Source organism: Oncorhynchus nerka, unplaced genomic scaffold (assembly GCF_034236695.1).
Source record: "Oncorhynchus nerka isolate Pitt River unplaced genomic scaffold, Oner_Uvic_2.0 unplaced_scaffold_1220, whole genome shotgun sequence".
NCBI classification, from domain to species: Eukaryota; Metazoa; Chordata; class Actinopteri; order Salmoniformes; family Salmonidae; genus Oncorhynchus; species Oncorhynchus nerka.
In genome coordinates this window covers 37,501-107,500 of record NW_027040114.1, presented here as the reverse complement: position 1 = coordinate 107,500, position 70,000 = coordinate 37,501, and the positions used below count along the sequence as shown (strand labels likewise).

General features: G+C 45.4%; 1 pseudogene; it reads left to right on the top strand.

The window, feature by feature from the left end:
- The first annotated feature begins 17,751 nt into the window (after positions 1-17,751).
- Positions 17,752-59,449, top strand: LOC135569067 (microsomal glutathione S-transferase 1-like; annotated as a pseudogene).
- The last annotated feature ends 10,551 nt before the right edge of the window (positions 59,450-70,000 follow it).

Below are 70,000 nucleotides of genomic sequence, written 5' to 3'. Positions count from 1 at the left end.
TAATAGTAGTAGTTTTAATAGTAGTAGTAGTTTTAATAGTAGTAGTAGTTTTAATAGTAGTAGCAGTAGTAGTAGTTTTAATAGTAGTAGTAGTAGTTTTAATAATAGTAGTAATAGTAGTAGTAGTAGTTTTAATAATAGTAGTAGTAGTTTTAATAATAGTAGTAGTAGTTTTAATAATAGTAGTAGTAGTTTTAATAATAGTAGTAGTAGTAGTAGTAGTAGTAGTTTTAATAATAGTAGTAGTAGTTTTAATAATAGTAGTAGTAGTTTTAATAATAGTAGTAGTAGTTTTAATAGTAGTAGTAGTTTTAATAATAGTAGTAGTAGTTTTAATAGTAGTAGTAGTAGTTTTAATAGTAGTAGTAGTTTTAATAATAGTAGTAGTAGTTTTAATAGTAGTAGTAGTAGTTTTAATAGTAGTAATAGTAGTAGTAGTTTTAATAATAGTAGTAGTAGTTTTAATAATAGTAGTAGTAGTTTTAATAGTAGTAGCAGTAGTAGTAGTTTTAATAATAGTAGTAGTAGTTTTAATAATAGTAGCAGCAGTTTTAATAGTAGTAGCAGTAGTTTTAATAATAGTAGTAGTAGTTTTAATAGCAGTAGCAGTAGTTTTAATAATAGTAGTAGTAGCAATAATAGTAGTAGTAGTTTTAATAATAGTAGTAGTAGTTTTAATAGTAGTAGTAGTTTTAATAGTAGTAGTAGTAGTAGCAGTAGTAGTAATAGTAGTAATAGTTTTAATGGTAGTAGCAGTAGTAGTAGTTTTAATAATAGTAGTAGTAGTTTTAATAGTAGTAATAGTAGTAGTAGTTTTAATAGTAGTAGTAGTAGTTTTAATAGTAGTAGTAGTAGTTTTAATAGTAGTAATAGTAGTAGTAGTTTTAATAATAGTAGTAGTAGTTTTAATAATAGTAGTAGTAGTTTTAATAGTAGTAGTAGTAGTTTTAATAGTAGTAATAGTAGTAGTAGTTTTAATAGTAGTAGTAGTAATAGTAGTAGTAGCAGTAGTAGTAATAGTAGTAGTAGTTTTAATAGTAGTAATAGTAGTAGTAGTTTTAATAGTAGTAGTAGTTTTAATAGTAGTAGTAGTAGTAGCAGTAGTAGTAATAGTTTTAATGGTAGTAGCAGTAGTAGTAGTTTTAATAGTAGTAGTAGTTTTAATAGTAGTAATAGTAGCAGTAGTTTAATAGTAGTAGTAGTAGTTTTAATAGTAGCAGCAGTAGTTTAATAATAGTAGTAGTAGTTTTAATAATAGTAGCAGTAGTTTAATAGCAGTAGTAGTAGTTTTAATAGTAGTAATAGCAGCAGCAGTTTAATAGTAGTAGTAGTAGCAGTAATAGTAGTAGTAGCAGTAGTAGTAATAGTAGTAGTAGTTTTAATAGTAGCAATAGTAACAGTAGTAATAGTAGCAGTTTTAACAGTAGTAATAGTAGCAGGTAGTTTTAATAATAATAGTAGTAGTAATAGTAGTAGTAGTTTTAATAGTAGCAGTAGTTTTAATAGTAGTAATAGTAGTAGCAGTTTTAATAGTAGTAGTAGTAATAGTAGCAGTAGTTTTAATAGTAGTAGTAGTTTTAATAATAGTAGCAGCAGCAATAGTAGTTGTAGTTTTAATAATAGCAGTATTAGTAGTAGCAGTAGCAGCAGCAGCAGTAGTAGTAGCAGCAGTAGTAGTAGTAGCAGTAGTAGTTTTAATAGTAGTAGTAGTTTTAATAATAGTAGTAGTAGTAGTAGCAGTAGCAGCAGTAGCAGTAGTAGTAATAGTAGTAGTAGCAGTAGCAGCAATAACAGTAGTAGTAGCTGCTAGTAGTGGCAGTGTATTAGCAGTAGTAGTAGTAGCAGTAGGTTTTAATGGTAGTAGTAGTAGCAGCCGCAACAGGCAGCAGCTGTAGCAGCAGCAGTAGTAACAGTAGTAGTAGTGCTAGTAGTAGTAGTAGCAGTGGTAGCAGTAGCAGCAGTAGTAGCAATGGTAGTAGTAGCTGCAGTAGTGGTGGCAGTAGTAGTAGCAGTAGTAGTGGTAGTAGTGGTGCAGCAGCAGCAGCAGTAGTAGTAATGCTGCAGTAGTAGTAGCCGCAGTAGTAGTAGTAGCAGTAGTAGCAATAGTAGTAGTAGCTGCAGTAGTAGTGGCAGTAGTATTAGCATGTAGTAGTAGCCGACAAGGTAAAAATGATGTCGATGTGCCCTTGAGCAAGGCACTTTAACGCTCATTTGCTCTAGGGTTGCTGTAGTCTGACTCTGTAAAACAACATGTTTCTCTGCGACCTATCTAGTTTATTTGACAATATATGTCACGCCTTGACCTTAGAGAGCCTTTTTAATTCTCTATTTTTGGTTAGGTTCAGGGTGTGATTAAGGTGGGCATTCTAGGTTTTCTGTTTCTATGTTTTCTATTTCTTTGTTTTTTTTTGTTGCCATGTGTGGTTCCCAATCAGAGGCAGCTGTCTATCGTTGTCTCTGATTTGGGGATCATATATGAGTTGTGATTTTCCGTTTGGGTTTTGTGTGGGGAGTTATTTTCTGTTTAGGTGTTTTGTTTGCCTGACAGAACTGTGTGTTTTTTTTTCTACTTTGTTATTTTGTTGCGGTGTTCAGTTTGATAAAAAAATCATGAACGCCTGCCACGCTGCACCTTGGTCCCCTTCTTCAACCCACGAGAGTCGTTACAATGTATCCAGTCGAGTCGTTACAATGTATCCAGTCGAGTCGTTACAATGTATCCAGTCGAGTCGTTACAATGTATCCAGTCGAGTCGTTACAATGTATCCAGTCAAAAGAGTCGTTACAATGTATCCAGTGAAAAGAGTCATTACAATGTAGCTTACTGTAATTCCATCATTTAAATGTAGTTTGCTGTATTCCATCATGTACATGTAGCTTACTGTATTCCATCATGTAAATGTAGCTTACTGTATTCCGTAATGTAAATGCAGCTTACTGTATTCCATCATTTAAATGTAGCTTACTGTAATTCCATCATTTAAATGTAGCTTACTGTATTCCGTAATGTAAATGCAGCTTACTGTATTCCATCATTTAAATGTAGCTTACTGTATTCCACCAGCTTACTGTATTCCATGTTAATAAGGCTGCCTGGTGAACCGAACTAACACATTTCACTCATCAACAACACCGGAGGTGAACTGTGAAAATGTGTGAACTCTATTTGTAAATGAATAACCTGTTGAACGGAATAATGTTTTAAATAAAGAGGGGAGAAAGAAATCAAAGAGAAAGAAATGGAAGAAAGAAATCAATGAGGCCGGTGTATTTGTCCTGGTTTTTATTAGCCTGAGCAGCGCGGAGCAGTGTGACAAATCAGGAAAACATTTCACATGCTGCGAAGCCTCTAGTGCTCTTCTACTGACCTCCACACAGATATCTCCCTGCAACACACAATTATCTCCCTGCAACACACAGATATCCCCCTGCAACACACAGATATCTCCCTGCAACACACAGATATCTCCCTGCAACACACAGATATCCCCCTGCAACACACAGATATCTCCCTTTATCACAGAGATATCTCCCTGCAACACACAGATATCCCCCTGCAACACACAGATATCTCCCTGCAACACACAGATATCTCCCTGCAACACACAGATATCCCCCTGCATCACACAGATATCTCCCTGCAACACACAGATATCTCCCTGCAACACACAGATATCCCCCTGCAACACACAGATATCTCCCTGCAACACACAGATATCTCCCTGCAACACACAGATATCCCCCTGCAACACACAGATATCTCCCTTTATCACAGAGATATCTCCCTGCAACACACAGATATCCCCCTGCAACACACAGATATCTCCCTGCAACACACAGATATCTCCCTGCAACACACAGATATCCCCCTGCATCACACAGATATCCCCCTGTATCACACAGATATCTCCCTTTATCACGCAGATATCCCCCTGTATCACACAGATATCCCCCAGTATCACACAGATATCCCCCTGTAACACACATATATCTCCCAGTATCACACAGATATCCCCCTGTATCACACAGATATCCCCCTGTAACACACAGATATCTCCCTGCAACACACATATATCTCCCTGCAACACACAGATATCTCCCTGTATCACACAGATATCCCCCTGTATCACACAGATATCTTCCTGCAACACACAGATATCCCCCTGTATCACACAGATATCACACAGATATCCCCCTGTATCACACAGATATCTCCCTGCAACACACAGATATATCCCTGCAACACACAGATATCTCCCTGTATCACACAGATATCTCCCTGTATCACACAGATATCCCCCTGTATCACACAGATCCCCCTGTATCACACAGATATCACCCTGCAACACACAGATATCTCCCTGCAACACACAGATATCCCCCTGTATCACACAGATATCACACAGATATCCCCCTGTATCACACAGATCCCCCTGTATCACACAGATATCACCCTGCAACACACAGATATCTCCCTGCAACACACAGATATCCCCCTGTATCACACAGATATCACACAGATATCCCCCTGTATCACACAGATATCCCCCTGCAACACACAGATATCCCCCTGTATCACACAGATATCACACAGATATCCCCCTGCATCACACAGATATCCCCCTGTAACACACAGATATCTCCCTGCAACACATAGATATCCCCCTGTATCACACAGCTATCACACAGATATCCCCCTGTATCACACAGCTATCACACAGATATCCCCCTGTATCACACAGATATCCCCCTGCATCACACAGATATCTCCCTGTATCACACATATATCCCCCTGTATCACACAGATACCCCCCTGTATCACACAGATATCCCCCTGTATCACACATATATCCCCCTGTATCACACAGATATCCCCCTGTATCACACAGATATCCCCCTGCATCACACAGATATCTCCCTGTATCACACATATATCCCCCTGTATCACACAGATATCCCCCTGTATCACACAGATATCCCCCTGCATCACACATATATCCCCCTGTATCACACAGATATCCCCTGTATCACACATATATCCCCCTGTATCACACAGATATCTCCCTGCAACACACAGATATCCCTCTGCATCACACAGATATCCCCCTGCATCACACAGATATCCCCTGTATCACACAGATATCCCCTGCATCACGCAGATATCCCCTGTATCACACAGATATCCCCTGTATCACACAGATATCTCCCTGCAACACACAGATATCCCCCTGTATCACACAGATATCCCCCTGCATCACACAGATATCCCCCTGTATCACACAGATATCCCCCTGTATCACACATATATCCCCTGTATCACACAGATATCCCCCTGTATCACACAGATATCCCCCTGCATCACACAGATATCCCCCTGTATCACACAGATATCCCCCTGTATCACACAGATATACCCCTGCATCACACAGATATACCCCTGTATCACACAGATATCCCCCTGCATCACACAGATATCCCCTGCATCACACAGATATCCCCTGTATCACACAGATATCTCCCTGTATCACACAGATATACCCCTGTATCACACAGATATCCCCCTGCATCACACAGATATCCCCTGTATCACACAGATATCCCCCTGTATCACACAGATATACCCCTGTATCACACAGATATCCCCCTGCATCACACAGATATCCCCTGCATCACACAGATATCACAGATATCCCCTGTATCACACAGCTATCACACAGATATCCCCCTGTATCACACAGATATCACACAGATATCCCCCTGTATCACACAGCTATCACACAGATATCCCCTGTATCACACAGATATCACCCTGCAACACACAGATATCCCCCTGTATCACACAGATATCCCCCTGTATCACACAGATATCCCCCTGTATCACACATATATCCCCTCCATCACACATATCCCCCTGCATCACACAGATATCCCCTGTATCACACAGATATCACACAGATATCCCCTGCAACACACAGATATCCCCCTGTATCACACAGATATCCCCCTGCATCACACAGATATCCCCCTGTATCACACAGATATCAAATCAAATCAAATGTATTTATATAGCCCTTCGTACATCAGCTGATATCTCAAAGTGCTGTACAGAAACCCAGCCTAAAACCCCAAACAGCAAACAATGCAGGTGTAAAATATCCCCATGTATCACACAGATATCTCCCTGCAACACACAGATATCCCCCTGTATCACACAGATATCACAGATATCCCCCTGTATCACACAGATATCCCCCTGTATCACACAGATATCCCCCTGTATCACACAGATATCCCCCTGCATCACACAGATATCACACAGATATCCCCCTGCAACACACAGATATCCCCCTGTATCACACAGATATCCCCCTGCATCACACAGATATCCCCCTGTATCACACAGATATCACACAGATATCCCCCTGCAACACACAGATATCCCCCTGTATCACACAGATATCCCCCTGCATCACACAGATATCCCCCTGCATCACACAGATATCCCCCTGTATCACACAGATATCACCGATATCCCCCTGTATCACACAGATATCCCCCTGTATCACACAGATATCACAGATATCCCCCTGTATCACACAGATATCCCTCTGCATCACACAGCCAGAGGAATCAATCTAAAGGACGAGAGGAGGCCACCAGGCCATTGATTGATTAATCAGAGATAATGTTATTTTGATCTGCCGGGCTGCCCTATTAACCAGGCCAGAAAAGCATGGAGAGAAGAAAAGAGAGGGGGGGGTGAAAGAGGGAGAGAGGGGGGGAGAGAGAGATGGAGAGAGCGAGAGAGAGAGAGAGAGAGAGGTAGAGAGAGAGGGGGGGGTGAGAGAGAGAGAGAGACAGAGAGAGAGAGACAGAGAGAGAGATAGAGAGAGGTAGAGAGAGAGAGAGAGAGATAGAGAGAGAGAGATAGAAAGAAAGAAGAGGGGGTTGAGAAAGAGAGAGATGTTTTATCTACTAGTTCCTGGTCGTTCTGTTACTTCCTCGTTGAATTCCGCTGAACACTTCAAAGACTCTCTGTCACAATTCTGTCATCGCCTTGATTCATAAAGAAAACTTTTTTTATTTTATTGTTGTTGTTATATTCCCAATAGATGTAATCACACGAGCTGGAATGTGTTTAATCGTTACCAGTTTGCTCTGTCCTAAAACATCTCTGTCGCGTTTCTCTCCTCTTTGTTCTTTTTTCTTCTTCTCTCGGCTGTCTTGAGAACACTCTTTTTTCATTGGTTCCCCATTTCTTGAACTCCACTGCTCAGAACACATGGAAACTTTTATTGTTGAACGTTCAATAGATTTTCTCCCATCGCCTCTGAAAGCTGATTTTCTCCCAACAGGAGAGGTGTTGATTTTTCCAACAGAACATAAACGAACAGCAGAACAGCAGTAGATTGTCTTGTTGTTGCATTCAGACTTTATTGAACCCCGGTTTCCACAATGGACCCAATTTAACTCCGAGCAACCGAGGGGGCGTCGGGTAAGTCTAATAACCGTCACACACACACACACACACACACACACACACACAGTGGGTCTAACCAGAGGCTTAAGGCCAATCCAGGTCCTAATCAGCCTCCCTGCCGTTCTACCCAGCATGCACCTGGTTCCACAACATAACAAGCCAATCAGCATCACACATAATGCAGCGCATGCTGTTGATGGGAGATGTGGGGGGGGGGGGAGGCTGCTAGAATCAAAGCTACTTCATAATGAATTCAAGGTAGTTAATGTTTAATAGATTGAACCAACCAAGTCCTTTTTTTCTTTTCAATGTTCCTCTATTGGGAAAATGCCCCCCCTCTCTCTCTCTGTCTCTCTCTCTCTCTCTGTCTCTCTCTCTCTCTCTCTCTCTCTCTCTGTCTCTCTCTCTCTCTCTCTCTCTCTCTCTCTCTGTCTCTCTCTCTCTCTCTGTCTCTCTCTCTCGTCTTGTCATCTCTCTCTCTCTCTCTCTCTCTGTCTCTCTCTCTCTCTGTCTCTCTCTCTCTCTCTCTCTCTCTGTCTCTCTCTCTCTCTGTCTCTCTCTCTCTCTCTCTCTCTCTCTCTGTCTCTCTCTCTCTGTCTCTCTCTCTCTCTCTCTCTCTCTCTCTCTCTCTCTCTCTCTGTCTCTCTCTCTCTCTCTCTCTCTGTCTCTCTCTCTCTCGTCATCTCTCTCTGTCTCTCTCTCTCTCTGTCTCTCTCTGTCTCTCTCTCTCTCTCTCTCTCTCTCTCTCTCTCTCTCTCTGTCTCTCTCTCTCTCTCCTCTCTCTCTCTCTCTCTCTCTCTCGTCATCTCTCTCTGTCTCTCTCTCTCTGTCTCTCTCTCTCGTCTTGTCATCTCTCTCTCTCTCGTCTTGTCCTCTCTCTCTCTCTCTCTCTCTGTCTCTCTCTCTCTCTCACGACTAGTTCTGACTCAAAGAAACAGCTAGGTTTATCTAGCTGATATTCTAGCAGTTTCCAGTGTCTCGGTTTCCAACGATCTCCTGAAGTTGGCAAAATCAGGTGTTCTTGACACGTTAAAAGACTCACCGTCCGTTTAATCCCTCAAACGTTCAGCCTTGGAAGCAGCTATTGCTGCTTATAACGTCTGAAGAGAATGCACTGCGGCTCCATCTTTCTTCATTCATCCCCCCATTTACTCCCTCCCTCCCTCCCTCCCTCCCTTCCTCTCTCCCTTCCTCCCTCCCTTCCACGCCCTTGAGTTCTTCCAATGTCAGCACTCGCATTCAAAAGCCTCTGAACACTTCCAAAGAGTTGTGTGAGGGGCTCCTTCGAGATTTCCCATTGCCAAACAATTATTCCACCCGGTGCTCTTTGACAGATTCGTCCAGTGTTTTATGAGCAGGCCGTGAATCACGCCACACCTCCACACCTCCACACCACCACACCTCCACACCACCACACCTCCACACCTCCACACCTCCACACCTCCACACCACCACACCTCCACACCACCACACCTCCACACCTCCACACCACCACACCTCCACACCTCCACACCACCACACACCACCACACCCACCACACCTCCACACACCACACCTCCACACCTCCACACCACCACACCTCCACACCACCACACCTCCACACCTCCACACCACCACACCTCCACACCTCCACACCACCACACCTCCATCTCTATTCCCTCCCTCCCCTCCTTGTTATCGTATTGACACATCCAGTACATAGGAGAGACTACAGACCTGAAAACACATGGTCAGTTTGGTTTAATGGCAGTAGAGCATCCTTTAATATATTAGTTAATGGCAGTAGAGCATCCTTTAATATATTAGTTAATGGCAGTAGAGCATCCTTTAATATATTAGTTAATGGCAGTAGAGCATCCTTTAATATATTAGTTAATGGCAGTAGAGCATCCTTTAATATATTAGTTAATGAGGATGCTTTAATAGAAGACACAACAAGCCCCCCAGAGTGACTAACAGTATCATGACATACCGTTCTTGTTGTTCTGTAAACTGAGCCGGCTGGACCGATGGGGGGTAGCGAGAGGGAGGGCGAGAGAGGGAGGGCGAGAGAGACAGGGAGAGAGAGAGAGTTTCTGCAAAAATATCCTCCGTGCACAACGTAGAACACCAAATAATGCATGCAGAGCAGAGTTAGGCCGATACCCGGTAATTATCAAAATCCAGAAAAGAGCCGTTCTACAACCACCTAAAAGGAAGTGATTCCCAAACCTTCCTTAACAAAGACATTACATTTTACATTTACATTTAAGTCATTTAGCAGACGCTCTTATCCAGAGCGACTTACAAATTGGTGCTTTCACCTTATGACATCCAGTGGAACAGCCACTTTACAATAGTGCATCTAGGTCTTTTAAGGGGGGAGGGGGAGAAGGATTACTTTATCCTATCCTAGGTATTCCTTAAAGAGGTGGGGTTTCAGGTGTCTCCGGAAGGTGGTGATTGACTCCGCTGTCCTGGCGTCGTGAGGGAGTTTGTTCCACCATTGGGGGGCCAGAGCAGCGAACAGTTTTGACTGGGCTGAGCGGGAACTGTACTTCCTCAGTGGTAGGGAGGCGAGCAGGCCAGAGGTGGATGAACGCAGTGCCCTTGTTTGGGTGTAGGGCCTGATCAGAGCCTGGAGGTAGTGAGGTGCCGTTCCCCTCACAGCTCCGTAGGCAAGCACCATGGTCTTGTAGCGGATGCGAGCTTCAACTGGAAGCCAGTGGAGAGAGCGGAGGAGCGGGGTGACGTGAGAGAACTTGGGAAGGTTGAACACCAGACGGGCTGCGGCGTTCTGGATGAGTTGTAGGGGTTTAATGGCACAGGCAGGGAGCCCAGCCAACAGCGAGTTGCAGTAATCCAGACGGGAGATGACAAGTGCCTGGATTAGGACCTGCGCCGCTTCCTGTGTGAGGCAGGGTCGTACTCTGCGGATGTTGTAGAGCATGAACCTACAGGAACGGGCCACCGCCTTGATGTTATTTGAGAACGACAGGGTGTTGTCCAGGATCACGCCAAGGTTCTTAGCGCTCTGGGACGAGGACACAATGGAGTTGTCAACCGTGATGGCGAGATCATGGAACGGGCAGTCCTTCCCGGGAGGAAGAGCAGCTCCGTCTTGCCGAGGTTCAGCTTGAGGTGATGATCCGTCATCCACACTGATATGTCTGCCAGACATGCAGAGATGCGATTCGCCACCTGGTCGTCAGAAGGGGGAAAGGAGAAGATTAATTGTGTGTCGTCTGCATAGCAATGATAGGAGAGACCATGTGAGGTTATGACAGAGCCAAGTGACTTGGTGTATAGCGAGAATAGGAGAGGGCCTAGAACAGAGCCCTGGGGGACACCAGTGGTGAGAGCACGTGGTGAGGAGACGGATTCTCGCCACGCCACCTGGTAGGAGCGACCTGTCAGGTAGGACGCAATCTAAGCGTGGGCCGCGCCGGAGATGCCCAACTCGGAGAGGGTGGAGAGGAGGATCTGATGGTTCACAGAATCGAAGGCAGCCGATAGGTCTAGAAGGATGAGAGCAGAGGAGAGAGAGTTAGCTTTAGCAGTGCGGAGCGCCTCCGTGATACAGAGAAGAGCAGTCTCAGTTGAATGACTAGTCTTGAAACCTGACTGATTTGGATCAAGAAGGTCATTCTGAGAGAGATAGCGGGAGAGCTGGCCAAGGACGGCACGTTCAAGAGTTTTGGAGAAAAGAAAGAAGGGATACTGGTCTGTAGTTGTTGACATCGGAGGGATCGAGTGTAGGTTTTTTCAGAAGGGGTGCAACTCTCGCTCTCTTGAAGACGGGAGGGACGTAGCCAGCGGTCAGGGATGAGTTGATGAGCGAGGTGAGGTAAGGGAGAAGGTCACCGGAGATGGTCTGGAGAAGAGAGGAGGGGATAGGGTCAAGCGGGCAGGTTGTTGGGCGGCCGGCCGTCACAAGACGTGAGATGTCATCTGGAGAGAGAGGGAGAAAGAGGTCAGAGCACAGGGTAGGGCAGTGTGAGCAGAACCAGCGGTGTCGTTTGACTTAGCAAACGAGGATCGGATGTCGTCGACCTTCTTTTTCAAAATGGTTGACGAAGTCATCTGCAGAGAGGGAGGAGGGGGGGAGGGGGAGGAGGATTCAAGAGGGAGGAGAAGGTGGCAAAGAGCTTCCTAGGGTTAGAGGCAGATGCTTGGAATTTAGAGTGGTAGAAAGTGGCTTTAGCAGCAGAGACAGAGGAGGAAAATGTAGAGAGGAGGGAGTGAAAGGATGCCAGGTCTGCAGGGAGGCGAGTTTTCCTCCATTTCCGCTCGGCTGCCCGGAGCCCTGTTCTGTGAGCTCGCAATGAGTCGTCGAGCCACGGAGCGGGAGGGGAGGACCGAGCCGGCCTGGAGGATAGGGGACATAGAGAGTCAAAGGATGCAGAAAGGGAGGAGAGGAGGGTTGAGGAGGCAGAATCAGGAGATAGGTTGGAGAAGGTTTGAGCAGAGGGAAGAGATGATAGGATGGAAGAGGAGAGGACGATGCACGTACCGTATAGTCAAAAGGTATGCAGTATGCTGCGGGCGCAACGCGGTAGCGGATCCTGATTGGCTGAGTAGGTGGGAGGGCCGAGTGCGGGTGGATTTTTTTCCCAAATTCAACATACTGTACATGCGTCACATTAACCAGCCTGAAAATAGCTACTTTCCAATTTGATTAATTTCTCTAAACTCCGAATATAATAGGAATGGAGTTATAGACCTCCTCAGGCTGGTTATAGACCTCCTCAGGCTGGTTATAGGCAGACTGTCACATTCAACCTAATGGAGTTATAGACCTCCTCAGGCTGGTTATAGGCAGACTGTCACATTCAACCTAATGGAGTTATAGACCTCCTCAGGCTGGTTATAGACAGACTGTCACATTCAACCTAATGGAGTTATAGACCTCCTCAGGCTGGTTATAGACCTCCTCAGGCTGGTTATAGGCAGACTGTCACATTCAACCTAATGGAGTTATAGACCTCCTCAGGCTGGTTATAGACAGACTGTCACATTCAACCTAATGGAGTTATAGACCTCCTCAGGCTGGTTATAGACCTCCTCAGGCTGGTTATAGACAGACTGTCACATTCAACCTAATGGAGTTATAGGCCTCCTCAGGCTGGTTATAGACCTCCTCAGGCTGGTTATAGGCAGACTGTCACATTCAACCTAATGGAGTTATAGACCTCCTCAGGTTGGTTATAGACAGACTGTCACATTCAACCTAATGGAGTTATAGACCTCCTCAGGCTGGTTATAGACAGACTATCACATTCAATCTAATGTAGATATAGACCTATTCAGGCTGGTTATAGACCTCCTCAGGCTGGTTATAGACCTCCTCAGGCTGGTTATAGACAGACTATCACATTAAACCTAATGGAGTTATAGGCCTATTCAGGCTGGTTATAGACCTACTCAGGCTGGTTATAGACAGACTGTCACATTCAAACTAATTGAGTTATAGACCTCCTCAGGCTGGTTATAGACTTATTCAGGCTGGTTATAGACCTATTCAGGCTGGTTATAGGCAGACTGTCACATTCAACCTAATGGAGCTATAGGCCTATTCAGGCTGGTTATAGACCTCCTCAGGCTGGTTATAGACAGAGTATCACATTCAACCTAATGGAGTTATAGACCTCCTCAGGCTGGTTATAGACAGACTGTCACATTCAACCTAATGGAGTTATAGACCTCCTCAGGCTGGTTATAGGCAGACTGTCACATTCAACCTAATGGAGTTATAGACCTCCTCAGGCTGGTTATAGACAGACTGTCACATTCAACCTAATGGAGTTATAGACCTCCTCAGGCTGGTTATAGACCTCCTCAGGCTGGTTATAGACAGACTGTCACATTCAACCTAATGGAGTTATAGGCCTCCTCAGGCTGGTTATAGACAGACTGTCACATTCAACCTAATGGAGTTATAGACCTCCTCAGGCTGGTTATAGACAGACTATCACATTAAACCTAATGGAGTTATAGACCTCCTCAGGCTGGTTATAGACAGACTATCACATTCAATCTAATGTAGATATAGACCTATTCAGGCTGGTTATAGACCTCCTCAGGCTGGTTATAGACCTCCTCAGGCTGGTTATAGACAGACTATCACATTAAACCTAATGGAGTTATAGGCCTATTCAGGCTGGTTATAGACCTCCTCAGGCTGGTTATAGACTTATTCAGGCTAGTTATAGACCTATTCAGGCTGGTTATAGGCAGACTGTCACATTCAACCTAATGGAGCTATAGGCCTATTCAGGCTGGTTATAGACCTCCTCAGGCTGGTTATAGACAGAGTATCACATTCAACCTAATGGAGTTATAGACCTCCTCAGGCTGGTTATAGACAGAGTATCACATTCAACCTAATGGAGTTATAGACCTCCTCAGGCTGGTTATAGACCTCCTCAGGCTGGTTATAGACAGAGTATCACATTCAACCTAATGGAGTTATAGGCCTATTCAGGCTGGTTATAGACCTCCTCAGGCTGGTTATAGACCTCCTCAGGCTGGTTATAGACCTCCTCAGGCTGGTTATAGACAGACTATCACATTCAACCTAATGGAGTTATAGACCTCCTCAGGCTGGTTATAGACCTCCTCAGGCTGGTTATAGACCTCCTCAGGCTGGTTATAGACCTCCTCAGGCTGGTTATAGACAGAGTATCACATTCAACCTAATGGAGTTATAGACCTCCTCAGGCTGGTTATAGACAGAGTATCACATTCAACCTAATGGAGCTATAGACCTATTCAGGCTGGTTATAGACCTCCTCAGGCTGGTTATAGACAGAGTATCACATTCAACCTAATGGATTCATAGACCTCCTCAGGCTGGTTATAGACCTCCTCAGGCTGGTTATAGACCTCCTCGTTTCCTGTTATCCCATTGATTTCAGTAGCCCGTCCCCATATCTAACTGATCAGCTGTTGTCAAACCTGAAAGCGGTATGACATCACGCTTTTTTAAAGTATACTAGATTTCTGAAACGTTGCATACTATTAAAACCGCGTACTATTTAGGATGCAAACAATGGGTATTTGGGACGTGGACATTTTTATTCTTTATTTTTTAGCTCTGAACTCAAAAAAGCACACAGAGAACACACCTGGTTTGGTTGCATCATCAACTCATCACAGAGAACACACCTGGTTTGGTTGCATCATCAACTCATCACAGAGAACACACCTGGTTTGGTTGCATCATCAACTCATCACAGAGAACACACCTGGTTTGGTTGCATCATCAACAAATCACATTGAACACACCTGGTTTGGTTGCATCATCAACAAATCACAGAGAACACACCTGGTTTGGTTGCATTAACAACTCATCACAGAGAACACACCTGGTTTGGTTGCATCATCAACAAATCACAGAGAACACACCTGGTTTGGTTGCATCATCAACAAATCACAGAGAACACACCTGGTTTGGTTGCATCATCAACTCATCACAGAGAACACACCTGGTTTGGTTGCATCATCAACAAATCATAGAGAACACACCTGGTTTGGTTGCATCATCAACTCATCACAGAGAACACACCTGGTTTGGTTGCATCAACAAATCACAGAGAACACACCTGGTTTGGTTGCATCATCAACAAATCACAGAGAACACACCTGGTTTGGTTGCATCAACAAATCACAGAGAACACACCTGGTTTGGTTGCATCAACTCATCACAGAGAACACACCTGGTTTGGTTGCATCATCAACTCATCACAGAGAACACACCTGGTTTGGTTGCATCAATAAATCACAGAGAACACACCTGGTTTGGTTGCATCATCAACTCATCACAGAGAACACACCTGGTTTGGTTGCATCATCAACTCATCATAGAGAACACACCTGGTTTGGTTGCATCATCAACTCATCATAGAGAACACACCTGGTTTGGTTGCATCAACAAATCACAGAGAACACACCTGGTTTGGTTGCATCATCAACTCATCACAGAGAACACACCTGGTTTGGTTGCATCATCAACTCATCATAGAGAACACACCTGGTTTGGTTGCATCATCAACTCATCACAGAGAACACACCTGGTTTGGTTGCATCAACAAATCACAGAGAACACACCTGGTTTGGTTGCATCATCAACTCATCACAGAGAACACACCTGGTTTGGTTGCATCATCAACTCATCACAGAGAACACACCTGGTTTGGTTGTCACCTGTAAACAACTCCCTATATACAACAGTTCAACATATGGAGCAACAAAGCCTCCTTCACTCACGCTGCCAAGCTTACCCTAGTAAAACTGACTATCCTACCGATCCTCGACTTCGGCGATGTCATCTACAAAATGGCTTCCAACACTCTTCTCAGCAAACTGGATGCAGTTTATCACAGTGCCATCCGTTTTGTCACTAAAGCACCTTATACTACCTACCACTGCGACTTGTATGCTCTAGTCGGCTGGCCCTCGCTACATATTCGTCGCCAGACCCACTGGCTCCAGGTCATCTACAAGGCCATGCTAGGCAAAGCTCCGCCTTATCTCAGCTCACTGGTCACGATGGCAACACCCATCCGTAGCACGCGCTCCAGCAGGTGTATCTCATTGAGCATCCCCAAAGCCAACACCTCATTCGGCCGCCTTTCGTTCCAGTACTCTGCTGCCTGTGACTGGAACGATTTGCAAAAATCGCTGAAGTTGGAGACTTTTATCTCCCTCACCAACTTCAAACATCAGCTATCTGAGCAGCTAACCGATCGCTGCAGCTGTACATAATCTATTGGTAAATAGCCCACCCATTTTCACCTACCTCATCCCCACAGTTTTTATTTATTTACCTTTCTGCTCTTTTGCACACAAATATCTCTACCTGTACATGATCATCTGATCATTTATCACTCCAGTGTTAATCTGCAATATTGTAATTATTCGCCTACCCCCTCATGCCTTTTGCACACATTGTATATAGACTCCCCCCTTTTTTTTCTACTGTGTTATTGACTTGTTAATTGTTTACTCCATGTGTAACTCTGTGTTGTCTGTTCACTCTGCTATGCTTTATCTTGGCCAGGTCGCAGTTGCAAATGAGAACCTGTTCTCAACTAGCCTACCTGGTTAAATAAAGGTGTTCTCAACTAGCCTACCTGGTTAAATAAAGGTGTTCTCAACTAGCCTACCTGGTTAAATAAAGGTGTTCTCAACTAGCCTACCTGGTTAAATAAAGGTGTTCTCAACTAGTCTACCTGGTTAAATAAAGGTGTTCTCAACTAGCCTACCTGGTTAAATAAAGGTGTTCTCAACTAGCCTACCTGGTTAAATAAAGGTGTTCTCAACTAGCCTACCTGGTTAAATAAAGGTGTTCTCAACTAGTCTACCTGGTTAAATAAAGGTGTTCTCAACTAGTCTACCTGGTTAAATAAAGGTGTTCTCAACTAGCCTACCTGGTTAAATAAAGGTGTTCTCAACTAGCCTACCTGGTTAAATAAAGGTGTTCTCAACTGGCCTACCTGGTTAAATAAAGGTGTTCTCAACTAGTCTACCTGGTTAAATAAAGGTGTTCTCAACTAGTCTACCTGGTTAAATAAAGGTGTTCTCAACTAGTCTACCTGGTTAAATAAAGGTGTTCTCAACTAGTCTACCTGGTTAAATAAAGGTGTTCTCAACTAGTCTACCTGGTTAAATAAAGGTGTTCTCAACTAGCCTACCTGGTTAAATAAAGGTGAAATAAATAAAAATAAATAATAGGTCTCTTCTTCTTCTGTGTTTTTTTGAGGGTGCAGTCGGTGCTGTAGGATCCAGTGTGATTGGTGGAGACACAGCCCTGGAGCTGTTAGCATAATGAGCAGCTGTGTGGCCCTACTTCATCACACACACACACACACACACACACACACACACACACACACACACACACACACACACACACACACACATGCAGACACACACACACACACACAGACATGCAGGCACACACACACACACACACACACACACACACACACACACACACACACACACACACACAGGCATGCAGACACACACACACAGGCATGCAGACACACACACATACACACACACACACACACACACACACACACACACACACACACACACACACACACACACACACAGGAAATGTAGTCTCTGAAAACAATTAAAGTAGTTGACGACGTTCCACGTCTCAAAGTCCTGGAAAACTTCAAATCGTATATCTGGTTTAAATACATCTTTATCATCTATTTGTCAAACGTGATCCGTTACACGTCCAGTTTACATAATTTAGTCTTAATGAATCATCAAGCTATGAATAGCTGTTCATTAGGCTTCTGGAATCACGGCACAACCAAAACCCCGGACGCTGAACCCGAAGCTAGCCGAGCAGAACTGGAATTGAGAGGTCTTGGAGATGTGATCAGACATACCAGCGCAGCTCAGATCAGCTTTGCTATGGCTTGTTTTCATGGAAACGGTCAGGGTGAGTCAGCGTAAACTGACTGGGTGCTGTTTGGGAACCTGTCTGTCTTCAATAAGGGGTCAGGGTGAGTCAGCGTAAACTGACTGGGTGCTCTTTGGGAACCTGTCTGTCTTCAATAAGGGGTCAGGGTGAGTCAGCGTAAACTGACTGGGTGCTGTTTGGGACCTGTCTGTCTTCAATAAGGGGTCAGGGTGAGTCAGCGTAAACTGACTGGGTGCTCTTTGGGAACCTGTCTGTCTTCAATAAGGGGTCAGGGTGAGTCAGCGTAAACTGACTGGGTGCTGTTTGGGAACCTGTCTGTCTTCAATAAGGGGTCAGGGTGAGTCAAGATAACTGACTGGGTGCTCTTGGAACCTGTCTGTCTTCAATAAGGGTCAGGGTGAGTCAGCGTAAACTGACTGGGTGCTCTTTGGGAACCTGTCTGTCTTCAATAAGGGGTCAGGGACAAGATAACACCTTTGGTCTACAGAGGTGATGCAGACACACACACACAGAGAGACACAGACGCACACACAGACACACACACAGAGGCATGCAGACACACACACAGGCACACACACACACACACACACACACACACACACACACACACAGAGAGAGAGAGCCATGCAGACAGACACACACAATCAAAACTGCAGTCGACTGTGGTACTTTGGACTCAGTAACATTACAGAACAACTGTACTGTAGTTGAACTGCAGTTATACTGCCCCAGACCTGCAGTTATACTGCCCCAGACCTGCAGTTATACTGCCCCCGACCTGCAGTTATACTGCCCCAGACCTGCAGTTATACTGCCCCAGACCTGCAGTTATACTGCCCCCGACCTGCAGTTATACTGCCCCAGACCTGCAGTTATACTGCCCCCGACCTGCAGTTATACTTCCCCCGACCTGCAGTTATACTTCCCCCGAACTGCAGTTATACTGCCCCCGACCTGCAGTTATACTGCCCCAGACCTGCAGTTATACTGCCCCCGAACTGCAGTTATACTGCCCCCGACCTGCAGTTATACTGCCCCAGACCTGCAGTTATACTGCCCCAGACCTGCAGTTATACTGCCCCCGACCTGCAGTTATACTGCCCCAGACCTGCAGTTATACTTCCCGAACTGCAGTTATACTGCCCCAGACCTGCAGTTATACTTCCCCGACCTGCAGTTATACTTCCCGAGCTGCAGTTATACTGCCCCGACCTGCAGTTATACTGCCCCGAACTGCAGTTATACTGCCCCCGACCTGCAGTTATACTGCCCCAGACCTGCAGTTATACTGCCCCCGACCTGCAGTTATACTGCCCCAGACCTGCAGTTATACTGCCCCGAACTGCAGTTATACTGGTTAAACTGCCCCGAATTACTGCAGTAACAAAAACGTGTTCTTTTGGATGCAGTATTTGCAGTATATTGCAATTATACTGCACTCTAACTAACTACAGTTATACTACAGTGTAGTACAGTTATACTACCGTGTACTACAGTTATACTACCGTGTACTACAGTTATACTACAGTGTACTACAGTTATACTACAGTGTACTACAGTTATACTACAGTGTACTACAGTTATACTACAGTGTACTACAGTTATACTACAGTTATACTACAGTGTACTACAGTTATACTACAGTGTACTACAGTTATACTACAGTGTACTACAGTTATACTACAGTGTACTACAGTTATACTACAGTGTACTACAGTTATACTACAGTGTACTGCAGTTGGACTGCACTATAACTGCAGTTGTACTGCACTATAACTACAGTTATACTACCGTGTACTACAGTTATACTAAAGTGTACTACAGTTGTACTGCACTATAACTACAGTTATACTACAGTGTACTGCAGCGTACTACAGTTATACTACAGTGTACTATGTTTATACTACAGTGTGCTATGTTTATACTACAGTGTACTACAGTTATACTACAGTGTACTACAGTTATACTACAGTGTACTATGTTTATACTACAGTGTACTACAGTTATACTACCGTGTACTAGTTATACTACAGTGTACTATGTTTATACTACAGTGTACTACAGTTATACTACAGTGTACTACAGTTGTACTGCACTCTAACTACAGTTATACTACAGTGTACTGCACTTTAACTACAGTTATACTACAGTGTACTACAGTTATACTACAGTGTACTACAGTTATACTACAGTGTACTACAGTTGTACTGCACTCTAACTACAGTTATACTACAGTGTACTACAGTTATACTACAGTGTACTACAGTTATACTACAGTGTACTACAGTTGTACTGCACTCTAACTACAGTTATACTACAGTTATACTACAGTTATGCTACAGTGTACTGCAGTTGTACTGCACTCTAACTACAGTTATACTATAGTGTACTGCAGTTGTACTGCACTCTAACTACAGTTATACTACAGTGTACTACAGTTGTACTGCACTCTAACTACAGTTATACTACAGTTATACTACAGTTATGCTACAGTGTACTGCAGTTGTACTGCACTCTAACTACAGTTATACTATAGTGTACTGCAGTTGTACTGCACTCTAACTACAGTTATACTATAGTGTACTACAGTTGTACTGCACTCTGTCTACAATATTTTTTCGTACGGGTATGTATATACCATACAAATTGCTGCCTAACAATAACAATGTTTACCGTTGGTAGTGGAATGTGTGTCTGTTCAACCTGTCCTCAATTTCGCAACACCACATGTGGCCTCGGTCCAAGTGTCCCAGAATTCAACCACGCCTTCTTTTGCAGTGTCAAACGATCTCTGGTCTGTGAAATATACTCCTGATTTACAGAAAGAAGGACTACAATCCAGACTGGTAGGAATATATTTACGCACTCATCAAAGTTCATCCACGGGGGTTTTCTGTGTGTTTAATCTACAGCCGTTGCAGGACGAGTTGCGCGCCAGTAACAGACGTTAGTGTAACATCAGTAAAACTACGTGTTTTTGTTTAATCCCTAACTCCTCGCGCCATTATTTTGTTGAACATTGCCTTCATGTTAGGCTACTTATCTGACTCCATATGTGCCGGTTACATTTGAACGATAAAACCAACTGCTGCGCTGCTATGATAGTGATAAGAGCCGTGAAACTGAACACGGTAACATACGGGAACTTGCAGTAGTTTATCATTCAAACAGATTTTTTTTTATTTTTTTTTTATTACAATGTTTCTGTTGCCACTGACAGGCAAAACCTGCGTAGCGGTGCGGTGCATATTGATAGTGCATTGAATGGATTTTAAAGGACTTAACTGCTTTGATTTTTTAAAACTTATTTATATTTTTTAGAGGGTAGATCAGATTTAATATTGCAAATAGATCATGTAATTATCTGCATCACTTCCAATCCCTGGTATATTTATATGGTAAATATATTAAAAAATATATATCAAAAAAATACATTTTAAAAAGATGTGTGTTTGTATATATATATATACATATTTACCATATAAATATACCAGGGATTGGAAGTATACCAGGGATCGGAAGTGATATATACATATATACAAACACACATCTTTTTAAAATGTATTTTCTTTTATTATTTCCCACATACCCTACGACCCCTCCCCTGATTGGAGTAAACTAGTGAACAACAAAACTTAGGCTTTTACTATATACATTTACGGGCACAATCTATTGTAAAATAGTTATATTTGGACTGTTTTTAATCCTGGCCTTCCTCTATTTCTGATGTCTGTCCAGTTTGATTTCTATTTGCCATGTATATTTGTAACTGTGCTATTTCACAACAGTTCTGAACCTATATACATTTTACAGACACAGTATGTTTTACATTTGTTATCTTGTTGTTATTAGTCCCACCCTTCAGCTCCATTCAACCCCTCCCATCTCTTAACACCATCCAGTCCCACCCTTCACCTCTATTCAACCCCTCCCATCTATCTCTCAACACCATCCAGTCCCACCCTTCACCTCTATTCAACCCCTCCCATCTATCTCTCAACACCATCCAGTCCCATCCTTCACCTCTATTCAACCCCTCCCATCTATCTCTCAACACCATCCAGTCCCATCCTTCAGCTCTATTCAACCCCTCCCATCTATCTCTCAACACCATCCAGTCCCATCCTTCAGCTCTATTCAACCCCTCCCATCTGTCTCTGAACACCATCCAGTCCCACCCTTCACCTCTATTCAACCCCTCCCATCTATCTCTCAACACCATCCAGTCCCATCCTTCAGCTCCATTCAACCCCTCCCATCTGTCTCTAAACACTATCCAGTCCCAACAACCCCTCCCATCATCCAGTCCCATCCTTCAGCCCTATTCAACCCCTCCCATCTATCTCTAAACACCATCCAGTCCCATCCTTCAGCTCTATTCAACCCCTCCCATCTGTCTCTGAAGACCATCCAGTCCCATCCTTCAGCTCCATTCAACCCCTCCCATCTGTCTCTTAACACCATCCAGTCCCACCCTTCAGCTCCATTCAACCCCTCCCATCCATCTCTAAACACCATCCAGTCCCATCTTCATTCAACCCCTCCCATCTATCTCTTAACACCATCCAGTCCCATCCTTCAGCTCCATTCAACCCCTCCCATCCATCTCTTAAGACCATCCAGTCCCTTCAGCTCCATTCAACCCCTCCCATCTATCTCTTAACACCATCCAGTCCCATCCTTCAGCTCCATTCAACCCCTCCCATCCATCTCTTAAGACCATCCAGTCCCTTCAGCTCCATTCAATCTCTCCCATCTATCTCTAAACACCATCCAGTCCCATCCTTCAGCTCCATTCAACCCCTCCCATCTATCTCTAAACACCATCCAGTCCCATCTTCATTCAACCCCTCCCATCTATCTCTGAACACCATCCAGTCCCATCCTTCAGCTCCATTCAACCCCTCCCATCTATCTCTTAACACCATCAGTCCCATCTTCATTCAACCCATCCCCCATCCTTCAGCTCCATTCAACCCCTCCCATCTATCTCTTAACACCATCCAGTCCCATCTTCATTCAACCCTTCCCATCTATCTCTAAACACCATCCAGTCCCATCCTTCAGCTCCATTCAACCCCTCCCATCTGTCTCTAAACACCATCCAGTCCCATCTTCATTCAACCCCTCCCATCTATCTCTAAACACCATCCAGTCCCATCCTTCTTCCATTCAACCCCCTCCCATCTGTCTCTAAACACCATCCAGTCCCATCTTCATTCAACCCCTCCCATCTATCTCTAAACACCATCCAGTCCCATCCTTCAGCTCCATTCAACCCCTCCCATCTATCTCTAAACACCATCCAGTCCCATCTTCATTCAACCCCTCCCATCCATCTCTTAAGACCATCCAGTCCCTTCAGCTCCATTCAACCCCTCCCATCTATCTCTTAACACCATCCAGTCCCATCTTCAGCTCCATTCAACCCCTCCCATCTATCTCTAAACACCATCCAGTCCCATCAGCTCCATTCAACCCCTCCATCCATCTCTAAACACCATCCAGTCCCATCTTCATTCAACCCCTCCCATCTATCTCTAAACACCATCCAGTCCCATCCTTCAGCTCCATTCAACCATCCATCTCTAAACACCATCCAGTCCCATCTTCATTCAACCCCTCCCATCTATCTCTAAACACCATCCAGTCCCATCCTTCAGCTCCATTCAACCCCTCCCATCCATCTCTAAACACCATCCAGTCCCATCTTCATTCAACCCCTCCCATCTATCAACCCATCCCCCATCTTCATCTCCCATCTATCTCTAACACCATCCAGTCCCATCCTTCAGCTCCATTCAACCCCTCCCATCCATCTCTAAACACCATCCAGTCCCATCTTCATTCAACCCCTCCCATCTATCTCTTAACACCATCCAGTCCCATCCTTCAGCTCCATTCAACCCTCCCATCCATCTCTAAACACCATCCAGTCCCATCCTTCAGCTCCATTCAACCCTCCCATCCATCTCTAAACACCATCCAGTCCCATCTTCATTCAACCCCTCCCATCTATCTCTGAACACCATCCAGTCCCATCCTTCAGCTCCATCAACCCTCCCATCCATTCAAACACCATCCAGTCCCATCTTCATTCAACCCCTCCCATCTATCTCTAAACACCATCCAGTCCCATCCTTCAGCTCCATTCAACCCCTCCCATCCATCTCTAAACACCATCCAGTCCCATCTTCATTCAACCCCTCCCATCTATCTCTAAACACCATCCAGTCCCATCCTTCAGCTCCATTCAACCCCTCCCATCCATCTCTAAACACCATCCAGTCCCATCTTCATTCAACCCCTCCCATCTATCTCTAAACACCATCCAGTCCCATCCTTCAGCTCCATTCAACCCCTCCCATCCATCTCTAAACACCATCCAGTCCCATCTTCATTCAACCCCTCCCATCTATCTCTAAACACCATCCAGTCCCATCTTCATTCAACCCCTCCCATCTATCTCTAAACACCATCCAGTCCCATCCTTCAGCTCCATTCAACCCCTCCCATCCATCTCTAAACACCATCCAGTCCCATCTTCCTTCAACCCCTCCCATCTATCTCTTAACACCATCCAGTCCCATCCTTCAGCTTCATTCAACCCCTCCCATCCATCTCTAAACACCATCCAGTCCCATCCTTCAGCTCCATTCAACCCCTCCCATCCATCTCTAAACACCATCCAGTCCCATCTTCATTCAACCCCTCCCATCTATCTCTGAACACCATCCAGTCCCATCCTTCAGCTCCATTCAACCCCTCCCATCCATCTCTAAACACCATCCAGTCCCATCTTCATTCAACCCCTCCCATCTATCTCTAAACACCATCCAGTCCCATCCTTCAGCTCCATTCAACCCTCCCATCCATCTCTAAACACCATCCAGTCCCATCTTCATTCAACCCCTCCCATCTATCTCTAACCCCTCCCATCTATCTCTCTAAAACACCATCCAGTCCCATCCTTCAGCTCCATTCAACCCCTCCCATCCATCTCTAAACACCATCCAGTCCCATCTTCATTCAACCCCTCCCATCTATCTCTTAACACCATCCAGTCCCATCCTTCAGCTTCATTCAACCCCTCCCATCCATCTCTAAACACCATCCAGTCCCATCTTCATTTCAACCCCTCCCATCTACCATCTCTCTTCAAACACTATCAACACCATCCAGTCCCATCCTTCAGCTCCATTCAACCCCTCCCATCCATCTCTAAACACCATCCAGTCCCTTCATTCAACCCCTCCCATCTATCTCTGAACACCATCCAGTCCCATCCCCATCCATCTCTAAACACCATCCAGTCCCATCCTTCAGCTCCATTCAACCCCTCCCATCCATCTCTAAACACCATCCAGTCCCATCTTCATTCAACCCCTCCCATCTATCTCTTAACACCATCCAGTCCCATCCTTCAGCTCCATTCAACCCCTCCCATCCATCTCTAAACACCATCCAGTCCCATCCTTCAGCTCCATTCAACCCCTCCCATCCATCTCTAAACACCATCCAGTCCCATCTTCATTCAACCCTCCCATCTCTCTTAACACCATCCAGTCCCATCCTTCATCTCAACCCCTCCCATCCATCTCTAAACACCATCCAGTCCCATCCTTCAGCTCCATCAACCCTCCCATCCATCTCTAAACACCATCCAGTCCCATCTTCATTCAACCCTCCCATCTATCTCTGAACACCATCCAGTCCCATCCTTCAGCTCCATTCAACCCTCCCATCCATCTCTAAACACCATCCAGTCCCATCTTCATTCAACCCCTCCCCATCTATCAACCCATCCCATCCTATCCATTCTCCCATCCATCTCTAAACACCATCCAGTCCCATCCTTCAGCTCCATTCAACCCTCCCATCCATCTCTTAACACCATCCAGTCCCATCTTCATTCAACCCCTCCCATCTATCTCTAAACACCATCCAGTCCCATCTTCATTCAACCCTCCCATCTATCTCTAAACACCATCCAGTCCCATCCTTCAGCTCCATTCAACCCTCCCATCCAGTCCCATCTTCATTCAACCCCTCCCATCTATCTCTTAACACCATCCAGTCCCATCCTTCAGCTTCATTCAACCCTCCCATCCATCTCTAAACACCATCCAGTCCCATCCTTCATCCATCAACCCCTCCCATCTATCTCTCTTCATTCAACCCTCCCATCTATCTCTGAGTCCCATCCTTCAGCTCCATTCAACCCTCCCATCCATCTCTAAACACCATCCAGTCCCATCTTCATTCAACCCTCCCCATCTATCTCTAAACACCATCCAGTCCCATCCTTCATCCATTCAACCCCTCCCATCCATCTCTCCAGTCTTCAAACACCATCCAGTCCCATCAGCTTCATTCAACCCTCCCATCCATCTCTTAACACCATCCAGTCCCATCCATTCAACCCTCCCATCTATCTCTAAACACCATCCAGTCCCATCTTCATTCAACCCCTCCCATCTATCTCTGAACACCATCCAGTCCCATCCTTCAGCTCCATTCAACCCCTCCCATCCATCTCTAAACACCATCCAGTCCCATCTTCATTCAACCCCTCCCATCTATCTCTGAACACCATCCAGTCCCATCCTTCAGCTCCATTCAACCCCTCCCATCCATCTCTAAACACCATCCAGTCCCATCCTTCAGCTCCATTCAACCCCTCCCATCTATCTCTTAACACCACCCAGTCCCAACCTTCAGCTCCATTCAACCCCTCCCATCCATCTCTTAACACCATCCAGTCCCATCCTTCAGCTCCATTCAACCCCTCCCATCCATCTCTTAACACCATCCAGTCCCATCCTTCAGCTCCATTCAACCCCTCCCATCCATCTCTAAACACCATCCAGTCCCATCTTCATTCAGCTCCATTCAACCCATCTATCCATCTCTAATCTCTTAACACCATCCAGTCCCATCCTTCAGCTCATTCAACCCTCCCATCCATCTCTAAACACCATCCAGTCCCATCCTTCAGCTCCATTCAACCCCTCCCATCCATCTCTAAACACCATCCAGTCCCATCTTCATTCAACTCCCATCTATCTCTTAACACCATTCCCATCCTTCACCCCATCTCTAAACACCATCCCATCCTTCAGCTCCATTCAACCTCCCATCTCTCTAAACACCATCCAGTCCCATCTTCATTCAACCCTCCCATCTATCTCTGAACACCATCCAGTCCCATCCTTCAGCTCCATTCAACCCCTCCCATCCATCTCTAAACACCATCCAGTCCCATCTTCATTCAACCCCTCCCATCTATCTCTGAACACCATCCAGTCCCATCCTTCAGCTCCATTCAACCCCTCCCATCCTATCTCCCATCCTTCAAACACCATCTATCTCTTAACACCACCCAGTCCCAACCTTCAGCTCCATTCAACCCCTCCCATCCATCTCTTAACACCATCCAGTCCCATCCTTCAGCTCCATTCAACCCCTCCCATCCATCTCTTAACACCATCCAGTCCCATCCTTCAGCTCCATTCAACCCCTCCCATCCATCTCTAAACACCATCCAGTCCCATCTTCATTCAACCCCTCCCATCCATCTCTAAACACCATCCAGTCCCATCTTCATTCAACCCCTCCCATCCATCTCTTAACACCATCCAGTCCCATCCTTCAGCTCCATTCAACCCTCCCATCTATCTCTTAACACCACCCAGTCCCAACCTTCTCCATTCAACCCCTCCCATCCATCTCTTAACACCATCCAGTCCCATCCTTCATTCAACCCCTCCCATCCATCTCTTAACACCATCCAGTCCCATCCTTCAGCTCCATTCAACCCTCCCATCCATCTCTAAACACCATCCAGTCCCATCTTCATTCAACCCCTCCCATCCATCTCTAAACACCATCCAGTCCCATCTTCATTCAACCCTCCCATCTATCTCAACACCATCCAGTCCCATCCTTCAGCTCCATTCAACCCCTCCCATCCATCTCTAAACACCATCCAGTCCCATTCAACCCCTCCCATCTATCTCTAAACACCATCCAGTCCCATCCTTCAGCTCCATTCAACCCCCTCCATCTATCTCTTAACACCATCCAGTCCCATCCTCAGCTCCATCAACCCCTCCCATCTATCTCTAAACACCATCCAGTCCCATCCTTCAGCTCCATTCAACCCTCCCATCTATCTCATTCCAGTCCCACCTTCACCTCTATTCAACCCCTCCCATCTATCTCTAAACACCATCCAGTCCCATCCTTCAGCTCCATTCAACCCCTCCCATCTATCTCTAAACACCATCCAGTCCCATCCTTCAGCTCCATTCAACCCCTCCCATCTATCTCTTAACACCACCCAGTCCCTTCAGCTCCATTCAACCCCTCCCATCCTTCAGCTCCATTCAACCCCTCCCATCTATCTCTGAACACCATCCAGATTGTAAATTAAAGATAAACTTTTTTGCTATTGATTGACACTTTTTCAGACCACCCAGTATTGGTATCCAGAGTCCCAGGTAAATGTTGACTACAGATTCCCTAACAGCTGTGTTTATAGATGCTAGTACACCAGTCAGACTACAGATCCCATAACAGCAGCTGTGTTTATAGATGCTAGCCTAGACACCAGTCAGACTACAGATCCAGTAACAGCTGTGTTTATAGATGCTAGTCTAGACACCAGTCAAACACCATCCAGCTGTGTTTATAGATGCAGCCTTCAGCTCAGATTAAACCCCTCCCATCTGTGTTTATAGATCTAGTCTAGACCACACCATCCAGTCCCATCTTCAGCTCATAGATGCTAGTCCCCAGTCAGACTACAGATCCCTCCCATCTATCTCTTAACACCATCCAGTCCCATCCATTCATTATCAACGAGCCCCCTCTACCCATCTATCTCTAACACCATCCAGTCCCATCCTTCAGCTCCATTCAACCCCTCCCATCTATCTCTCAACACCATCCAGTCCATCTTCAAAACATCTATCTCTCAACACCATCCAGTCCCATCTTCAACCCCTCCCATCATCTCTAAACACCATCCAGTCCCATCTTCATCTCAACCCCTCCCATCTACAACACCATCCAGTCCCATCCTTCAGCTCCATTCAACCCCTCCCATCCAGTCCCATCTTCTTCAACCCCTCCCATCTGTCTCTGAACACCATCCAGTCCCATCCTTCAGCTCCATTCAACCCCTCCCATCTATCTCTAAACACCATCCAGTCCCATCTTCATTCAACCCCTTCTGTCTCTATCCAGTCAGCTCCATTCAACCCTCCCATCTATCTCTAAACACCATCCAGTCTTCAGTCCCAACCCCTCCCATCTGTCTTCATTCAGCTCCATTCCCCTCCCATCTATCTCTGAACACCATCCAGTCCCATCCTTCAGCTCCATTCAACCCCTCCCATCCATCTCTAAACACCATCCAGTCCATCTTCATTCAACCCCTCCCATCTATCTCTTAACACCATCCAGTCCCATCCTTCAGCTCCATTCAACCCTTCCCATCTATCTCTGAACACCATCAGTCCCATCCTTCAGCTCCATTCAACCCCTCCCATCTATCTCTTAACCCATCCAGTCCCATCCTTCAGCTCCATTCAACCCCTCCCATCCATCTCTTAACACCATCCAGTCCCATCTTCATTCAACCCTCCCATCTATCTCTGAACACCATCCATCCCCAGTCCATTCAACCCCTCCCCATCTATCTCTAAACACCATCTCCCATCTTCATTCAACCCCTCCCATCTATCTCTGAACACCATCCAGTCCCATCCTTCAGCTCCATTCAACCCCTCCCATCTATCTCTTAACACCATCCAGTCCCATCCTTCAGCTCCATTCAACCTCCCATCTATCTCTTAACACCATCCAGTCCCATCTTCATTCAACCTCCCATCTATCTCTAAACACCATCCAGTCCCATCTTCATTCAACCCCTCCCATCTATCTCTAAACACCATCAGTCCCATCTTCCATTCAACCCCTCCCATCCATCTCTAAACACCATCCAGTCCCATCTTCTTCAGCTCCATTCAACCCCTCCCATCTATCTCTAAACACCATCATTCAACCCCTCCCATCTATCTCTAAACACCATCCAGTCCCATCCTTCAGTCCCATCTTCATTCAGCCCCTCCCATCTGTCTCTAAACACCATCCAGTCCCATCTTCATTCAACCCCTCCCATCTATCTCTAACACCATCCCATCCTTCAGCTCCATTCAACCCCTCCCATCTATCTCTAAACACCATCCAGTCCCATCTTCATTCAACCCCTCCCATCTATCTCTAAACACCATCCAGTCCCATCCTTCAGCTCCATTCAACCTCCTCCTCATCCATCTCTTAACACCAAACACCATCCAGTCCCATCCTTCAGCTCCATTCAACCCCTCCCATCTATCTCTTAACACCATCCAGTCCCATCCTTCAGCTCCATTCAACCCCTCCCATCTATCTCTTAACACCATCCAGTCCCATCCTTCAGCTCCATTCAACCCCTCCCATCTATCTCTAACACCATCCAGTCCCATCTTCATTCAACCCCTCCCATCTATCTCTAAACACCATCCAGTCCCATCCTTCAGCTCCATTCAACCCTCCCATCTCTTAACACCATCCAGTCCCATCCTTCAGCTCCATTCAACCCCTCCCATCTATCTCTAAACACCATCCAGTCCCATCTTCATTCAACCCCTCCCATCTATCTCTAAACACCATCCAGTCCCATCCTTCAGCTCCATTCAACCCCTCCCATCTATCTCTTAACACCATCCAGTCCCATCCTTCAGCTCCATTCAACCCCTCCCATCTATCTCTTAACACCATCCAGTCCCATCTTCATTCAACCCCTCCCATCTATCTCTTAACACCATCCAGTCCCATCCTTCAGCTCCATTCAACCCCTCCCATCTATCTCTAACACCATCCAGTCCCATCTTCATTCAACCCCTCCCATCTATCAACACCATCCAGTCCATCCTTCAGCTCCATTCAACCCCTCCCATCCATCTCTAAACACCATCCAGTCCCATCTTCATTCAACCCCTCCCATCTATCTCTGAACACCATCCAGTCCCATCCTTCAGCTCCATTCAACCCCTCCCATCTATCTCTGAACACCATCCAGTCCCATCCTTCAGCTCCATTCAACCCCTCCCATCCATCTCTAAACACCATCCAGTCCCATCTTCAGCTTCATTCAACCCCTCCCATCTATCTCTGAACACCATCCAGTCCCATCCTTCAGCTCCATTCAGTCCATCCATTCAACCCCTCCCATCTATCTCTAAACACCATCCAGTCCCATCCTTCAGCTCCATTCAACCCTCCCATCTATCTCTGAACACCATCCAGTCCCATCCTTCAGCTCCATTCAACCCCTCCCATCTATCTCTTAACACCATCCAGTCCCATCCTTCAGCTCCATTCAACCCTCCCATCCATCTCTAAACACCATCCAGTCCCATCTTCATTCAACCCCTCCCATCTATCTCTAAACACCATCCAGTCCCATCCTTCAGCTCCATTCAACCCCTCCCATCTATCTCTGAACACCATCCAGTCCCATCCTTCATCTCCATTCAACCCCTCCCATCTATCTCTAACACCATCCAGTCCCATCCTTCAGCTCCATTCAACCCCTCCCATCTATCTCTAAACACCATCCAGTCCCATCTCCATTCAACCCCTCCCATCCATCTCTAAACACCATCCAGTCCCATCTTCATTCAACCCCTCCCATCTATCTCTAAACACCATCCAGTCCCATCCTTCAGCTCCATTCAACCCCTCCCATCCATCTCTAAACACCATCCAGTCCCATCTTCATTCAACCCCTCCCATCTATCTCTAAACACCATCCAGTCCCATCCTTCAGCTCCATTCAACCCTCCCATCTATCTCTGAACACCACCCAGTCCCTTCAGCTCCATTCAACCCCTCCCATCCATCTCTGAACACCACCCAGTCCCTTCAGCTCCATTCAACCCCTCCCATCTATCTCTTAACACCATCCAGTCCCATCCTTCAGCTCCATTCAACCCCTCCCATCTATCTCTAAACACCATCCAGTCCCATCTTCATTCAACCCCTCCCATCTATCTCTAAACACCATCCAGTCCCATCCTTCAGCTCCATTCAACCCTCCCATCTATCTCTGAACACCATCCAGTCCCATCCTTCAGCTCCATTCAACCCCTCCCATCTATCTCTTAACACCATCCAGTCCCATCCTTCAGCTCCATTCAACCCCTCCCATCCATCTCTAAACACCATCCAGTCCCATCTTCATTCAACCCCTCCCATCTATCTCTAAACACCATCCAGTCCCATCCTTCAGCTCCATTCAACCCCTCCCATCTATCTCTGAACACCATCCAGTCCCATCCTTCAGCTCCATTCAACCCCTCCCATCTATCTCTTAACACCATCCAGTCCCATCCTTCAGCTCCATTCAACCCCTCCCATCTATCTCTAAACACCATCCAGTCCCATCTCCATTCAACCCCTCCCATCCATCTCTAAACACCATCCAGTCCATCTTCATTCAACCCCTCCCATCTATCTCTAAACACCATCCAGTCCCATCCTTCAGCTCCATTCAACCCCTCCCATCCATCTCTAAACACCATCCAGTCCCATCTTCATTCAACCCCTCCCATCTATCTCTAAACACCATCCAGTCCCATCCTTCAGCTCCATTCAACCCTTCCCATCTATCTCTAGACACCACCCAGTCCCTTCAGCTCCATTCAACCCTCCCATCCATCTCTGAACACCACCCAGTCCCAGCTCCATTCAACCCCTCCCATCTATCTCTTAACACCATCCAGTCCCCTCCATTCATCCCATCTATCTCTAACACCATCCAGTCCATCCTTCAGCTCCATTCAACCCTCCCATCCATCTCTAAACACCATCCAGTCCCATCTTCATTCAACCCCTCCCATCTATCTCTTAAGACCATCCAGTCCCATCCTTCAGCTCCATTCAACCCTTCCCATCTATCTCTAAACACCATCCAGTCCCATCCTTCAGCTCCATTCAACCCTTCCCATCTATCTCTTAACACCATCCAGTCCCATCCTTCAGCTCCATTCAACCCCTCCCATCTGTCTCTAAACACCATCCAGTCCCACCCTTCAGCTCCATTCAATCCCTCCCATCCATATCTTAACACCATCCAGTCCTTCAGCTCCATTCAATCTCTCCCATCTATCTCTAAACACCATCCAGTCCCATCCTTCAGCTCCATTCAACCCCTCCCATCCATCTCTAAACACCATCCAGTCCCATCTTCATTCAACCCCTCCCATCTATCTCTTAAGACCATCCAGTCCCATCCTTCAGCTCCATTCAACCCTTCCCATCTATCTCTAAACACCATCCAGTCCCATCCTTCAGCTCCATTCAACCCTTCCCATCTATCTCTTAACACCATCCAGTCCCATCCTTCAGCTCCATTCAACCCCTCCCATCTATCTCTGAACACCATCCAGTCCCATCCTTCAGCTCCATTCAACCCCTCCCATCTATCTCTAAACACTATCCAGTCCCATCTTCATTCAACCCCTCCCATCTATCTCTGAACACCATCCAGTCCCATCCTTCAGCTCCATTCAACCCCTCCCATCTATCTCTAAACACCATCCAGTCCCATCTTCATTCAACCCCTCCCATCTATCTCTTAACACCATCCAGTCCCATCCTTCAGCTCCATTCAACCCCTCCCATCTATCTCTTAACACCATCCAGTCCCATCCTTCAGCTCCATTCAACCCCTCCCATCTATCTCTAAACACCATCCAGTCCCATCTTCATTCAACCCCTCCCATCTATCTCTAAACACCATCCAGTCCCATCTTCATTCAACCCCTCCCATCTATCTCTAAACACCATCCAGTCCCATCTCCATTCAACCCCTCCCATCCATCTCTAAACACCATCCAGTCCCATCTTCATTCAACCCCTCCCATCTATCTCTAAACACCATCCAGTCCCATCTCCATTCAACCCCTCCCATCTATCTCTAAACACCATCCAGTCCCATCTTCATTCAACCCTCCCATCTATCTCTAAACACCATCCAGTCCCATCTCCATTCAACCCCTCCCATCCATCTCTAAACACCATCCAGTCCCATCTTCATTCAACCCCTCCCATCTATCTCTAAACACCATCCAGTCCCATCTTCATTCATCCCCTCCCATCTATCTCTTAACACCATCCAGTCCCATCCTTCAGCTCCATTCAACCCCTCCCATCTATCTCTAAACACCATCCAGTCCCATCTTCATTCAACCCCTCCCATCTATCTCTAAACACCATCCAGTCCCATCCTTCAGCTCCATTCAATCCCTCCCATCTATCTCTAAACACCATCCAGTCCCATCTTCATTCAACCCCTCCCATCTATCTCTAAACACCATCCAGTCCCATCCTTCAGCTCCATTCAACCCCTCCCATCTATCTCTTAACACCATCAGTCCCATCCTTCAGCTCCATTCAACCCCTCCCATCTATCTCTTAACACCATCCAGTCCCATCCTTCAGCTCCATTCAACCCCTCCCATCTATCTCTTAACACCATCCAGTCCCATCTTCATTCAACCCCTCCCATCTATCTCTAAACACCATCCAGTCCCATCCTTCAGCTCCATTCAACCCCTCCCATCTCTTAACACCATCCAGTCCCATCCTTCAGCTCCATTCAACCCCTCCCATCTATCTCTAAACACCATCCAGTCCCATCTTCATTCAACCCCTCCCATCTATCTCTAAACACCATCCAGTCCCATCCTTCAGCTCCATTCAACCCCTCCCATCTATCTCTTAACACCATCCAGTCCCATCCTTCAGCTCCATTCAACCCCTCCCATCTATCTCTTAACACCATCCAGTCCCATCTTCATTCAACCCCTCCCATCTATCTCTTAACACCATCCAGTCCCATCCTTCAGCTCCATTCAACCCCTCCCATCTATCTCTTAACACCATCCAGTCCCATCTTCATTCAACCCCTCCCATCTATCTCTTCCAGTCCCATCCTTCAGCTCCATTCAACCCCTCCCATCCATCTCTAAACACCATCCAGTCCCATCTTCATTCAACCCTCCCATCTATCTCTATAACACCATCCAGTCCCATCCTTCAGCTCCATTCAACCCTCCCATCCATCTCTAAACACCATCCAGTCCCATCTTCATTCAACCCCTCCCATCTATCTCTGAACACCATCCAGTCCCATCCTTCAGCTCCATTCAACCCCTCCCATCTATCTCTGAACACCATCCAGTCCCATCCTTCAGCTCCATTCAACCCCTCCCATCTATCTCTAAACACCATCCAGTCCCATCCTTCAGCTTCATTCAACCCCTCCCATCTATCTCTGAACACCATCCAGTCCCATCCTTCAGCTCCATTCAACCCCTCCCATCTATCTCTAAACACCATCCAGTCCCATCTTCATTCAACCCTCCCATCTATCTCTAAACACCATCCAGTCCCATCCTTCAGCTCCATTCAACCCCTCCCATCTATCTCTGAACACCATCCAGTCCCATCCTTCAGCTCCATTCAACCCCTCCCATCTATCTCTTAACACCATCCAGTCCCATCCTTCAGCTCCATTCAACCCTCCCATCCATCTCTAAACACCATCCAGTCCCATCTTCATTCAACCCCTCCCATCTATCTCTAAACACCATCCAGTCCCATCCTTCAGCTCCATTCAACCCCTCCCATCTATCTCTGAACACCATCCAGTCCCATCCTTCAGCTCCATTCAACCCCTCCCATCTATCTCTTAACACCATCCAGTCCCATCCTTCAGCTCCATTCAACCCCTCCCATCTATCTCTAAACACCATCCAGTCCCATCTCCATTCAACCCTCCCATCCATCTCTAAACACCATCCAGTCCCATCTTCATTCAACCCCTCCCATCCATCTCTAAACACCATCCAGTCCCATCCTTCAGCTCCATTCAACCCCTCCCATCCATCTCTAAACACCATCCAGTCCCATCTTCATTCAACCCCTCCCATCTATCTCTAAACACCATCCAGTCCCATCCTTCAGCTCCATTCAACCCTTCCCATCTATCTCTGAACACCACCCAGTCCCTTCAGCTCCAGCAACCCCTCCCATCCATCTCTGAACACCACCCAGTCCCTTCAGCTCCATTCAACCAGCCCATCTATCTCTTAACACCATCCAGTCCCATCCTTCAGCTCCATTCAACCCCTCCCATCTATCTCTGAACACCATCCAGTCCCATCCTTCAGCTCCATTCAACCCCTCCCATCTATCTCTTAACACCATCCAGTCCCATCCTTCAGCTCCATTCAACCCCTCCCATCCATCTCTAAACACCATCCAGTCCCATTGTTCATTCAACCCCTCCCATCTATCTCTAAACACCATCCAGTCCCATCCTTCAGCTCCATTCAACCCCTCCCATCTATCTCTGAACACCATCCAGTCCCATCCTTCAGCTCCATTCAACCCCTCCCATCTATCTCTTTAACACCATCCAGTCCCATCCTTCAGCTCCATTCAACCCCTCCCATCTATCTCTAAACACCATCCAGTCCCATCTCCATTCAACCCCTCCCATAGTCCCATGCATTCAACCCCTCCCATCTATCTCTAAACACCATCCAGTCCCATCCTTCAGCTCCATTCAACCCTCCCATCCATCTCTAAACACCATCCAGTCCCATCTTCATTCAACCCCTCCCATCTATCTCTAAACACCATCCAGTCCCATCCTTCAGCTCCATTCAACCCTTCCCATCTATCTCTGAACACCACCCAGTCCCTTCAGCTCCATTCAACCCTCCCATCCATCTCTGAACACCATCCAGTCCCATCCTTCAGCTCCATTCAACCCCTCCCATCTATCTCTTAACACCATCCAGTCCCATCCTTCAGCTCCATTCAACCCTCCCATCTATCTCTGAACACCATCCAGTCCCATCCTTCAGCTCCATTCAACCCCTCCCATCTATCTCTTAACACCATCCAGTCCCATCCTTCAGCTCCATTCAACCCCTCCCATCTATCTCTTAACACCATCCAGTCCCATCCTTCAGCTCCATTCAACCCCTCCCATCTATCTCTGAACACCATCCAGTCCCAGCTCCATTCAACCCTCCCATCTATCTCTTAACACCATCCAGTCCCATCCTTCAGCTCCATTCAACCCCTCCCATCTATCTCTTAACACCATCCAGTCCCATCCTTCATCTCCATTCAACCCCATCTATCTCTGAACACCATCCAGTCCCATCCTTCAGCTCCATTCAACCCTCCCATCTATCTCTAAACACCATCCAGTCCCAGCTCCATTCAACCCCTCCCATCCTTCAGCTCCATTCAACCCCTCCCATCTATCTCTTAACACCATCCAGTCCCATCCTTCATCTCCATTCAACCCCTCCCATCTATCTCTGAACACCATCCAGTCCCATCCTTCAGCTCCATTCAACCCCTCCCATCTATCTCTAAACACCATCCAGTCCCATCTTCATTCAACCCCTCCCATCTATCTCTAAACACCATCCAGTCCCATCTCCATTCAACCCCTCCCATCCTTCAGCTTCATTCAACCCCTCCCATCCTTCAGCTCCATTCAACCCCTCCCATCCTTCAGCTCCATTCAACCCCTCCCATCCTTCAGCTCCATTCAACCCCTCCCATCTATCTCTAAACACCATCCAGTCCCATCTCCATTCAACCCTCCCATCTATCTCTAAACACCATCCAGTCCCATCTCCATTCAACCCCTCCCATCTATCTCTAAACACCATCCAGTCCCATCTCCATTCAACCCCTCCCATCCTTCAGCTCTATTCAACCCCTCCCATCTATATCTTAACACCATCCAGTCCCATCTTCATTCAACCCCTCCCATCCTTCAGCTCCATTCAACCCTCCCATCCTTCAGCTCCATTCAACCCTCCCATCCTTCAGCTCCATTCAATCCCTCCCATCTATCTCTTAACACCATCCAGATTGTAAATTAAAGATAAACATTTTTTGCTAAAATAATAATAATATTATTGATTGATTGACTATAACTTTTTCAGACCACCCAGTATTGGTATCTGCAGAGTTATCTCCAGGTAAATGTTGACTACAGATCCCATAACAGCTGTGTTTATAGATGCTAGCCTCTACACCAGTCAGACTACAGATCCCCTAACAGCTGTGTTTATAGATGCTAGCCTCTACACCAGTCAGACTACAGATCCCCTAACAGCTGTGTTTATAGATGCTAGTCTAGACACCAGTCAGACTACAGATACTATCCTATTCATTGCTGTGTGTCAGTCTGTGAATCAGACGATGTTGTCTGTCTGGACCCAGCGTGTTGGTGGTTTCATTGGAATGTAAATGCATGTCCAGTACGCACGATGACTCCTGTAAATATTGGTGCGCACCTTTCAGGCCGTCTTCATGAAGAGCAAAATGTCCCAATGCTGTTTACAGTGTCTCTCGTTGGTCGTAGCAGAGTGACACCAAGATGAAGGAAACGCCATCGTTGATAGACAGCGAGGTGTTCCTGGCCTTCTCTACCTACGCCACTTATCGTCGTCCTTTATGGAAGTTCAATCAAACCTAAACCGTGTGATCGCTAAGTTTATGTTGTTCTGCTCTGTTTTCCAGCGAGACTCGAACCCAACAGCCATGGAAGAGCTAACTCATATGATAGACAGCGAGGTGTTCCTGGCCTTCTCTACCTACGCCACTATCGTCGTCCTCAAGATGATGCTGATGTCTCCTATGACTGCATACTTCCGCTTCACGAGAAAGGTATGGGAATGTGGTCATCTCCCTCCACAGTGTTATATAGCCTGTAAGTGATCTCTATGGTGTAAAAGTGTCTCTGCCTCCACAGTGTTATATAGCCTGTAAGTGAACTCTATGGTGTAAAAGTGTCTCTGTCTCCACAGTGTTATATAGCCTGTAAGTGAACTCTATGGTGTAAAAGTGTCTCTGCCTCCACAGTGTTTTGCCAACATGGAAGACACAGGGATGGCCAAGACTCCAGAGGACAAGAAGAGGATGCTGAGAGTTGATCCGGATGTGGAACGTGTGAGAAGGTAGGCCCACCCTTATAGAGCCCCCTAGACTTATAGAGGCCCCTAGACTTATAGAGGCCCACCCTTATAGAGCCCCCCCTAGACTTATAGAGGCCCTCTAGACTTATAGAGCCCCCACTAGACTGATAGAGGCCCCACTAGACTTATAGAGGCCCCACTAGACTTATAGAGGCCCCCTAGACTGATAGAGACCCCTAGACTGATAGAGGCCCCACTAGACTTATAGAGGCCCCACTAGACTTATAGAGGCCCCACTAGACTTATAGAGGCCCCACTAGACTTATAGAGGCCCCACTAGACTTATAGAGGCCCCCTAGACTGATAGAGGCCCCTAGACTTATAGAGGCCCCACTAGACTGATAGAGCCCCCTAGACTTATAGAGGCCCCCTAGACTTATAGAGGCACCCCTAGACTTATAGAGGCCCCACTAGACTTATAGAGGCCCCACTAGACTTATAGAGGCCCCCTAGACTTATAGAGGCCCCCTAGACTTATAGAGCCCCCCCTTATAAAAGACTTATAGAGGCCCCACTAGACTTATAGAGCCCCCTAGACTTATAGAGGCCCCCTAGACTTATAGAGGCCCCCTAGACTTATAGAGGCCCCACTAGACTTATAGAGCCCCCACTAGACTTATAGAGGCCCCCTAGACTTATAGAGGCCCCACTAGACTTATAGAGGCCCCTAGACTTATAGAGGCCCCCTAGACTTATAGAGGCCCCTAGACTTATAGAGGCCCCACTAGACTTATAGAGGCCCCCTAGACTTATAGAGGCCCCACTAACTTATAGAGGCCCCCTAGACTTATAGAGGCCCCACTAGACTTATAGAGCCCCCTAGACTTATAGAGGCCCCACTAGACTTATAGAGGCCCCCTAGACTTATAGAGGCCCCACTGACTTATAGAGTCCCCTAGACTTATAGAGGCCCCACTAGACTTATAGACTTATAGAGGCCCTAGACTTATAGAGGCCCCTAGACTTATAGAGGCCCCACTAGACTTATAGAGGCCCCACTAGATTTATAGAGGCCCCTAGACTTATAGAGGCCCCACTAGATTTATAGAGGCCCCCTAGACTTATAGAGGCCCCCCTAGACTTATAGAGGCCCCATTAAACTTATAGATACGTTCATTTTCTATTTAACCTTTATTTAACTAGGCAAGTCAGTTAAGAACAAATTACAATGACGGCCTACCAAAATGACGGCCTACTTATTTACAATGACGGCCTACCAAAAGGCCTCCTGCGGGGACGGGGGCTGGGATTAAAAATATATATATATAAATATAGGACAAAACACACATCACGACAAGAGAGACAACACAACACTACATAAAGAGAGACCTAAGACAACAACACAGCATGGCAGCAACACATGACAACACAGCATGGTAGCAACACATGACAACACAGCATGGCAGCAACACATGACAACACAGCATGGTAGCAACACATGACAACACAGCATGGTAGCAATACAACATGACAGCAATATGGCAGCAACACATGACAACACAGCATGGTAGCAACACATGACAACACAGCATGGTAGCAACACATGACAACACAGCATGGCAGCAACACATGACAACACAGCATGGTAGCAACACATGACAACACAGCATGAGCAACACATGACAACACAGCATGGTAGCAACACATGACAACAACACATGACACAGCATGGCAGCAACACATGACAACACAGCATGGCAGCAACACATGACAACACAGCATGGCAGCAACACATAACAACACAGCATGGCAGCAACACATGACAACACAGCATGGTAGCAACACATGACAACACAGCATGGTAGCAACACATAACAACACAGTAGTGACTTCCGGCGCCGACAGAGATGGCCGCCTCGCAGCGTTCTAGGAAACTATGCAGTTTTTTGTTTTTTTTTACGTGTTATTTCTTACATTAGTACCCCAGGTCATCTTAGGTTTCATTACATACAGTCGAGAAGAACTACTGAATATAAGATCAGCGTCAACTCACCATCAGTACGACCAAGAATATGTTTTCCGCGACGCGGATCCTGTGTTCTGCCTTACAAACAGGACAACGGAATGGATCGCATGCAGCGACCCAAGAAAACGACTCCGAAAAAGAGGGAAACGTGGCGGTCTTCTGGTCAGACTCCGGACAAGGGCACATCGCGCACCACTCCCCAGCATTCTTCTTGCCAATGTCCAGTCTCTTGACAACAAGGTTGATGAAATCCGAGCAAGGGTAGCATTCCAGAGGGACATCAGAGACTGCAATATTCTCTGCTTCACGGAAACATGGCTTACTGGGAAGACGCTATCCGATGCGGTGCAGCCAACGGGTTTCTCCACGCATCGCGCCGACAGAAACAAACATCTTTCTGGTAAGAAGAGCGGCGGGAGCGTATGCCTCATGACTAACGAGACATGGTGTGATGAAGGAAACATACAGGAACTCAAATCCTTCTGTTCACCTGATTTAGAATTCCTCACAATCAAATGTAGACCGCATTATCTTCCAAGAGAATTCTCTTCGATTATAATCACAGCCGTATATATCCCCCCAAGCAGACACATCGATGGCTCTGAACGAACTTTATTTAACTCTTTGCAAACTGGAAACCATTTATCCGGAGGCTGCATTCATTGTAGCTGGGGATTTTAACAAAGCTAATCTGAAAACAAGACTCCCTAAATTTTTATCAGCATATCGATTGCGCAACCAGGGGTGGTAAAACCTTGGATCATTGTTACTCTAACTTCCGCGACGCATATAAGGCCCTGCCCCGCCCCCCTTTCGGAAAAGCTGACCACGACTCCATTTTGCTGATCCCTGCCTACAGGCAGAAACTAAAACAAGAGGCTCCCACGCTGAGGTCTGTCCAACGCTGGTCAGACCAAGCTGACTCCACACTCCAAGACTGCTTCCATCACGTGGACTGGGACATGTTTCGTAATGCGTCAGATAAAAATATTGACAATACGCTGATTCGGTGTGCGAGTTCATTAGAACGTGCGTTGAAGATGTCGTTCCCATAGCAACGATAAAAACATTCCCTAACCAGAAACCGTGGATTGATGGCAGCATTCGCGTGAAACTGAAAGCGCAACCACTGCTTTTAATCAGGGCAAGGTGTCTGGCAACATGACCGAATACAAACAGTGCAGCTATTCCCTCCGCAAGGCTATTAAACAAGCTAAGCGTCAGTACAGACAAAGTAGAATCTCAATTCAACGGCTCAGACACAAGAGGCATGTGGCAGGGTCTACAGTCAATCACGGACTACAAGAAGAAACCCAGCCCAGTCACGGACCAGGATGTCTTGCTCCCAGGCAGACTAAATAACTTTTGCCCGCTTTGAGGACAATACAGTGCCACTGACACGGCCTTCAACGAAAACATGCGGTCTCTCCTTCACTGCAGCCGAGGTGAGAAAGACATTTAAACGTGTTAACCCTCGCAAGGCTGCAGGCCCAGACGGCATCCCCAGCCGCGCCCTCAGAGCATGCAGACCAGCTGGCCGGTGTGTTTACGGACATATTCAATCAATCCCTATACCAGTCTGCTGTTCCCACATGCTTCAAGAGGGCCACCATTGTTCCTGTTCCCAAGAAAGCTAAGGTAACTGAGGTAAACGACTACCGCCCGTAGCACTCACTTCCGTCATCATGAAGTGCTTTGAGACTAGTCAAGGACCATATCACCTCCACCCTACCCGACACCCTAGACCCACTCCAATTTGCTTACCGCCCAAATAGGTCCACAGACGATGCAATCTCAACCACACTGCACACTGCCCTAACCCACCTGGACAAGAGGAATACCTATGTGAGAATGCTGTTCATCGACTACAGCTCGGCATTCAACACCATAGTACCCTCCAAGCTCGTCATCAAGCTCGAGACCCTGGGTCTCGACCCGCCCTGTGCAACTGGGTACTGGACTTCCTGACGGGCCGCCCCAGGTGGTGAGGGTAGGCAACAACATCTCCTCCCCGCTGATCCTCAACACGGGGGCCCCACAAGGGTGCGTTCTGAGCCCTCTCCTGTACTCCCTGTTCACCCACGACTGCGTGCCACGCACGCCTCCAACTCAATCATCAAGTTTGCGGACGACACAACAGTGGTAGGCTTGATTACCAACAACGGTAGACGGCCTACAGGGAGGAGGTGAGGGCCCTCGGAGTGTGGTGTCAGGAAAATAACCTCACACTCAACGTCAACAAAACTAAGGAGATGATTGTGGACTTCAGGAAACAGCAGAGGGAACACCCCCTATCCACATCGATGGAACAGTAGTGGAGAGGGTAGCAAGTTTTAAGTTCCTCGGCATACACATCACAGACAAACTGAATTGGTCCACTCACACTGACAGCGTCGTGAAGAAGGCGCAGCAGCGCCTCTTCAACCTCAGGAGGCTGAAGAAATTCGGCTTGTCACCAAAAGCACTCACAAACTTCTACAGATGCACAATCGAGAGCATCCTGGCGGGCTGTATCACCGCCTGGTACGGCAACTGCTCCGCCCTCAACCGTAAGGCTCTCCAGAGGGTAGTGAGGTCTGCACAACGCATCACCGGGGGCAAACTACCTGCCCTCCAGGACACCTACACCACCCGATGTTACAGGAAGGCCATAAAGATCATCAAGGACATCAACCACCCGAACCACTGCCTGTTCACCCCGCTATCATCCAGAAGGCGAGGTCAGTACAGGTGCATCAAAGCTGGGACTGAGAGACTGAAAAACAGCTTCTATCTCAAGGCTATCAGACTGTTAAACAGCCACCATTGAGTGGCTGCTGCCAACACACTGTCATTGACACTGACCCAACTCCAGCCACTTTAATAAATGGGAATTGATGGGAAATGATGTAAATATATCACTAGCCACTTTAAACAATGCTACCTTATATAATGTTACTTACCCTACATTATTCATCTCATATGCATACGTATATACTGTACTCTACATCATCGACTGCATCCTTATGTAATACATGTATCACTAGCCACTTTAACTATGCCACTTTGTTTACTTTGTCTACATACTCATCTCATATGTATATACTGTACTCGATACCATCTACTGTATGCTGCTCTGTACCATCACTCACTCATATATCCTTATGTACATATTCTTTATCCCCTTACACTGTGTATAAGACAGTAGTTTTAGAATTGTTAGTTAGATTACTTGTTGGTTATCACTGCATTGTCGGAACTAGAAGCACAAGCCTTTCGCTACACTCGCATTAACATCTGCTAACCATGTGTATGTGACAAATACAATTTGATTTGATTTGATTTGATTTGAGCATGGTAGCAACACATAACAACACAGCATGGTAGCAACACATGACAACACAGCATGGTAGCAACACATGACAACACAGCATGGCAGCAACACATGACAACACAGCATGGCAGCAACACATAACAACACAGCAGGGTAGAAACACAACATGACAACAACATGGTAGCAGCACAACATGACAAAAACATGGTAGCAACACAACATGACAACAACATGGTAGCAACACAACATGACAACAACATGGTAGCAGCACAACATGACAACATGGTAGCAGCACAACATGACAACAACATGGTAGCAGCACAACATGACAACAACATGGCAGCAACACAACATGACAACAACATGGTAGCAATACAACATGACAACAACATGGTAGCAGAACAAAATGACAACAACATGGTAGCAGAACAACATAACAACAACATGGTAGCAACACAATATGACAACAACATGGTAGCAGCACAACATGACAGCAACATGGTAGCAACACAACACGACAACAACATGGTAGCAACACAACACGACAACAACATGGTAGCAACACAACACGACAACAACATGGTAGCATCACAACATGACAACAACATGGTAGCAACACAACATGACAACAACATGGTAGCAATACAACATGGTAGCAGCACAAAACAAGGTACAAACATTGTTGGGCACAGATAACAGCACAAAGGGCAAGAAGGTAGAGACAACAATACATCACACAAAGCAGCCACAACTGTCAGTAAGAGTGTCCATGATTGAGTCTTTGAATGAAGAGATTGAGATAAAACTGTCAAGTATCTCAGATGACAAACAACATGGGAGTGAGGCCTAAGAGGGTTTTTATAAATAAGCATCAATATTTAAATTCATGCTCTTCTAAATGTATTTTGTAACTTTTCCCTGGAAGTGTTTAACTGCAAGGGTCCTCCCACATCATATGAAGGAACTGGTCCACCTGGTTTAAGGGGACACAGTGAACATGTGGGAGTTGGGGCCTATTTCATCAAGGGTCCTCCCACATCATATGAAGGAACTGGTCCACCTGGTTTAAGGGGACACAGTGAACATGTGTGAGTTGGGGCCTATTTCATCAAGGGTCCTCCCACATCATATGAAGGAACTGGTCCACCTGGTTTAAGGGGACACAGTGAACATGTGGGAGTTGAGGCCTATTTCATCAAGGGTCCTCCCACATCATATGAAGGAACTGGTCCACCTGGTTTAAGGGGACACAGTGAACATGTGGGAGTTGGGGCCTATTTCATCAAGGGTCCTCCCACATCATATGAAGGAACTGGTCCACCTGGTTTAAGGGGACACAGTGAACATGTGGGAGTTGGGGCCTATTTCATCAAGGGTCCTCCCACATCATATGAAGGAACTGGTCCACCTGGTTTAAGGGGACACAGTGAACATGTGGGAGTTGGGGCCTATTTCATCAAGGGTCCTCCCACATCATATGAAGGAACTGGTCCACCTGGTTTAAGGGGACACAGTGAACATGTGGGAGTTGGGGCCTATTTCATCAAGGGTCCTCCCACATCATATGAAGGAACTGGTCCACCTGGTTTAAGGGGACACAGTGAACATGTGGGAGTTGGGGCCTATTTCATCAAGGGTCCTCCCACATCATATGAAGGAACTGGTCCACCTGGTTTAAGGGGACACAGTGAACATGTGGGAGTTGGGGCCTATTTCATCAAGGGTCCTCCCACATCATATGAAGGAACTGGTCCACCTGGTTTAAGGGGACACAGTGAACATGTGGGAGTTGGGGCCTATTTCATCAAGGGTCCTCCCACATCATATGAAGGAACTGGTCCACCTGGTTTAAGGGGACACAGTGAACATGTGGGAGTTGGGGCCTATTTCATCAAGGGTCCTCCCACATCATATGAAGGAACTGGTCCACCTGGTTTAAGGGGACACAGTGAACATGTGGGAGTTGGGGCCTATTTCATCAAGGGTCCTCCCACATCATATGAAGGAACTGGTCCACCTGGTTTAAGGGGACACAGTGAACATGTGGGAGTTGAGGCCTATTTCATCAAGGGTCCTCCCACTTCATATGAAGGAACTGGTCCACCTGGTTTAAGGGGACACAGTGAACATGTGGGAGTTGGGGCCTATTTCATCATAAAACGGGTGTTAACGGGTGTTAACTGGGATTTATTTATTTTTTATAAATTGACGGTTCGGATTACGGGAAGCCAAGGTCAATATGTCTTCCATATTCTGTTTCAGATTAAAAAAGGTTTGTTCAAGATTCAGTTAGATCTATGGAGTCTTTAATGGCTAGAACATGGGGTGGCAGGGTAGCCTAGTGGTTAGAGTGGAGGGGCGGCAGGGTAGCCTAGTGGTTAGAGTGGAGGGGTGGCAGGGTAGCCTAGTGGTTAGGGGAGGGGCGGTAGGGTAGCCTAGTGGTTACATTTACATTACATTTAAGTCATTTAGCAGAGTGGAGGGAGGGCGGCAGGGTAGCCTAGTGGTTAGAGTGGAGGGAGGGCGGCAGGGTAACCTAGTGGTTAGAGTGGAGGGGCGGCAGGGTAGCCTATTGGTTAGAGTGGAGGGGCGGCAGGGTAGCCTAGTGGTTAGAGTGGAGGGGCGGCAGGGTAGCCTAGTGGTTAGAGTGGCGGGGTGGCAGGGTAGCCTAGTGGTTAGAGTGGAGGGGCGGCAGGGTAGCCTAGTGGTTAGAGTGTAGAGGCGGCAGGGTAGCCTAGTGGTTAGAATATGGGGAGGCAGGGTAGCCTAGTGGTTAGAGCGTAGGTTAGAGTGTAGGGGCGGCAGGGTAGCCTAGTGGTTAGCGCGTTGGACTAGTAACCAGAAGGTTGCAAGCTGACAAGGTACAAATCTGTCGTTCTGCCCCTGAACGGGCAGTTAACCCACTGTTCCTAGGCCGTCATTGAAAATAAGAATTTGTTCTTAACTGACTTGCCTAGTAAAATAAAGTTAATATTTTTAAAAAAAAGAGCTTTCCAAAAGTTGTTCAAAAGAGATCAGTCCTTTATCGACGGAGCCCAGATCATGTATTTATAAATCCCATCATTGCATAGTTCGGTAGGTACGCCGTAGGCCAGCATAGCTCAACTTAAGTTGTAAATATAGGAGACAAAAAATAAGAGTTTTACCTGGTAATGTGTATTTATCTTTCAAATCCTGGAATGTTCCCAAACCGTTACTGTCCGTGATATCGCCATGGGTACGACAGATTCCACAGATTCCACACCATTTGGTGGGAAGGCATCATTGTGAAATACTGGAGCATGGGGGCCATTTGGTGGGAAGGCATCATTGTGAAATACTGGAGCATGGGGGCCATTTGGTGGGAAGGCATCATTGTGAAATACTGGAGCATGGACCATTTGGTGGGAAGGCATCATTGTGAAATACTGGAGCATGGGGGCCATTTGGTGGGAAGGCATCATTGTGAAATACTGGAGCATGGGGGCCATTTGGTGGGAAGGCATCATTGTGAAATACTGGAGCATGGGGGCCATTTGGTGGGAAGGCATCATTGTGAAATACTGGAGCATGGGGGCCATTTGGTGGGAAGGCATCATTGTGAAATACTGGAGCATGGACCATTTGGTGGGAAGGCATCATTGTGAAATACTGGAGCATGGACCATTTGGTGGGAAGGCATCATTGTGAAATACTGGAGCATGGGGGCCATTTTGAGTCCCAGTTACATTGTTTTTAAATTTTCTACCAAATAGAGATTGTCAGTAGTTTACATTGTTTAAAGGATATATCAGTGGAGACCACCACTTCCTGGGCAATAGGAGACACCATATTACATTGTTTAAGGGACCACCTATTCCAGGGCAATTAGGAGACACCATATTATATTGTTTAAGGGACCACCTATTCCAGGGCAATAGGAGACACCATATTATATTGTTTAAGGGACCACCTATTCCAGGGCAATAGGAGACACCATATTATATTGTTTAAGGGACCACCTCTTCCTGGGCAATAGGAGACACCATATTATATTGTTTAAGGGACCACCTCTTCCTGGACAATAGGAGACACCATATTATATTGTTTAAGGGATATATCAGTGGAGACCACCTCTTCCTGGACAATAGGAGACACCATATTATATTGAACCACTCTCTCCTGGACAATAGGAGACACCATATTATATTGTTTAAGGGACATTCCCTGGACAGATAATCTGAACTCTCTTCCAGCTCTCATTCCCCAGATAATCTGAACTCTCTCTCATTCCCCAGATAATCTGACCACTCTTCTCTCACCATATCTATTGTTTAAAGGATATATCAGTGGAGACCATTCCCCAGATAATTATATTGAACTCTCTTCCTCAATAGGAGACACCATTTATATTGTTTAGATATATCAGTGAACTCTCTTCCTCATTCCCCAGATAATCTGAACTCTCTCTCATTCCCCAGATAATCTGAACTCTCTCTCTCTCTCTCTCTCATTCCCCAGATAATCTGAACTCTCTCTCATTCCCCAGATAATCTGAACTCTCTCTCATTCCCCAGATAATCTGAACTCTCTCTCATTCCCCAGATAATCTGAACTCTCTCTCTCTCATTCCCCAGATAATCTGAACTCTCTCTCATTCCCCAGATAATCTGAACTCTCTCTCTCTCATTCCCCAGATAATCTGAACTCTCTCTCTCATTCCCCAGATAATCTGAACTCTCTCTCTCTCATTCCCCAGATAATCTGAACTCTCTCTCTCTCTCTCATTCCCCAGATAATCTGAACTCTCTCTCTCATTCCCCAGATAATCTGAACTCTCTCTCTCATTCCCCAGATAATCTGATCTCTCTCTCTCTCATTCCCCAGATAATCTGAACTCTCTCTCTCATTCCCCAGATGCCACCAGAACGACCTGGAGAACATCATCCCGTTCATAGTGATTGGTCTGCTGTATACCCTGACGGGGCCCGACCTCTCCACTGCTCTGCTCCACTTCCGGGTGTTTGTTGGTTCCAGGCTCTTCCACACGGTGGCCTACGTCCTCCCCCTGCCCCAGCCCAGCAGAGGTCTAGCTTGGATGGTTGGCATGGGAGCTACCTTCTCCATGGCATACAGAGTGCTAAGCACAACGCATCTCTGAAGAGGCGATCAATCAATTAATAATTAATCAGATTGATTGATTCCAAGTTTTCAGATGGCCTAAAATAGTCCTCGGGACACTCTACCTCTGAGGAGACACTCACACATTTATCAGACCTGGGTCAAATAGGCTACATAATGTTAAATACATTTGACAGTGCTTGATTGTACTTGGAGTTTGCACTTCTGGGACTATTCTATTTGTTCTGTTGTAATCAGGCAGACTAACTATACATTCTCTGCACGTTTTGTTTTTAACTCAGCACTGAATTTGATCTGTGCAAAAAAAAAATGTATTAATATCAGCAAAAAAATAATTAAACTAAACGTAGGGCTCGATTCAATCTATTTCACGGAAGGTCAGTGCTAGAGCGCAGTAGACATTAAACGGCAACGTTCCCGCGGAAACTCCATTCAAGGTAAACGCTGCATACATTCGGAAACTACATTTCACGTGCGCTAAGAGCGCTGACTTTAGGCGATACGGATTGAATGGAGCCCTAAACTAAAATCAAGTGTCGTTCAGTATCCGATACCGCGTGTAATCTGGCTATTTTTTACCCACATCAACTCACCAGTTTATTGGTCGCAGTACACAGATTTGCAGATGTTATCGCATGTGCTGTAAAATGATAGTGTTTCTAGGTCCAATAGTGCAGTCATACCGAGCAATACATTAAAATGAATCAAACATACACACCATGACCCGGTCTGTCTGGTTGTCTGACTGACTGCAAAACACCTATTTTATATTTTAGACATTTTTTTTGCATCGGATGTGATAATCTAATGTTTATAAATGATTAAATTCGGGTTTTGGGAATTAGAGTTTAATTAAAAATGGGGGGGGGGGGGATTATTGTTTGAGTTGAATTGAAATAGGGCCTATGAAGTAGGCTACAAGCACCAGAGATATTTTGCTAATTGGCTAATGAATATGACCTTATACTTGATCTTAATTGAAATAGGGCCTATGAAGTAGGCTACAAGCACCAGAGATATTTTGCTAATTGGCTAATGAATATGACCTTATACTTGATCTTAATTGAAATAGGGCCTATGAAGTAGGCTACAAGCACCAGATATATTTAGCTAATTGGCTAATGAATATGACCTTATACTTGATCTTAATTGAAATAGGGCCTATGAAGTAGGCTACAAGCACCAGATATATTTTGCTAATTGGCTAATGAATATGACCTTATACTTGATCTTAATTGAAATAGGGCCTATGAAGTAGGCTACAAGCACCAGATATATTTTGCTAATTGGCTAATGAATATGACCTTATACTTGATCTTAATTGAAATAGGGCCTATGAAGTAGGCTACAAGCACCAGATATATTTAGCTAATTGGCTAATGAATATGACCTTATACTTGATCTTAATTGAAATAGGGCCTATGAAGTAGGCTACAAGCACCAGATATATTTTGCTAATTGGCTAATGAATATGACCTTATACTTGATCTTAATTGAAATAGGGCCTATGAAGTAGGCTACAAGCACCAGATATATTTTGCTAATTGGCTAATGAATATGACCTTATACTTGATCTTAATTGAAATAGGGCTTAATATATATTTTGCTAATTGGCTAATGAATATGACCTATGATCTTAATGAAATAGGGCCTATAAAGGCTACAAGCACCAGATATATTTTGCTAATTGGCTAATGAATATGACCTTATACTTGATCTTAATTGAAATAGGGCCTATGAAGTAGGCTACAAGCACCAGATATATTTTGCTAATTGGCTAATGAATATGACCTTATACTTGATCTTAATTGAAATAGGGCCTATAAGCACCAGAGATATTTTGCTAATTGGCTAATGAATATGACCTTATACTTGATCTTAATTGAAATAGGGCCTATGAAGCTACAAGCACCAAAGATATATTTTGCTAATTGGCTAATGAATATGACCTTATACTTGATCTAATTCTGTATCTTTTTAAATTCTGTATATGTTTTCAGATCTATATATCAGCTGATCTGTTTACTAGGCCACGTATCTGTAATGCTACTGATTGGTTTGCTTTGTTCGTTCCATTTTCTAAGCCAATCAGGGATTGGCCCTTTTTTAATGCTTTCCACCTGTGAATAAACGAACGATCTCTACAATGACATGTCTCGTGGTGTTTGTTTGTAGAACGAATATACATAGATGTTGTAGATGAAAATGTGTTCATCGGACAATGAAATGGTAGCATAAAAAAAAGCCATCGGAGGAAGTGGACGCATTTATTGGTAGATCCGCAGACCTGGCGGAAGTCCAAATATTCGCCCCCCTTTTTTTTTCTTCTGAAACTGCCTGAACAAACCGCCCACATCTGCGCAGTCTAACAGGCTGGTACTTTTCCCTGGCTCCGAGTCAAAACCAAAGACGAAGTTTCTTGAAAAGGTATGAAACTCTTCGCTCTGCTCAAAATAAACTATGCGAACGCCGTCAGCGGATATTATTGTAGCATTTGTGATTTTTTTTTTAAAGGAGGCTTATTTGGCGTAATGATCAGATTAAATGCGCAAACGCTGTAACCCCAGTACAATAACGTTACATTTGTATCGTTATTAGATTTTTTTTGAGGGAGTAAATTGATCTGTGTATTTGGCGTAATGTGTTGTTTTGCCGTTGAGACTATGAAATAAATGCGCAAACGCTGCGGCTGCATTTTATTTAATGAAACATTAAGAAAAAAAAAGTTAAAATGTAAAAAAAAAAAAAACTTTTCAAATCCACTTGGAAGTTCAATCAAACCTAAACCGTGTGATCGCTAAGTTTATGTTGTTCTGCTCTGTTTTCCAGCGAGACTCGAACCCAACAGCCATGGCAGAGCTAACTCATATGATAGACAGCGAGGTGTTCCTGGCCTTCTCTACCTACGCCACTATCGTCGTTCTCAAGATGATGCTGATGTCTCCTATGACTGGATACTTCCGCATCACGAGAAAGGTACACAAACCTAGAGTCTGGAAGACAACCTTAAACATGTTTTCCCTTCATTTGACTGCAGTGGGTTTAATCAGGGTCACACAGAGTGATTATTGGTCGTCTTAAACATGTTTTCCCTTCATTTGACTGCAGTGGGTTTAATCAGGGTCACACAGAGTGATTATTGGTCGTCTTAAACATGTTTTCCTTCATTTGACTGCAGTGGGTTTAATCAGGGTCACACAGAGTGATTATTGGTCGTCTTAAACATGTTTTCCCTTCATTTGACTGCAGTGGGTTTAATCAGGGTCACACAGAGTGATTATTGGTCGTCTTAAACATGTTTTCCCTTCATTTGACTGCAGTGGGCTTAATCAGGGTCACACAGAGTGATTATTGGTCGTCTTAAACATGTTTTCCCTTCATTTGACTGCAGTGGGTTTAATCAGGGTCACACAGAGTGATTATTGGTCGTCTTAAACATGTTTTCCCTTCATTTGACTGCAGTGGGTTTAATCAGGGTCACACAGAGTGATTATTGGTCGTCTTAAACATGTTTTCCTTCATTTGACTGCAGTGGGTTTAATCAGGGTCACACAGAGTGATTATTGGTCGTCTTAAACATGTTTTCCTTCATTTGACTGCAGTGGGTTTAATCAGGGTCACACAGAGTGATTATTGGTCGTCTTAAACATGTTTTCCCTTCATTTGACTGCAGTGGGTTTAATCAGGGTCACACAGAGTGATTATTGGTCGTCTTAAACATGTTTTCCCTTCATTTGACTGCAGTGGGCTTAATCAGGGTCACACAGAGTGATTATTGGTCGTCTTAAACATGTTTTCCTTCATTTGACTGCAGTGGGTTTAATCAGGGTCACACAGAGTGATTATTGGTCGTCTTAAACATGTTTTCCTTCATTTGACTGCAGTGGGTTTAATCAGGGTCACACTTTGAACTGATTATTGTTTAAATGTATGTTTATTTCTTAAACATGTTTTGAGAACACCTTCATTTGACCAGGTGCAGTTGGCTTAATCAGGAGAACACCACCAGGTAGGCTTTGAGAACACCTAAACCAGGTAGGCTATACACCTTTATTTAACACACATGATGTTTTAAATGTATGTTTATTTAACCAGGTAGGCCTTGTATTTAACCAGGTAGACTAGTTGAGAACACCTTTATTTAACCAGGTAGACTAGTTGAGAACACCTTTATTTAACCAGGTAGGCTAGTTGAGAACACCTTTATTTAACCAGGTTGTTGAGAACACCTTTATTTAACCAGGTAGACTAGTTGAGAACACCTTTATTTAACCAGGTAGACTAGTTGAGAACACCTTTATTTAACCAGGAAGGCTAGTTGAGAACACCTTTATTTAACCAGGTAGGCTAGTTGAGAACACCTTTATTTAACCAGGTAGGCCAGTTGAGAACACCTTTATGTAACCAGGTAGGCTAGTTGATTTAACCAGGTAGGCTAGTTGACACCTTTATTTAACCAGGTAGGCCAGTTGAGAACACCTTTATTTAACCAGGTAGGCCAGTTGAGAACACCTTTATTTAACCAGGTAGGCCAGTTGAGAACAAGTTCTCATTTACAACGGTGACCTGGCCAAGATAAAGCAAAGCAGTTCAACACATACAACAACCCAGAGTTACACATGGAGTAAAACAAACATACAGTCAATAATACAGTAGGAAAAAAGAAAACAAAAAGTCTATATACAGTGAGTGCAAATGAGGTAAGATAAGGGAGTTAAGGCAATAAATAGGCCATGGTGGCGAAATAATTACAATATAGCAATTAAACACTGGAATGGTAGATGTGCAGAAGATGAATGTGCAAGTAGAGATACTGGGGTGCAAAGGATCAAGATAAATAAATACATACAGTATGGGGATGAGGTATATAGATGGGCTGTTTGCAGATGGGCTATGTGCAGGTGCAGTGATCTGTGAGCTGTTCTGACAGCTGGTGCTTAAAGCTAGTGAGGGAGATGTGAGTCTCCAGCTTCAGAGATTTTTGCAGTTCGTTCCAGTCATTGGCAGCAGAGAACTGGAAGGAAAAATGACCAAAGGGCTTTGGGGGTGACCAGTGAGATATACCTGCTTGAGCGCGTGCTACGAGTGGTTGCTGCTATGGTGACCAGTGAGCTGAGATAAGTCGTGGATTTACCTAGCAGAGACTTGTAGATAACCTGTAGCCAGTGGGTTTGGCGACGAGTATGAAGCGAGGGCCAACCAATGAGAGCATACAGGTCTCAGTGGTGGGTAGTATATGGGGCTTTAGTGACAAAACGGATGGCACTGTGATAGACTGCATCCAGTTTGTTGAGTAGGGTTTTGGAGGCTAGTTTGTAAATGACATCGCTGAAGTCGAGGATCCGTACGATGGCCAGTTTTACGAGGGGTATGTTTGGCAGCATGAGTGAAGGATGCTTTGTTGCGATATAGGAAGCCGATTCTAGATTTAATTTAGGATTGGAGATGCCTAATGTGAGTCTGGAAGGAGACTTTACAGTCTAACCAGACACCCAGGTATTTGTAGTTGTGCACATATTCTAAGTCAGAACCTTCCAGAGTAGTGATGTTGGACGGGCGGGCAGGTGCAGCCAGCGATCAGTTGAAGAGCATGCATTTAGTTTTACTTGCATTTAAGAGCAGTTGGAGACCACGGAAGGAGAGTTGTATGGCATTGAAGCTCGTCTGGAGGGTTGTTAACACAGTGTCCAAAGAAGGGCCAGAAGTATACAGAATGGTGTTGTCTGCGTAGAGGTGGATCAGAGAATCACCAGCAGCAAAAGCAACATAATTGATGTATACAGAGAAGAGAGTCCGCCCGAGAATTGAACCCTGTGGCACACCCATAGAGACTGCCAGAGGTCCGGACAGCAGACCCTCCGATTTGACACACTGAACTCTATCAGAGAAGTAGTTGGTAAACCAGGCGAGGCAATCATTTGAGAAACCAAGGCTGTCGAGTCTGCCAATAAGAATGTTGTGATTGACAGAGTCGAAAGCCTTGGCGAGGTCGACGAATACGGCTGCACAGTAATGTCTCTTATCGCTGGCGGTTATGATGTCGTTTAGGACCTTGAGCCTGGCTGAGGTGCACCCGTGACCAGCTCTGAAACCAGATTGCGTAGCGGAGAAGGTACGGTGGGATTCGAAATGGTCGGTAATCTGTTTTGTTAAATTGGCTTTCAAAGACCTTTAGAAAGACAGGGTAGAATAGAAGACACCTGTACCATGTCAGATATATAGTGGGCATGTATTGACTGCAGGAAAGGGCTACTAACAAAACACTTCGAAAATGGTTATAATTAAAAAATAAAAACATAATTCCAAGTGAATTTAAATGCGATTTCATGAATGGAATAGAACAGAGGTAAGAAGTGTGTTGAATCCCGGCCGCATCACATCAGGCTGCATCACATCCGGCTGCATCACATCAGGCTGCATCACATCCGGCTGCATCACATCAGGCCCCATCACATCAGGCCCCATCACATCTGGTCCCATCACATCAGGCTGCATCACATCCGGCTGCATCACATCCGGCTGCATCACATCAGGCCCCATCACATCTGGTCCCATCACATCAGGCTGCATCACATCAGGCTGCATCACATCAGGCTGCATCACATCAGGCCCCATCACATCTGGTCCCATCACATCAGGCTGCATCACATCAGGCTGCATCACATCAGGCCGCATCACATCAGGCCGCATCACATCAGGCCGCATCACATCAGGCCCCATCACATCAGGCCCCATCACATCAGGCCCCATCACATCAGGCCCCATCACATCAGGCCCCATCACATCAGGCCGCATCACATCAGGCCCCATCACATCAGGCCGCATCACATCAGGCCCCATCACATCAGGCCCCATCACATCAGGCCCCATCACATCAGGCCCCATCACATCAGGCCCCATCACATCAGGCCCCATCACATCAGGCCGCATCACATCAGGCCCTGATCAGGAGCCCCATATGGGGCGGCGTACAATTATGTCTATGTTTTAGTTTGGTCAGGGCGTGAGTTGGGGTGGTCAGGGCGTGAGTTGGGGTGGTCAGGGCGTGAGTTGGGGTGGTCAGGGCGTGAGTTGGGGTGGGCATTCTAGGTTTTGTATTTCTATGTGTTTGGCCTGGTATGGTTCCCAATCAGAGGCAGCTTGTCAATAATTGTCTCTGATTGAGAATCATACTTAGGCAGCCTGTTTTCCCACTGTTATTTGTGGGTGGTTGTTTTCTGTCTGTGTGTGTGTCTGCACCAGACAGAACTGTTTCGTTTGTTTCCGACTTTGTTGTTTTTTGTTGTTCTAGTGTTCAGTTTCTTTATTCAATCTACCATGAACACGTGCCACGCTGCACCTTGGTCCTCTTCACCTTCTTCCACCTTCTTCCAACCGTTACATGACCTGTGTAGACCGTCATTGTAAATGCGAATTTGTTCTTAAATTACTTGCCTAGTTAAATAAAAGGTTAAATAAAAAATAATAAATCCAGGCTGTATCACAACCGGCCCTGATTGGGAGTCCCATAGGGGTGGCGCTCAATTGGTCCCAGCGTCGTCCGGGTTTGGCCCGGGGTAGGCCGTCATTGTAAATACGAATTTGTTCTCAACTGACTTGGACTAGTTAAATACAGGATACATAATGAATGAACCTTGACCCTCCTGGTTTAACAGAGCTGAGGTGGAATTTGAACAAGAGAAAACATGTCCCTCCTTGCTTCCACCTCCCTCCAGGCATTTGCTAACCAGGAGGACACCAGTCTGGCCTCCTCGACAGGGGACAAGAAGAAGCTGGTCAGGGTGGATCCTGATGTGGAGAGAGTACGAAGGTATCCCCGTAGAAATATAATTCAAGCATATCTCTCTGGTTCACGCTGACGTACAGCTGCTGTAACCATGACTGGAAAGAGATGGTAGAAATCCTACTTTTAATGGAATTCATTTAGACGTTTTAGTTTTCCAAATATTTTGATATACTGATCTGAACTCTGTCTCTCTCATTCCCCAGATGATCTGAACTCTGTCTCTCTCTCTCATTCCCCAGATAATCTGAACTCTGTCTCTCTCATTCCCCAGATGATCTGAACTCTCTCTCATTCCCCAGATGATCTGAACTCTCTCTCATTCTCCAGATAATCTGAACTCTGTCTCTCTCATTCCCCAGATAATCTGAACTCTGTCTCATTCCCCAGATAATTTGAACTCTCTCTCTCTCTCATTCCCCAGATAATCTGAACTCTGTCTCTCTCATTCCCCAGATAATCTGAACTCTCTCTCATTCCCCAGATAATCTGAACTCTCTCTCTCTCATTCCCCAGATAATCTGAACTCTCTCTCTCTCATTTCCCAGATAATTTGAACTCTCTCTCTCTCATTTCCCAGATAATTTGAACTCTCTCTCTCTCTCATTCCCCAGATAATCTGAACTCTCTCTCTCTCTCATTCCCCAGATAATCTGAACTCTTTCTCTCATTCCCCAGATAATCTGAATTCTCTCTCTCTCATTCCCCAGATGCCACCAGAACGACCTGGAGAACATCATTCCGTTCATAGTGATTGGTCTGCTGTATACCCTCATTTCCCGACCTCTCCACTGCTCTGCTCCACTTCCGGGTGTTTGTTGGTTCCAGGCTCTTCCACACGGTGGCCTACGTCCTCCCCCTGCCCCAGCCCAGCAGAGCTGTGGCCTTCCTCATCGGACTGGTCACCACCAGCTCTATGGCCTATAGGGTTCTGACGACTGCGCTTTATCTGTAGAGGCTTGAGGGACACACACACACACACACACACACACACACACACACACCACTACAAGGGCCTTGTCTTTGAGGGTCTCCATTGAATGTGCTTGAGGATACATATACGTTTATCAAAGTTGTTCCTTCTGTGTCTGATAGGATTATAACATGCTGTTACTGCAGTACATATCAGAATGTTACTGCAGTACATTTCAGAATGTTACTGCAGTACATATCAGAATGTTACTGCAGTACATATCAGAATGTTACTGCAGTACATTTCAGAATGTTACTGCAGTACATTTCAGAATGTTACTGCAGTACATATCAGAATGTTACTGCAGTACATTTCAGAATGTTACTGCAGTACATATCAGAATGTTACTACAGTACATATCAGAATGTTACTGCAGTACATATCAGAATGTTACTGCAGTACATATCAGAATGTTACTGCAGTACATATCAGAATGTTACTGCAGTACATATCAGAATGTTACTGCAGTACATATCAGAATGTTACTGCAGTACATATCAGAATGTTACTGCAGTACATATCAGAATGTTACTGCAGTACATATCAGAATGTTACTGCAGTACATATCAGAATGTTACTGCAGTACATATCAGAATGTTACTGCAGTACATATCAGAATGTTACTGCAGTACATATCAGAATGTTACTGACAGTACATATCAGAATGTTACTGACAGTACATATCAGAATGTTACTGCAGTACATATCAGAATGTTACTGCAGTACATATCAGAATGTTACTGCAGCACATATCAGAATGTTACTGCAGCACATATCAGAATGTTACTGCAGCACATATCAGAATGTTACTGCAGTACATATCAGAATGTTACTGCAGTACATATCAGAATGTTACTGCAGTACATATCAGAATGTTACTGCAGTACATATCAGAATGTTACTGCAGTACATATCAGAATGTTCCTTCTGTGTCTGATAGGATTATAACATACTGTTAATGCAGTACATATCAGAATGTTACTGCAGTACATATCAGAATGTTACTGCAGTACATATCAGAATGTTACTGCAGTACATATCAGAATGTTACTGCAGTACATTTCAGAATGTTACTGCAGTACATTTCAGAATGCTACTGCAGTACATATCAGAATGTTACTGCAGTACATATCAGAATGTTACTGACAGTACAACAGTACTGGGAGTACTGACAGTATGTCCCAGAATCAAGCCTCTGTTGAGTCTCATTCTCTATTAGCAGCAACAGGATGTTGAGGCCAGTCAGTTCTGAAAATAAAATTTGAATTTCAAGAGTTTAATTTGGTTCATTAATGTCTATGTGTGGATTTTTCCAATACCTTTAGTTGGATCATTCTATTCATTTTATGAATCAACTGATCTTGAGTTCAGAATTGACCCAACAACCTGGGCTCCCATAGAGCTCTGGTCAAAAGGAGTGGTTTTTAGGGCTCTGGTCAAAAGGAGTGGATTTATAGGGCTCCCATAGGGCTCTGGTCAAAAGGAGTGGATTTATAGGGGGCTCCCATAGGGCTCTGGTCAAAAGGAGTGGATTTATAGGGCTCCCATAGGGCTCTGGTCAAAAGGAGTGGATTTATAGGGCTCCCATAGGGCTCTGGTCAAAAGGAGTGGATTTATAGGGCTCCCATAGGGCTCTGGTCAAAAGGAGTGGATTTATAGCGCTCTGGTCAAAAGGAGTGGATTTATAGGGCTCCCATAGGGCTCTGGTCAAAAGGAGTGGATTTATAGGGCTCCCATAGGGCTCTGGTCAAAAGGAGTGGATTTATAGGGCTCCCATAGGGCTCTGGTCAAAAGGAGTGGATTTATAGGGCTCCCATAGGGCTCTGGTCAAAAGGAGTGGATTTATAGGGCTCCCATAGGGCTCTGGTCAAAAGGAGTCGATTTATAGGGCTCCCATAGGGCTCTGGTCAAAAGGAGTGGATGTATAGGGCTCCCATAGGGCTCTGGTCAAAAGGAGTGGATTTATAGGGCTCTCATAGGGCTCTGGTCAAAAGGAGTGGATTTATAGGGCTCTGGTCAAAAGTAGTGGATTTATAGGGCTCCCATAGGGCTCTGGTCAAAAGGAGTGGATTTATAGGGCTCCCATAGGGCTCTGGTCAAAAGGAGTGGATTTATAGGGCTCCCATAGGGCTCTGGTCAAAAGGAGTGGATTTATAGGGCTCCCATAGGGCTCTGGTCCCATAGGGCTCTGGTCCCATAGGGCTCTGGTCAAAAGGAGTGGATGTATAGGGCTCCCATAGGGCTCTGGTCAAAAGGAGTGGATTTATAGGGCTCTGGTCCCATAGGGCTCTGGTCCCATAGGGCTCAAAGTAGTGCCCTATATAAGGAATCGGGTTCCATTAGCGACTCTTCCCCTGATTACATGCCAACATCTGAATGTAATAGTTTGTTAGATAACTGTTTGTCCTGCCAATTGTTAAATCTATAAAATATAGATTTATGAGAAATATGGAATGAATTTCCAGAGGCCTCTAGTCGTTACAGGAGACTGGGTTGGTTGAGACGTAGAGAACTGAGCCAGCTAGTCTGAACAAAGAACTACCTGTATGATTGTACTAGTGGGATTTAGTTTGGATTTTATTCACAGACGTACAATTGATTTCTACATTAAAAAAAGCCTTGTCTTTTTAACTAACGGTTCTCTGTTTGGTGAAACGTTCCTTTCTTCTTAGATATTCAACTTCTGAATCTCCTGTAAAATATCTTTAGTGCCTGGTGAAGTAATATTTTAGCCTGGAATCCACACAGAAACCTGAAACCACACTCCATTGGTCTTTTGTTTCGTTTCAGTAGTGAAAGGAACGTGCGTTCAAAGTGGATTCCAGGCTGGTAGCGTTCCACACATCTGCAGGACTCATTCATCCCGCTAGAGGGAGCCCTTTTAAAAGTCAACCGAGGTTGTGTTCATTACTAGTCATTTATAGACCAGGTGCAGCTCATTATAGGGTCTCTCTCAGCCTCTCTTCATCTCCTCCTCTCAGCATCTCTTCCTCTTAGCATCTCCTCCTCTCAGCCTCTCCTCCTCTGTCTCTCCTCCTCTCAGCATCTCCTCCTCTCAGAATCTCCTCCTCTTAGCCTCTCCTCCTCTGTCTCTCCTCCTCTCAGCATCTCCTCCTCTCAGAATCTCCTCCTCTCAGCATCTCCTCCTCTGTCTCTCCTCCTCTCAGCATCTCCTCCTCTCAGAATCTCCTCCTCTTAGCATCTCCTCTTAGAATCTCCTCCTCTCAGCCTCTCCTCCTCTCAGAATCTCCTCCTCTCAGCATCTCCTCCTCTCAGCATCTCCTCCTCTCAGCCTCTCCTCCTCTCAGCCTCTCCTCCTCTCAGCATCTCCTCCTCTCAGCCTCTCCTCCTCTCAGCATCTCCTCCTCTCAGATTCTCCTCCTCTCAGCCTCTCCTCCTCTCAGCCTCTCCTCCTCTCAGCATCTCCTCCTCTCAGCATCTCCTCCTCTCAGCCTCTCCTCCTCTCAGCCTCCTCCTCCTCTCTCCTCCTCCTGCATCTCCTCCTCTCAGCATGTCCTCCTCTCAGCCTCTCCTCCTCTCAGCCTCTCCTCCTCTCAGCATCTCCTCCTCTCAGCATCTCCTCCTCTCAGCATCTCCTCCTCTCAGCCTCTCCTCCTCTCAGCATCTCCTCCTCTCAGCATCTCCTCCTCTCAGCATCTCCTCCTCTCAGCCTCTCCTCCTCTCTCCTCCTCTCAGCCTCTCCTCCTCCTCTCAGCCTCTCCTCCTCTCTCCTCCTCTCAGCCTCTCCTCCTCCTCTCAGCCTCTCCTCCTCTCAGCATCTCCTCCTCTCAGCATCTCCTCCTCTCAGCATCTCCTCCTCTCAGCCTCTCCTCCTCTCAGCATCTCCTCCTCTCAGCCTCTCCTCCTCTCAGCCTCTCCTCCTCTCAGAATCTCCTCCTCTTAGCATCTCCTCTTAGAATCTCCTCCTCTCAGCCTCTCCTCCTCTCAGCATCTCCTCCTCTCAGCCTCTCCTCCTCTCAGCATCTCCTCCTCTCAGCATCTCCTCCTTTCAGCCTCTCCTCCTCTCAGCCTCTCCTCCTCTCAGCATCTCTCCTCTCAGCATCTCCTCCTCTCAGCATCTCCTCCTCTCAGCATCTCCTCCTCTCTCTCCTCTCTCTCCTCAGCATCTCCTCCTCTCAGCATCATCTCCTCTCAGCATCTCAGCCTCTCTTCCTCTCAGCATCTCTTCCTCTCAGCATCTCCTCCTCTCAGCCTCTCCTCCTCTCAGCATCTCCTCTCAGCATCTCCTCCTCTCAGCATCTCCTCCTCTCAGCATCTCCTCCTCTCAGCATCTGTACAGCTCATTTAAAAACCGGGTAAGAAATACACAAATAGTATTTTGAAGATGACCTCTAATGTGATTTCCACATCAACAGTAAACCTTTGAAATGACCAGTTTAGTTTAGAACAATCAGCTAGCGACCAGCGATGTTAATATGAAGGTGACTGACATTAACGTAAACCACCTCCACAACCACTGACACCCACGGCTGGTACTGTAAACAGTGGGGTGACTACACACACCTACACACATCTACGGCTGGTACTGTAAACAGTAGGGTGACTACACACACCCACGGCTGGTACTGTAAACAGTAGGCTGACTACACACACCTACACACACCCACGGCTGGTACTGTAAACAGTGGGGTGACTACACACACCTACACACACACACAGCTGGTACTGTAAACAGTGGGGCGACTACACACACCTACACACACCTACACACATCTACGGCTGGTACTGTAAACAGTAGGGTGACTACACACACCCACGGCTGGTACTGTAAACAGTGGGGTGACTACACACACCTACACACACCCACGGCTGGTACTGTAAACAGTAGTGTGAAAACACACACCTACACACATCTACGGCTGGTACTGTAAACAGTAGTGTGAAAACACACACCTACACACATCTACGGCTGGTACTGTAAACAGTAGGGTGACTACACACACCTACACACACACACAGCTGGTACTGTAAACAGTGGGCCGACTACACACACCTACACACATCTACGGCTGGTACTGTAAACAGTAGGGTGACTACACACACCTACACACATCTACGGCTGGTAATGTAAACAGTAGGGTGAAAACACACACCTACACACATCTACGGCTGGTACTGTAAACAGTAGGGTGACTACACACACCTACACACACACACAGCTGGTACTGTAAACAGTGGGGCGACTACACACACCTACACACATCTACGGCTGGTACTGTAAACAGTAGGGTGACTACACACACCTACACACATCTACGGCTGGTACTGTAAACAGTAGGGTGACTACACACACCCACGGCTGGTACTGTAAACAGTAGGGTGACTACACACACCTACACACATCTACGGCTGGTACTGTAAACAGTAGGGTGACTACACACACCTACACACATCTACGGCTGGTACTGTAAACAGTAGGGTGACTACACACACCCACGGCTGGTACTGTAAACAGTGGGGTGACTACACACACCTACACACACCCACGGCTGGTACTGTAAACAGTAGGGTGACTACACACACCCACGTCTGGTACTGTAAACAGTAGGGTGACTACACACACCCACGGCTGGTACTGTAAACAGTAGGGTGACTACACACACCTACACACACACACAGCTGGTACTGTAAACAGTGGGGCGACTACACACACCTACACACACCCACGGCTGGTACTGTCAACAGTGGGGTGACTACACACACCTACACACCCACGGCTGGTACTGTCAACAGTGGGGTGAGCTTACCATGAAGGCTGCAGACACACACACACACTGTGGTGCGTGGCGTTTTGCATTTGTTCTCTGTATAAGTAGAAGGGTTTTTATAGAAGCTCATCTGTTTAGAGCCCTTTGCTCTTCCAGGGTCCTCATCCCTCAGTCAAGACAAGCATTTCACAGCAGGACAGGGGATGAGGAGGGGGAGAGGAGGGATGAGAGGGAGAGGAGAGGAGGAGGAGGGGATGAGAGGGAGAGGAGGAGAGGGAGAGGAGGGAGGAGAGGAGGAGGGATGGAGGGAGGGAGGAGGGAGGAGAGGGGGAGGAGGAGGAGGGAGGAGAGGAGGAGGAGGAGGAGAGGGGAGTGGGGAGGGAGACGGGGGTGGGGGAGAGGGAGGAGGAGAGAGGGAGACGGGAGTGGGGGAGGAGAGAGGTAGGAGGAGAGGGGACAGGAGGAGGAGAAGGGATGAGAGGAAGAGGAGTGGGGGAGGAGGTGGAGAAGGAGGAGGAGGAAAAGGGATGAGAGGGGAGGAGTGGGGGAGAAGGGAGAAGAGGAGTGGGGGAGGAGGGTGGAGAAGCGAGGAGGAGGAGAAGGATGAGAGGAGTGGGGAGGAGAGGAGGGGGAGAAGGGATGAGAGGGGAGAGAGGGGACAGGAGGAGGAGAAGGGATGAGAGGAAGAGGAATGGGGAGGAGAGGTAGAGGAGGAGAAGGGATGAGAGGAGGAGGAGAAGAAGGGACAGGAGGAGGAGAAGGGATGAGAGGAAGAGAATGTAGAGGGAAGGGATGAGAGGAGAGGGATGGGGAGAGGATGAGGAATGGGGAGGAGAGGAGGAGGAGAAGGGATGAGAGGAGGGGAGAAGATGGAGGAGGAGGAGGAGAGAGGTTCCAAAATGACCGTTGTATTAAATCCTGGGTTATAACTCTGTTATTCTGCAATAGAGGGAGGCCAGTCCCTTTGTCCATCTCTCTGTAATAGAGGGAGGTCAGTCCCTTTGTCCATCTCTCTGTAATAGAGGGAGGTCAGTCCCTTTGTCCATCTCTCTGCAATAGAGGGAGGCCAGTCCTTTGTCCATCTCTCTCTGCAATAGAGGGAGGTCAGTCCCTTTGTCCATCTCAGTATCTTTGTTCTTGTCAGTATGTATGTACAGTCTGGCCTCTACTGTAACAAAGCCAACTCAGTGGGCGGTAGCGCTATAGGTTCCTGTGTGCATTAGAAATACGTCTGCTATTTTCACAAGCACAATTATCACAGTCGCTGGCATCGGCGCAAACGGCCTGAGTTTTAACAACACAACAAGTTGAGGGTGTTGTCGAGGCCTGGCCCCCAACTGGCCAATCAGAACGCGCTCCATGGCTAAATATGTGGTTCTGTATTTCTGGTCTTTTATGGACTCCCAAGTCCAACGTCCGTTATAGTTTGTTAAAACAGCTTACAGAAACGAAATAACTAAATGTAGACCAACCCCGTCTTTGGTACGTATGTTAACTTGAACCTGTTTGCCGTCCACATTGTTCTAAGTAACTGCATGGCTGAACGTGTTGAAATATATATATATATATATATATATCATTCATTATAAACATATTGACCTGTTGTAAATTACATTATGACTGAACATGATGAAATATAAACATATAGACCTGTTGTAAATTACATTATGACTGAACATGATGAAATATAAACATATAGACCTGTTGTAAATTACATTATGACTGAACATGATGAAATATAAACATATAGACCTGTTGTAAATTACATTATGACTGAACATGATGAAATATAAACATATAGACCTGTTGTAAATTACATTATGACTGAACATGATGAAATATAAACATATAGACCTGTTGTAAATTACATTATGACTGAACATGATGAAATATAAACATATAGACCTGTTGTAAATTACATTATGACTGAACATGATGAAATATAAACATATAGACCTGTTGTAAATTACATTATGACTGAACATGATGAAATATAAACATATAGACCTGTTGTAAATTACATTATGACTGAACATGATGAAATATAAACATATAGACCTGTTGTAAATTACATTATGACTGAACATGATGAAATATAAACATATAGACCTGTTGTAAATTACATTATGACTGAACATGATGAAATATAAACATATAGACCTGTTGTAAATTACATTATGACTGAACATGATGAAATATAAACATATAGACCTGTTGTAAATTACATTATGACTGAACATGTAAATATAAACATATAGACCTGAAATTACTTATGACTGAACATGATGAAATATAAACATATAGACCTGTTGTAAATTACATTATGACTGAACATGATGAAATATAAACATATAGACCTGTTGTAAATTACATTATGACTGAACATGATGAAATATAAACATATAGACCTGTTGTAAATTACATTCAAAGACTGAACAAACGACTCAATGTAATCAGGAAGATTAAATTCACCACAAAAAATGTAGAGGAAAAATTGTAATTAAATTCAAAACGAAATTCAAAGATTCAATTCAATGTAAAGGACAAAGATCCAATGTAAAGGACAAAGATTCAATGTAAAGGACAAAGATCAATGTAAAGGACAAAGATTCAATGTAAAGGACAAAGATCCAATGTAAAGGACAAAGATTCAATGTAAAGGACAAAGATTCAATGTAAAGGACAAAGATTCAATGTAAAGGACAAAGATCCAATGTAAAGGACAAAGATTCAATGTAAAGGACAAAGATCCAATGTAAAGGACAAAGATTCAATGTAAAGGACAAAGATCCAATGTAAAGGACAAAGATTCAATATAAAGGACAAAGATCCAATGTAAAGGACAAAGATTCAATGTAAAGGACAAAGATTCAATGTAAAGGACAAAGATCCAATATAAAGGACAAAGATTCAATGTAAAGGACAAAGATTCAATGTAAAGGACAAAGATCCAATGTAAAGGACAAAGATCCAATGTAAAGGACAAAGATTCAATGTAAAGGACAAAGATCCAATGTAAAGGACAAAGATCCAATGTAAAGGACAAAGATTCAATGTAAAGGACAAAGATTCAATGTAAAGGACAAAGATCCAATGTAAAGGACAAAGATCCAATGTAAAGGACAAAGATTCAATGTAAAGGACAAAGATTCAATATAAAGGACAAAGATCCAATATAAAGGACAAAGATTCAATATAAAGGACAAAGATCCAATGTAAAGGACAAAGATCCAATATAAAGGACAAAGATCCAATGAAAGGACAAAGATCCAATGTAAACAAGATAATGTAAAGGACAAAATGTAAAGGACAAAGATCAATATAAAGGACAAAGATCAATGTAAAGGACAAAGGTAAAGGACAAAGATCAATGTAAAGGACAAAGATCAATGTAAAGGACAAAGATCCAATGTAAAGGACAAAGACAAAAAGGACAAATGTAAAGGACAAAGATCAATGTAAAGGACAAAGATTCAATGTAAAGGACAAGATTCAATGTAAAGGACAAAGATTCAATGTAAAGGACAAAGATCAATGTAAAGGACAAAGATTCAATGTAAAGGACAAAGAAGTAAAGGACAAAGATCAATGTAAAGGACAAAGATTCAATGTAAAGGACAAAGATTCAATGTAAAGGACAAAGATTCCAATGTAAAGGACAAAGACAATATAAAGGACAAAGATCCAATGTAAAGGACAAAGATTCAATAATGTAAAGGACAAAGATCAATGTAAAGGACAATATAAAGGACAAAGATCCAATCAATATAAAGGACAAAGATAATGTAAGGACAAAGATCAATGATGTAAAGGACAAAGATCAATGTAAAGGACAAAGATTCAATGTAAAGGACAAAGATTCAATGTAAAGGACAAAGATTCAATGTAAAGGACAAAGATAAAGGACAAAGATCAATGTAAAGGACAAAGATCCAATGTAAAGGACAAAGATCCAATGTAAAGGACAAAGATGTAAGGACAATGTAAAGGACAAAGATTCAATGTAAAGGACAAGATGTAAAGGACAAAGATCAATGTAAAGACAAAGATTCAATATAAAGGACAAAAGATCCAATGTAAAGGACAAAGATAAAGGACAAAGATCCAATGTAAAGGACAAAGATTCAATGTAAAGGACAAAGATTCAATGTAAAGGACAAAGATCAATATAAAGGACAAAGATCAATATAAAGGACAAAGACTCAATGTAAAGGACAAAGATCAATATAAAGGACAAGATTCAGAAAAGGACAAATTCAATGAAGGTCAAAGATCAATATAAAGGACAAAGATCCAATGTAAGGACAAAGATCAATGTAAAGGACAAAGATCAATATAAAGGACAAATAATGTAAAGGACAAAGGTCAATATAAAGGACAAATATCAATATAAAGGACAAAGATCCCAAATATAATATAAAGGACAAAGATCCCAAAGATCCCATATAAGAGAAAGAGAGAATGTCCACTCACCTTAATATAATGTTTTATAGACGTATTGGAAGCATCTTACAGATCTCTGTCACACCGTGATGTTTTCACCTGTCTTTGTGATTGTCTCCACCCTCCAGGTGTCGCCCATCTTCCCCATTATCCCCGGTGTATTTATACCTGTGTTCTCTGTTTGTCTGTTTGCCAGTTCGTCTTGTCTCGTGAAGCCGACCAGCGCGTTTTGCCGTACTCCTGTTTCTTGTTAGTTCCTGTTTTTTAGTTCTCCTTCCATTCTGCCTGACCTCTGCCTGCCCTGACCCTGAGCCTGTCTGCTGTTCTGTAACTTACGGACTCTGCCCTGGATCACTGACCTCTGCCTGCCCTGACCCTGACCTCTGCCTGCCCTGACCTCTGCCTGCCCTGACCCTGACCTCTGCCTGCCCTGACCTTGACCTCTGCCTGCCCTGACCCTGACCTCTGCCTGCCCTGACCCTGACCTCTGCCTGCCCTGACCCTGACCTCTGCCTGCCCTGACCTTGACCTCTGCCTGCCCTGACCCTGACCTCTGCCTGCCCTGACCCTGACCTCTGCCTGCCCCTGACCCTGACCTCTGCCTGTCCTTGACCCTGAGCCTGTCTGCCATTCTGTAACTTACGGACTCTGCCCTGGGTCACTGACCTCTGCCTGCCCTGACCCTGACCTCTGCCTGCCCTGACCTTGACCTCTGCCTGCCCTGACCCTGACCTCTGCCTGCCCTGACCTTGACTTCTGCCTGCCCTGACCCTGACCTCTGCCTGCCCTTGACCCTGACCTCTGCCTGCCCTTGACCCTGACCTCTGTCTGCCGTTCTGTAACTTACGGACTCTGCCCTGGGTCACCTGTTGTTTGCCTGCCGTTCTGTTTCTCGTAAACAAACATTAGTTATTTTCCGACTGTCTGCAGCTGGGTCTTATCCTGAGGTCTGATAGATCTCATTCACAATCCATTCAGAATCTGCATTGCATTAGCACCATGGCCATTCTCACCATAAAACCATAGTGAATCATTCTAATAACTTTAGTTTTAATTCAAATGAAAGCAATCTGGGTTTTTTCTTCTTTACTTCCAACAACAATAAATACATGTCAAATGGAACGACGTCAGAAAATCGCCAAAATCGTTATTAAAAAAACGAGGTATTGCTGTTGAACCAGACTTCGTTATAGTCGGCTATAGTGTAGCCATACAGATGGCTGGTATTCACCGGGGTTCTCGTCTCTTGTTGCATGATGGGTATTGGACACATACAGCCTACATCATGGTGGGGGTGTCTTATGCACGTCTCACAAGCCAAGCACTCTGTCAACGGTCTTGACCAGCCTACGTGATTACATTGGTCGGGACAAGAAGAAACAAGAAGAAAACAGTCTTTATTGAGAGGCTGTGTTTGGTTTTTTAATTAAATAAAACGAAATGAGAGGGGAAAAAAAACAAACTTTGCTGTTTTTTTATGTTTCTAAATACAAAGTACATGTTGTTCCATGTTCATCTGGGCGGTGTGTCACAGCTGGATAGACAGCGTTTCCCCTCGTAAACATCCCATCTGCGTCACAGATAAAACCAGTGGTTGGTTCGTCTTAAATATCCTCATCAGCACCGCCTTGAAATTAGCACTTAGCATCTCCTCTTAGA